This window comes from Calidris pugnax, unplaced genomic scaffold (assembly GCF_001431845.1).
Source record: "Calidris pugnax isolate Ruff unplaced genomic scaffold, ASM143184v1 scaffold42, whole genome shotgun sequence".
NCBI lineage: Eukaryota > Metazoa > Chordata > Aves > Charadriiformes > Scolopacidae > Calidris > Calidris pugnax.
Genome location: NW_015090920.1, coordinates 8,705,325 through 8,774,489, shown reverse-complemented (window position 1 = coordinate 8,774,489; position 69,165 = coordinate 8,705,325). Strand labels below are relative to the sequence as shown.

At 36.0% G+C, this 69,165-nt stretch overlaps 1 long non-coding RNA gene across 1 annotated transcript; it reads right to left on the bottom strand.

Annotated features, from left to right (window-relative positions):
- Positions 1-18,441: 18,441 nt before the first annotated feature.
- On the bottom strand, positions 18,442-41,522 carry LOC106892606. Its single transcript, XR_001412908.1, has 3 exons — positions 41,469-41,522; positions 30,465-30,499; positions 18,442-18,533 (listed from the first exon to the last, which is right to left on the bottom strand). It is a non-coding gene; the product is annotated as an uncharacterized LOC106892606 (long non-coding RNA).
- Between the last annotated feature and the right edge of the window lie 27,643 nt (positions 41,523-69,165).

The following is a 69,165-nucleotide window of genomic DNA, read 5'->3' as shown; positions in this document are numbered from 1 at the left end:
GGGTTTAATATTTTTCCTAGAACTTTTTTTTTTTTTTTTTTTTTTTTTTTTTTTTTTTTTTCCTAAAATTAAAAAAAAAAAAAAAAAAAAAAAAAAAACCAAAACAGGAGTGGGCTGACAAAAGGATATAGCCTCAAATCCAACGCTATGGACTTGGTGCTGCAAATACATCCATGCGAGGCAGTGGCTCCCAAGCAACTTGCCTTTAGTGGCACCACAGGAGAAGGAACTGCTGCATCCACAAGGCAACTCGCTGCTATTTCCCCCTGGTTTCTGCTGAGTTTCTGCTGGTATTTAAAGTCCAGGCATATGTTTAAAAGGGGTTTTTAAAATTTTCACAACATAGTACTTTGAGCACAATGAGTGTAAGCACAGCCATAAGCCAGCCAACTTGACCTATTCAAGTTGTGTACCGCTCAAGAGCCAACCCCGATGTGGAACACGAAACCTGGAGCGTACTGGCTATAGACAACGAGCCAGGGAGCTAAAAGTGACTCTACAAAAGGGGAAACAAGCAATATATATTCATTCTGGTACCTTTAACAAGATTTGCATATCATTTAAATTACAATTAAACACCGCATATCCCAGGTGCTTTTGATGAGAAATCAAAAGGATTTCCTTGTGCAGTATTTAAAGGTAATTGATTTTCAAGCTTCCTGCCATTATCCATGCTAGAGTCAAAGACTTGAGCTGTATAGTATGCAAAGAGGGTGCCTAAACTGTTCTGAAGTTCAGAACTCTGCTCCAGCTCTGCTTTTCTGAAAGTTCAAAGGAAATCTTGTGACTGGCATTAATTTTCAACACTGCTGAACTGCATCAGAATGATAATTGGCGATACTAGTGCTTGAAATAAATACTTTGTACCAATGAAGCTCTCATAAAAGACTTGAATTCATGACTTTCCTAATGAGGATGTGGCTATAAGAGGCTGTATAATGATAAGGAGCCTTATTGATCAAAGAATGTGCCTATATTACTGTGCATTTCTGTAATTACATGTCAGCAATATGACCTATTCTCTCTATCTTCCCTATCAAATATAAAGAGCATAATCTTATACAAAAAAAAAGAAAATCTTTGTTTAGCAAAGCTCATAAATATGTGCTTTAAGGAAAAAAAAATTCTGAAGTGTCATGGAAACCTGTTGAATTTAGTTAATTATGCTCACATGCTTAAGTTTCATAAAACGGGCAGAATGCATCTTTATGCTTCTTGACTGAGAATAGGAACGAAGGTCTAAGGAGAAACTAGCAGAATAAAGACATATAAGAAAGATCTTCCCAACTCGATATAACCTCTCGGATTCAGGTTTTTTGAATTATTGTTTTGTATATTTCTTTTTCCAACATGTAATGTAACAAAACCTCATCATAGTTAATAGTACTATTCTAAACTTTTATGAATGATCAGGATACGTGATTGTTACATTTCGTTGAGAAATAGAAATTAGAAATGTCCTCTCTTTCTTTCTGTAAAATTTTAAAATACTCTAAACTAAGATGCCTTTATAATCCTCTTAGATTCAAATGCAAGAGTAGCAATGTCTAAGGAATGGCAAAAACAGTGAGAGAAACAGGAGATCAGAAAAACCACACCAGAAAATGGCAAGACTATAGAATTACCTTTTGAGATTTACATAGAGGATTTCACCATGTATTATATCCATATGTCTTGTTTTAAAACTGATTTAAAAGTATGTGTGAAGGAAATCCGCCTGCATAAATTTGTATGTCTATGTAGTATTTCATAACCTTTGTGCTCATTTGCTAAAAAAACCCAAATTGATGTTATTTTGCAGCTTATTCAAATAACAAGCATAGCAATCAGTTGGAAAAATTAAATTAACTACTTATCTCTGTTGTACCCTTTGAAATTCAAGCAGCCAAAGACACAAGACTTAGGAGTATGAAAGACAATTATTCTATGTCATGTTTTAATTAGCAATCTAGATTTCAGTAAAAACAGCAAGTAAGCATCATAATCCTTTCATTTCTAATGCATACCTAAAGGATGCAAAGATTTCTCTAGAGAGTAAAAGATATTTCATTCAAGGAAAACTTTATTTACAAGCATTGGATATATGTTGTACTTCTACATGTGCTTCTCAGGCAAGTACCTAAAGATACTTGGTTCATCAAGAAAATCTCAGCTAAGTAACCATAATGATAGAAACCTGCTTCACTTTAAGCTTATCCATTCTGAGATATTCACAAGAATGCACTTAAAATGCATTTCCTTTTGAGTTTTGAATGTACGGCTCTAGAAGACATGAAGACATCACAAAATGGAATAAGGGTAAATTTTTTTTAAATTATTTGTCTCCACCTTTTTTTTTATTCCTCGCACTATACAGCTCCCTAGACTAGGGAACAAGTTGAATACACCTTCTTGAGACATTTTTTTAATGGCCTGCAATGCCCTCTATGCAAAGAAATTCTACCTTCTAACTAACAACTCATGTAGACATTTCAGCTGCTCCTTATTATCAAACTAATCAGGTTATTCTACTACTAAGTCATCCTTCTGTTGAACAGATTACCAACTCTCCTAAGCAGTTTTTTCCTTAGTATTCGTCATCTTAAATGACAAATACTATGACTGAATGTCCATGCTGATATCTTGGAGGTCATAATGAACACTGACAAGTATTAGCAAATAGGAAAAAAAAAAAAGACAACTTTGTCACACAAGGAAAAACTTTTTACCTTGCTTGACGAGGTAGAATAGAATTTAGGAATGGATAGCAATGTAATTTCATTTTACATGCTTTTATCTCTGTATTGTACTTGAGGGGAAAAGTGGCATATATGTTTTAAAAAAAAAGTAATTTATTTTTAATTTTCCTCTATATTATTTCAGCATTTCCTCCTACATGACCAAAAATAGGAAAGGATCAAATCCACGAGGATGGATATAGATTAGCACAACTGTGGAGATAGCACAGTTTGTGCATATGATACCAAGTACAAAAATCCTCAGAACAACTGCAAAGTGTAGTACTTTACAGTATAGACTACTGGAAACCAGCCTTGCACTTATCAACAGCTCTCTTTCTACCTAGTTTGTTAGCTCTTGAATTCATTATGAAAGCCGGGGGATACTCGCCCAAATTATTCAATGAGCCAGGTAACTGAAAACATAAGGTGATTAGCTTAAACTGGACGATTAAGCTTTTCAATGGCTGTATTTGGGGAGCTGAATCACTCCCTGCTGACAGAGTTCTTTGAAACTGTTTCCAGTAGCATAACTCCAAGCCCACATTAATCCTTGCTTAATACTAAGCTCCATGATTTTAATATTTATTTCTCACCTTCATTCCCCCCACCTCCCTGTCCAATGTTCTGGGACACAGTCAATACGGGCAAAACTAAGAAAGTAAGTTTCCTGCAAGCAGGCAGGGATAAGTCAGAAGCGAGAGGTAACCCCCAAAGCACCATAACACCATCAGCACAGACCAAAAGCATATTTTTGAGAGGTTGAAGAGAGTTGAAAATGCGCAGCCAAACTTTTTCCTCTTCATAATCCAAAAATTATTCATATGAATAAAGATAAAAAAAGATTAAGAGAATAGATCATAAAGCACTTAATACATTTTCTGCCATTAAGCTTCTCAGTAAAATCTCTTAACATATTTAAATTCACAGTTAGATGGATGGTCTGAAGTTTATTTTCCTTGTGGATTCTTTGTTGTTAAGAATAACAGTATAAATGTATCCACAATCCTCTTAAATCCTACTTTGCTCTTGTGCAAACTTTCTATATTGATGTCAGTTCCCAAGCAACCAGCAAACGGAAGATCTTTTACTACAGACTATTAAACTTCAAAAAAGACTATGCAGCCTTTCAACTCTTTTATATGCAGTCAATGTTTTTAAATATTTTATAACAGCTACCAAGAAGTTACAAGACATTAATCATCCAGAACATTAAGTTTGTGGTCATGATTTGAGTATCTTTTTCCTGTGATTTTCTTGTCTTTTCTTTGTTTTTCCTTTTTATTCCAGTTTATTAAATATATTAAATATTATAAAAGAAGAAGTACAGGTTTGCTTTCAAGAATCTTTTCTGACTCTACTTGTTAGTTTGTTTGGGTTTGTGTTGTTTTTTAACCTTTTTGAATGATCATTGATGTTTTCCACATAGAAATCGCCAGCCTCAACTGCTCATAACAGAAACATGGCAGACTGAAAAGACTTTTCAGGCAATAGAAGCACACAACAGAAAAACGATAAAACTGTTTCTTCATGTACAAAATAATTATATGTTTTTTTAGGTGCTCCACTAAAAAAAAAAAAGAACAGGTTGAAATCCATCATTTCATAAAGACTACACTTCAGACGTTCATGGATGTAAACATGTAAAGGTATTATGTCACATGCATCACGTCCCTTGTCTTGACATTGCCTCTAAGTATTTACACTTGCCTGAAAGCTCATCATTTTGTAGATGAAGTTACCATTATTTTTCCCATGTACGGTATTTAGTACTTACAGAGATATTCATTTTATCTGCCATTTTTTCCAGATCAGATTCCCCTGGAAAGTCCTACAACTCTTTATAGCTGGTACCTGCATTTACTGCCTTAAAGGATGCTGTATCATCAACAGCATTGTCATGATCAATTACTCCGTTGTTTGTGAATATCCTTAACAGCACACTTCCCAGTATGGATTCCTGATGGGAATTCCGCTTGGATAGAAGTTGTGGCTGCCCCATCCCTGGAGGGGTTCAAGGCCAGGCTGGATGGGGCTTTGAACAACCTGATCTGGTGGGAGGTGTCCCTGCCCAGGGCAGAGGGACTGGAACTCAATGATCTTTAAGGTCCCTTCCAACCTAAAACATTCTATGATTCTATGACACATATACTATACATGGAAGGAGTCGACGTGTTTTTTTGTAAAAGGATGCCCTGCTTCAAAAACCTCTTGAAGTCACATGGAGTCACCTCATTGATATGCCATTCCACAAGACTTCGCAGAATCCCCCACCATAGACTTTTAAGGAAAATAAACAGCCTTGGTGTCACAGACAAGGTCCTTGCATGAATAAATACTGCTTAAAAGATAGAAAAATAAGTAGACATAAATTGCAGTGGAGGCAGGATTTCCTTTTTCTTCCTTTCTACAAAGAGTTAAAAGCAGGACGGAGCCCTGAACAATTGCTCTAGATGCTGGTTCTATAGTTGAAGTGCAAAGAAAGAAAACAAGCAAACTTCATTATGTCTGTATGTTGCTGTTTATATAATATCTTTTCACTTTTCATTTGCTTTTTCATACAAGCTGTTCAGTATGTAAGGTGTTGATTGCCATGACAGAGAGTAACAGACACTAGTAACACAGGAGCACAGGACAGACTGTTTCCGTTGAAATTCACTATACTAAAAGTCCTTTCTAACTAATACACTTAGAAAAGTGCAAATTAACAGAATGGTTTAGGAAGTCAGGAATAATTCTAGAAAGAATTGCATTTTAAAGTTTTGTTACTAATTTGATTATTTCTCAGCTAAATTACTACACAGTTCTGAGTGGGGTTGCTGTTTGAGAAAATAATGACAAGTTTTTGAAAGTTCCAAGCAACTATAATTATTGCAGTGTTAAGATCTGTATCCTATATAAATTAATTTTTCAAGATCATTTAGTAAAATACCATAAATTTGCTATAAAAATCACAGGTCTCCTGAGGTATATATTTTTTTTATGCTGACATCACATATTTAAAAAACTTTAAATAGTTTATGGTAACAGATTTTAACCCTGCTATACTGGCCACAGTGGTGAGCAAACATATAAAATAAATTTTATATCAAAATAGATCTCTGTAGCCATTTTAAATTCATATATAGATAAATTGATTTCAGTGGGAGTTATGTACTTAATCACCTTTGAGAAACTGGGCCTCAGTCCCTAAGCAAGTCTGCTTAAATATGCTAACCAAATTGTTTTGAAAGTGCTGACATTCTGGAGCTTTGCAGTATCACTGGGTGTTTCTGGGTATTATATGTAGTAACACATAAATAAACTTGTTTAAATAAAACAGTTTCGAAATTGGTAAAGCATTTTCTGTGATTACTACTGACTTCCATAAGTATTATGTAGCAGTTAATGTTTATCTAGCGTGCAAACAACAAATAGTACCGCATAATTTTTTAAGATCCTTCTCGACAAACCTATATATAGACATTCATATTATTTCTCTCAGACTGGCCTAATACTTCCTTCCTGCCATGACAAGATGAGTTAAGCTAGTTATTTCATTGATTTTTTGCATTGCTGTTTATGCTTTTCCAACATCGGAATCGCATATCATAAAACTTCATTCTCAAAGGCCCACTGGACTCTCTCAACCACGGGCTTGTCATGTTCAAGAAGCCACAACTCTCCAGGGTGATTACACTTGGTGTTAAACCAAGATTTTTAAAAAAAAATATTAATTTTAAATAACTACATATTGTCTTCTGAATGTTTCTTCAGAGTTTACATTCCATTTACATGAAAGATCTTAAACTATTGGAGACTCTTTCAGAGCAGAATCATGATTCATATTAAGTTCTGTGCAATGCTTGCAGGAACACAACTAGGGAATTAAATATTAGATTATGTATATTCTGATAAAAATCACCATTTTAGCATTTAAACTTCTACATTAGGGATTAACATCTCAGAGGAAATTGGATTTTTAAACAAAGTGTTATAGCATACATTGGAGTAACGGAAAATGGGGCAAACATGTTCAAAAGGAGGAGGAATTAGTGGGGTGGAATTTAGAAGAGACAAAACTAATATTTTGATGTGAAAGAATTAAAAACGTTGAGCTTTTTGCAAGCATAGGATTTTTTTTTTTTTCAAGATGATTGAAGTAAAAATTGAGATAAATGTGGAAAAGCAAGGGAAACAAAAGTACACACTTAGGAGAAAATTAATATGACTTAGGAGAAGATGATAGGGATCTAGAGTGCAGATGCATAGAAAACAGGTGGGACATGGCATATGAGATGGAAAGGTAAGGGAGAGCTGGTCATGCTGGGTTAGACAGGCATGAGAGAAGTTGGTAGAAACTGGCTTTTAGAAGATAAAAAAAAGAGTTTGATAGTAAAAAGAAGAAACAGTCATTTAAGAGAAGAGGGGCGGGGGGGCAGTGTGGATTAGGAAGGATGCTAAAACGAGCAACAACAACAAAAACCCAACAGTATTATACACTAGAGAAGAAAGAAAATCCCTAGAAAAAAAAGTGAAAAACAGCCATAGACCACAGATGAGGGTGAGGGGAACAGAAGATAAAAATAAACAACAAGCCAGTTACCAGGGTGTTTTTCAGTTTAAATTATGCATAAACTTTAAGCTAAAATGAATTTTACATGCTGCATGGAATGTGTTGATGCACACAGAGTCTTATCTGAAGACCACCAAAATCAATGGTAAAAACCTCCTGTGGTTATTTATAGGCTTAAATCACACTTAGAACTTTGCAGATCCAAAACAAGAGCTAAAATTTGATCTATGAAAAACACACATATTTTGGGAGGACTTTGATTATGCCTCTGCTTAAGCAAACTCTTTACAAAACCTTTGAGTATTATTGAATTGAGGTGCCGAGGGTTGGTCTGCGGGCACGCAACAATTGCCAAACTTAGAGCCCCTCACTCACAAAGGTCAACAGATATAACCATAACACTGTTCTAGGCTTTCGTGGCTGACACATTTGTGGGTATCACAAAACCCCTTGCAGATTTCAGGCAAACATTATTCTGTTGAATGAAAGCTTGAGTGTATTCTCTATCACAATTGTAGCAATTCAATATCAATCTGGCAGTACCATTATGCTTAAAATTCCATGCCCGTCCCCATCATCAGTCTGGTTTTTTGAGTGGTTTCTAATTCAGCTATTTTAAAACGCACTAGGATGAAACTCGACTTACAATTTCTTATTCGGGCTCTATTTCGTTCTCACAAAATTGCATTTAAATTGTTTCATTCTCTTGTTAGGTTAGCAACTGAAAGAAATCAACGTTTTAGGAAATACTGTTGCTGGCTTCTCACTAAACAGCGCTTACTTAAAAAAGGAAACTTAGGCCATATTACATCGCCAACACAGACAATCAAGAGATACCAATTCAATATTGCTTGTGAAATTTGTCAATGTATTCTTTACAATGTATGTATGCTATCATTGCAACAATAGCATCACTGCATGGCAGGTCTCCTGCTCTGCTCAAGCTGAAGAAAAACCTTCACTTAAATACAGCTCTTCACTTATATACCTGTGTACATTTCAGAAACTGGAAATTCAAGGATGGCATCTAAAATACCACACCCAAAGCAGACAAAGGTATTTAAGCTTCTTAATTCTCTAAATGTGCCCTTCCCCACCGCCAGCTTCCATTCACTGTTACACAAGCAGCCACATACATTTACCATACTGAACGGGCAGATACTCCTATTTGTCTTCCTAGTAAACATCAGCTTAACACAAAAATGTAAACAATCAAAGAAGTTGCATTTTAGCATCAAGATGACCATCGTTGCAATGATCGTCACTCTCAGGTGAAAGTGATAGTTAAGTAACACTGAAAGATACTTAATGCCAAGTCATGCACTTCATAACCAGAGTGTTACCATTTCCTTAGGAACCAGTTTTTATCCTAACTCCAATCCTTTCCTATTGTTGTATTGTGTTCCATTTGATAAATATTACCCACTATCAGTGATTTTCTACTATTGTCTACTGTTGTCTTTCCATAGTAGCTAGTCTGAACATTCTTAGAAATGCATACTTGTTCTCTGATTTTTCTATGTTAGGTCATATTGTCTCATCTCTGGGATGGGTGGAGATTTCACCTTGAAATTAGCAAGAGCTTCATTCAGAAATTCAGTGAGATTCTATGTACCTGGCTTCCAAACTTTTATCAGTTTTCCATAAAGCCAGCAGGGCAACTTAAGTGGATAAGTAAGAGAATATATTTAATATAATTCTTATTTCTAAACTTGGAATATTAACTGACAGAACAAACCACATGCCATCATAGAAAAAGATTTAATTGTTTAGACATCTATAGTGACCCAGGAACATACAATCAGATGACTATATATGTATGTAGTGACATAATACTTCTCCAGATAATCCAAAATACACAAGAAGTCCTATCCAATGTAATACTGAACAGAGGGCAAAGCAGGTTAGTTTATTCCCTGTGCAGTCAAACTCTGCTCTTGTAGGCTGAAGTAGACCCCTTCCGCTAACTTACAAACTGTCTTCAATTTTCATAGCACTAAACCATAGTTTCAACCATGTAAACCATTACTTTTTAAGCCTCCACAAAAGAAACCAGTAGATTCATCACCATTTTACAAGTGGGTAGGCAGACAGGTTCAGCCAGCTGCCCCAGGATAAATGCATCCTTTTTGAAAGAAGATTTAGAAGATGGCACCTGGTTAACTAGTCCAAGGAAATGCAGCGATTAGAGCTCCGTTTTATCAAGAACCAGCTTAGAAAATATTATAGGACAGCAGGTTGGATCTGCCCTAACTTAAACTCATTCAACTATAATGAGATTGTACAAATTTAAGTCGAGGTTAAACTCGAGGTAAAACTAGATCAGAGAGTTGCATCATAAAAGCAAAGAATTACAAGTGACAAAAAGGAGGCAGACTTCTGGACTTCTAACGTGTAAGAGACATATATAATCTATACTGGAGAACGTTAAGGTTTGAAGCACTTGAAATACAGAAAATGCTAATTTAAGGTAGATTTTAGTGCCTCAGTGTATGCTTTTTTTGTTTTACAAATCAGGTTTGCATCAACCACCTAAGTGTAGTTTCAAATTTGATAGGAATCCTGTTTCAATCAGTGCAGAGGATGGACATCATCACAGAAGTAGGAATATTTTTTACTAAAAGATACTCAACATTTTGGCTTTTTCTCCTTATTGTTAAATTTGCATTTCTGCTGCACTTCTTTTGTTGTAGCATATTTGGATTATCTCCAACATAAAATATTTCAGGCCAGAAAACAAATCTAAAACTGGAAAAATATAAGACAAACATGCCCAAAATTTTTTAATAGGTGGTGCTATGATTTCCCATTCGTGATGCATGGTGAACACTAGTAAGCATGCCAAAAAAGCTGTCAACTGAGAAATCTGGGTTACAGATGATAAAATGAGTGGTTTGTATTTCAGAGGCAAAGACCTTTTCCCTGCCTTTCCTCACAGACAAAAATTACTTTGAGAAAATTAGGTAAGTCTCATAAGAAAATTAGCAATAAAACTGGTGGGTACCAAATAGTTTCACAGTGTGACAAGAACTCTGAAAAGGTCAATTTCCTACTATTTGCCTTTATATATCTATGTGATTTAAAAAAAAAAAAAAAAAAAAAAAAAAAGGCATTTCAGAAAAAAACTCTCAGATATTTTTCTAAAGCTGATTTTTTTCCTAAAGACTAATTTTTCCTATGACTGATCAATAGGACCCAGACAATAAGAGATTCATCCACTGATGCTGATTTTTTTCCTATCTAATACAAATGTGACCCTTAGCTTGTCAAGGGTTTAGTTACTTTTGTCTTCTCCTACCTTCCTGGTGATATAAAGTTGTAGATTTATCAAATATAGACTTCCAGAAAACTGATTTTCTTGGAGCTGACTCAGGATTAACAAAAATCATTGCAGCGGTTACAAAGGAACAAGAAAAAAATATTAGTAATTAGAAAATGTTTCTGGGTAAATGCATTTCATTAGAGGATAAGATCTTAAAGAAATTAAGAGCATTACTTAAGCTTTCCTGTTTCATAGACAATGAAACTGCATTGATAAAAGGGACAGACTGCAATTATGAATAGCATCTGCCATATTCTCAGCCAGAATCAACCCCTGCTTCTGTACATTCCACTAATAGAGGTTTCAGGTGTAGGGACTCATCTGTTTTCAGAGTCCTAGAAAATCACAGTGGGATCCTACTTATCTGCAAATTCTTTGCACTACACCAAAAGGAGACTGGATAGATTAGGTCTCAGTAGGGCTTCATTCCGACATAACTTCACATACTTGGTCAATAGAAAGGATTTGTTTTTCTTCTTGGGAGTTTTCAGAACACAACAAGTTATGCATGCTTGGGGGCACAATTACAAACGTGTTTCATGAAAGTAAACCATATTTTCAAAGGAAAATGGTTTATAAGCTCGCAAATGCAATTTTGGGACGCAAATTTACTTGTGGGTATAAATTACTCATGCTACGGTACTCCATTTTATATGCCTACCTACCTGCCTGACAGTACTGAAAATACCAGGTATTATGTGCCTAAATGTGTTCAGAGTGGGTGTAGAGAAAGGACCCTATAAACTGGCAGTCCAAAAAAAAAAAAAAAAAAAAGAGAAATCTGTATCAACTACTTTACAGAATGAGTACTAAGTAATTCTTAACCTCCAGAGCATATAATACACCTACTGAAGATTTTCATTTCATTATTGTCACCAACAATAGGTCACGCTAAGTACAGCTTTAGACTTTTCTCCTTTAATGCACTGCATGTTGAAAATTGAATGTGAACACAATACTATATTAAACTTCAAAATTAGTATGTATATTTATTGATCATTTTATTTCAGCTGGGATCATTGACAATCAGTCATACAAAGAGTAGTTTTAAGCCTTTCTTCTTCCCTAGCACTGCATTACACATCGAAACTTGGAATAAACCTTCTGCTACGTTTAAAGCTCTCTGATCCAAAAGTTTATTTTGGAACTGAGATATCCATCTTTGAAGACTTGAAACCTGCTCTGATGCAGTTAACATAAACAGGTAAGATTTTCTGCGGGTACCAGTTTTGATACAATAAATCGAGAAGTTGTAAACTACAACTAGCAAGCTGGGGGTGAATACAAGTTGTAGAAAGATTTCTCAGAAGACACAACCAAGATAATGATTAGGACCAAAAAAATGGGCTAAAACATCCTTTCATATTCTCCTACAGGACTCAAAGTGCCTTTCCCCCTTGCCTCCTAATCCTCCTTTTCCCCCCAGTCAGCCTCATCAGTAACTCCATTCTGGGGGCCTGGGAAGAGATACTCATCTTTTGTGAAATGCCATTGCCCATTACCTGCCCACATCTGCAGCTCATACCAAAGAACAGTAAGGGAGGCATAAACAGACTACTCGTATTCCAGAGCAAAAATGGGAAAAATTGGGACTCAGATAGATGCTACCAACCTCTAACTTCTTCCACTGCTTGTGTTGCTGAGCAGTTTCTTCTCCCTCCTCCCTCCCCTACTATTCAGCACTGCCCATCCTTCCTTCTTTCTAGCAATCCAAACTACTTCTCTCTTAATCCTCCTTCAATCCTTCCAGATGTCTTCAAAGGTAAACATACCACTTGTTTTTCTTGTTAAAACACAGTGCCTTCTGAGTTTTACCATGTGCTTAGATTACCTTTTCCCATACCATATTGAAACCTGAGCCTCAGGCAGATGCTTGTTATCCCTTTTCCCTTTCAAGACTCCTGTCAGTATTTGGATGCAGTTTGAGGCTGGCTGGACGGGAGATACAGAAGGATGAGGCTCAACAGCTGTTGCACATCCCTTCGAGTCACCCACACCATGTGAAAACCAGCAGGCCACAAAGCTCCTTGGCTACCCTGACTGTCCATCTGTTTTTAGGTTAGGCTCACACCTACTGAGACTACTTATCCTTTTTCAGAAAGCTGTTTTCAATGTTGATTCCCCCTGAAGGTAGTAGGTATCAGGTGGGAATTGGGTATGCCTCCGTACATGAGACCATCTGGGGCAGGCTCCGATTTTTGGCCATGCTACACCAGCTACTGCTTCTAGTCTCCTGCTGGTTCCAAGCTGCCCAGGTCTCAGTGCAAGTGCTGCCCTGCTCTCCAGGTGTGGCTACACGGGGATACTTTCTGTCATCCACAGGAAAATAACTAAATAAATCTGGGGGAGGGGATTTTGTTATTTTGCTTATCAGGAACTTCTCGCTCATTTAATCAGAACACTGGAACACAAATCCACCCAGCTCTCCCGTGGGAGCTCCAAATTTCACCGCAAATGGAGGAGATGATGACTTTTTTAAAATACTGAAATAAAACCATCTGAACTTTTTCATTTCCGTTATAATGCAAGTTATAACAGGTATGCCTAGACTAGAGTTTTACCCTGGTTTCACGTGAAGAAGGAAAACTACAGTACATGGGCTGAAAGGCAGCCATAGCAGCATGCTACAGTATCTTCCAACTTTTTCCCTTTGGGGGCCTGGGAGTGCAAACTCACTTTTCTAACTAGTGTGGAGAAACAGAAAAAAACAAAAACAATAAAAACAGACTGACTTAAAACCAGACGAGATAAAATGTTCATCTTCCCATCAGAAAATATGAGTGTTGTTAAGTGCTGCTGTAGTGCTACACTCATGATAATGAGATTCATGCAATTTCCTTTCACTGTTACAGCTTTTCATTTTCATGTGATACTACACCCCACTCAGCCCTATCAATGGCAGAGGCTGTATCAGTTTATGTACAAGTAGCAGCCTCATTTAGATGAATAAAAGTTGTTTACGTTGTTTTCCTTTTCCAGTGGGATGCAGAATAAATAATTAACCCAGTGACCCCGACCCTGCTTGTTTAACATTTATGCAATTACGCAAAGCTTGTATCTGATGGCTCCATAGCCATGAAAGCTATGGCCAAGGAGAAGAATTATACTGAACACACACAGTAAAAGCTATATGGCATGGGGTTTAATGCAGTGAGGCAACACAAGCAGCACTCTGCACTTGTTTCCCTCTCATCTGCACTTCTTTCATTCTTTCAAGTTTGTAAGACTAATTCTTTTTATGAGCTATAGGTGGAACTTTAAGACATGAACGTGGTATCTGTAAAATGGATACAAAAAGACACAAATATGCAAAAGAAACCAGCCACTGAAACCCCTGAGTCTCAGCTGTTTGTGTAGCATTTTTAACTCTTATCTGTATTTTGAAGAAAGCCTTTGAATTTCTTTTATATTCTTAGAACCATTTTTTTTTTTCTTCAGGTTGCAAAAACCTCCAAATACGGGTTTTTAAGCTTATAGTGCTTAATGAAAACAGATTTATTTATCTATTTATTTATTTCCCATGGAGGAGGCGATACAAATACGTGCATATGCACAGTTTCATGGAAGTGAGCTGGCACCTCTTGTCCTCGCAGCACCACCTGGCTGCCTAACCCAGAAGCAGTACAGCCTACACAGCAGCACAGACCTAGACAGACCAATTAAAGGTTGCAGCTATCCTTATCAGATCAATCTTAGCACCGGGCTGACGCATTTATCCTGTTTGCAGGTTACTAGCACAATTCAGGCACACCCTGAGACTGTCAGATGACGGAGTTACACATTTCTAAAAGTATTACAGAAATTTTGAAACAGCCTGTTTCAGTGTTTCTGGATTGTTAGACAGAATCATTGAGGATTTATACTGAAGTTTAATTTCAGTGATTCAGATTACTGGTCAAAATATTTCTTGGAGTTGACGTAAACCGTATTACTGTGTTTCCAAGCAAAATGCTCTGACAAAACAATGTCTACAACTTACTGAAAAATTCAATATGCTCTGGTATTTCCAGATAAATTAGGTAGTAATTATTTTTCCTTGAGAACACATTAAAGTTCTGAAACCATCAGCTTACTATTGATTGTGATCATTAATGGCTCCAAGGATAGAAAAAAAATGTAGCCTAGATTGAGGAAGGAAAGGAATTGAGTGCCCTTCACAGTTATTTGATTTTGTTTAGCTCTCACTCCCTCTTGAACTAGAGAAATCTGGTTTTTACCATCATTTGTTCTACATATTCACAGCCAGCTTCCTAGTCTGTGTGTGCCAATGCCACTATCATGGATGTAATGCTACACTATGTGTTCTAGCATTAAAACTCAGTATAGCTGGACATCCCAATTGCTTAAACAACCTTGTTTATGTTCACTTCTTAGGAAGTGATCAGATTTTTCAAAATTATTCCAAGCCAAAGAAACCGCTGTGTTGGTTGGCATCACTGTCGGGTTGGATTGAATTATTTTTCATTTCCATAAATTAGAGCACTGAAGGTACTCAGTGTACTCATCTAATTTATCTTCTTGCATAACACAGGTCATATGACTTTTCTGATTTGGTTCCATTTGAATCAGGCTACCTCAATTAGAAATCGCATCTGAACCTGATTTTAAAATTACCAGTGATGGCCAATCAACCAAAACACTTAGTTAGCTTTCCAGTTAAATGACCTCATTTTAATTTTATTTTGCTTTTAGGAACATCTAATATCTGATTTCAATATACCTATGATCTGCTTCCAGCCTCCAATCTTATATTTCTGTCTGCTGGACCAAAGAACACATTATCAAAATCTCCCCCCCATGTAGTAAGTACAGACATACTCTGATCAAGCTACCATTTAAATTACCCATTTACAAATAAAACACACAAAATTATAGAAAGAAAAGAAAAAGAAAAAGAAAAAGAAAAAGAAAAAGAAAAAGAAAAAGAAAAAGAAAAAGAAAAAGAAAAAGAAAAAGAAAAAGAAAAAGAAAAAGAAAAAGAAAAAGAAAAAGAGTTCCAATCTAGTTAGATTTTGTAATTTTTTATCTCTTCATATTTTATTAAGAAACCCCAAAACCTGTTCATGACAGAGCTGAACAGACTTCCAACCCAAACCATTCTATGATTCTATTGTTAAAAAGTTATTCCTTATATGTAGTCTAAATCTTCTCTCTTTTACAGAATCACAGAATCCTCATGGTTGGAAGGGACCGTTGAGATCATCGAGTCCAACCTCAAAAAAACAAACAAACTACCAAACCCAAACAAACTACCAAACCCAAACAAACTACCAAACCCAAACAAACTACCAAACCCAAACAAACTACCAAACCCAAACAAACTACCAAACCCAAACAAACTACCAAACCCAAACAAACTACCAAACCCAAACAAACTACCAAACCCAAACAAACTACCAAACCCAAACAAACTACCAAACCCAAACAAACTACCAAACCCAAACAAACTACCAAACCCAAACAAACTACCAAACCCAAACAAACTACCAAACCCAAACAAACTACCAAACCCAAACAAACACAAACCAACAATCTCAAGCACTAGAGCATGCCCTGAAGAGCCACATCTACATGTTTCTTAAATACCTCCAGGGATGGTGACTCCACCACCTCCCTGGGCAGGCTGTTCCAGTGCCTGACCACTCTCTCAGTAAACTATTTCTTCCTAATATCTAATCTAAAACTCCCCTGCCGCAACTTCAGACCATTTCCTCTGGTCCTGTCATTATTCCATCGGGAGAAGAGTCCAACCCCCACCTCTCTACACCCTCCTTTCAGGTAGTTGTAGAGGGCAATGAGGTCTCCCCTCAGCCTCCTCTTCTCCGAACTAAACATGCCCAGTTCCCTCAGCCTCTCCTCATAGGACTTGTTCTCTAGACCTGTTTAAAGCCATCACCCCTTGCCCTGTTGCAACAGACCCTGCTCAACAGGTTGTCCCCATATCTCCTATATGCCCCTTTAAGGACTGGAAGGGGCTCTGAGGTCTCCCTGGAGCCTTCTCATCTCCAGGCTGAACTCTCTCAGCCTTTTTTTTAAGGCTCCAACACACCCACGTCCTCCCCCCCAATATGTTGCAGAGGAGCCATGGTGGTTACCTGCTGGGTGGCTACCACAGCCAAACTCCTTCTGGGAAGGCGATGGCCGGACTGGAAGGACGCTCGGAGCCGGTAAGAGGGGCGGACATGCCCTGGCCTGTCCTGGCCCCTCCCGCTCCCTCAGGCTCCTCCCCACAGCCGCGTGCGGTTGCCTCGGCAACGCGCAGGCCTCGTGAGCGACTCTCGCGACAGCGGCGCGCGGGATCTCGCACCTGAGGAAGCCCGCCCCGCGCCGCCCGGCCCTCACGCGAGGTTCAGTCAGCGGCCGCGGTGCACCTGTGCGGCGCGCGGGGGGTCGAGTTCGTTAAGGCGTAATGAGGTGATTATCTCAGAGAGCTGGTGATCGGTCACAGAATCACAGAATCTTCTAGGTTGGAAGGGACCTTAAAGATCATCTTGTCCAACCGTCAACCTAACTGACAAAAATAGACACCCGCACAACAAACAAGGAGCAACACCATCACTAAACCATACCTCCCAGCACTACATCAACCCGTCTTTTGAACACCTCCAGGGATGGTGCCTCAACCACCTCCCTGGGCAGCCCATTCCAATGCCTGATAACCCTTTCAGTGAAAAATTTTTCCTAATATCCAGCCTGAACCTCCCCTGGCATAACTTGAGGCCATTTCCTCTTGTTCTGTCGCCCGTGACTTGAGAAAAGAGACCGATCCCCATCTCTCTACACCCTCCTTTCAGGGAGCTGTAGAGAGCAATAAGGTCTCCCCTCAGCCTCCTCTTCTCCAGGCTGAATAACCCCAGTTCCCTCAGCCTCTCCTCATAACGGTACCGAAATGCCGGGTAACTTCACAGTATTATCGGGATATAGCGACTTTCTTTGTTGTTGTGAATAAGCTTATTTTTTGGTATATTAATAAAGTATGGAATCTGCCCGTGCCCACCGTGTACCAACGGCACATCTTGGCATTCTCAAACCTGGCGAGGGTACTGCTTTATTTCCCTCCAGTGGAAGGACAAGACCTTTAAAACAATAAGGCAAAATAAAGCAGAAAAAAGCCCACCATCCCCACAGCACTCCGCTGGGTCTGTTACCGTTTCCCAGCCATCCTCTGCTTGTCACTACACTTGGATACCAAAAACGCTTTCTGACGGAATCCATCGTGTTTTGCTAGGGTTGGGTGATGAGTTGATTCTATAACGAAATCCCATGCACTAATAAGTACAATTTCTACCCTCGGCTACGTTCTGAATCTTCACAGCCCCCACCTACCCTGTGCCTTTCTGGCTTCCTTTACAGGTGCTGTTTTCACAGGGAAAAACAGACTAGAATATGCACCACGTAATGACACAGTATAAGTAGAGCATCACGACTTTTCCAGTGAAACCTTATAGTGGCCTTCCAGTACCTAAAGGGGGCCTACAGGAGGGATGGGGAAGGACTCTCTATCAGGGAATAGAGCGATAGGACAAGGGGTAAGGGTTTTAAACTGAAGGAGGATAGATTTCTTCTTCTTCTTCACTGTGAGTGTGGTGGAGCACTGGAACAGGTTGCCCCAGTTGGGGCCCCTTCCCTGGAGATATTCAAGGAGAGGCTCGATGAGGCCCTGGGCAACCTGGTCTAGTTGGGGGTGTCCCTGCTGACTGCGGGGAGGTCGGACTAGATGACCTTTGGAGGTCCCTTCCGGCCTGGGCAATTCTATGATTCTATGATTTAGATAACATATTATGAAAAAAATCCTTACCCTGGGGGTGGTGAGACACTGGAAGAGGCTGCCCAGAGAAGTTGTGGATGCTCCATCCCTGGAGATGTTCAAGGCCAGGCTGGACTTCTGTAGGGAAGGTTGTTTCTGGAAGCATCTGTCTCCAGAGGACCAAAATATATCCTGCATGAGGATGCAAGGAAGAATATAAGATAGTGCTTTGAAACCTGAGACCCTTACAAACACAACTCTCTACATTGCAAGTATTTTGGGGCTGAGGAACCTCAGAAAACTGAGTGCAGATTGCTCATGGACATGCAAACATTTGAGCAGTAGCCCTGATAAGCAAGGCTCAAGTCCTTTCTGTGAGTGCTTGCTGAGATCATAATAGAAGTGGTAGTACCACAAGCAAGGTATGTATAGCCCTAGAGGAACACATATCTACATTATAGAAATACACTGTTCAGCTTCCTCCAACTCTTGCCTGACTACAGCTCAAAGAAGGTTATTTAGTCACCCCAAGATCACCTCAGTTTTTCCTTTCTCTTCTGGATCCAACCTATCCCACACCTATTATTTCTGAGATAAACATGCTCACCTGTGGCACTCAGCAGAGCCAGTTTGTGATGAGTTAAATTCAACACAAAAGGTCCCCTGAGCATAGAGTATTTCAAGATTAAATCCAGGTCTTGCTGTATTACAGTTAGCCTGACTGAGCTTTTACAGTGTTATTTGACTTAAAATCTTTCGTTAGGAGGTGGTGAGGACTTTGAATCTAATAGTGTGCTTTAATCTCTATTTAATATAAATCTTTTTTAATGTGTCAATCAAAAAAAAAAAGTATAAACTAAAAAAATTGGAAAGATTTTTCATTTTTTACCTCTGGAAATAAAGTTTAAGGACAAGATATGATAGTTCACACTGTACCAGTAATTAAAAAATAAAAAGAAATAAATTGCTGCAGGAAGTTAGGATTTTAAGCAGTGAAATCACTGCTTTTGCTCAAAGGTATTTAAAAGAAGTGAATGGAAATTAATCCATCATTTATAATAGAGCAGAAATGAAAGCATTCAAAGGAAAACTAATTCTAAAAATTTTAATGCTGATTTATATTTCAATTATATAATGCTTATTTACAATTATAATTATCCATGTGCTTCTAAGAAGAGTGACAGTGTAAAGGAAATGGGTTATATATATTCTTACATGAAAGCTAGAAACTAGGCATTTAAACAGAAATTCCTCTGTGATTGTGATGTGACTTTTTAAAAATGCAGCATTAGTTTATCAACATACATATATCTCCATACTCAATAAGCTAGAATCACTGTAAAACTGTATTTTTAGAGAAGCAGTAGCTTTTTGCTTACATTGTTTTTAGTTTTGAAAAATTGCGTGAATTGCCAGATGCTTTTTATCTCATCCAGTAATTCCACTCAGTGAAGTTGTTGCTCTTACATAAGCACCGGATTTAACAAATTTGCTTCCCACTTTATTTCCTACTTCTCTTCTTCCCACAGAGTTTGGCAGTGTCTTTTTCAGTCTACTTTTTTTTCTTTTTTTTTTTTTTTTATTTCTTTCTTTAACTCCCCTTTTTGGGGAGGGGAGGTGGGGTGAAGATGTCTTTTTATTTTCAAGAAAAGATTCTTTATAAATACCGCTGTGACAAATCCATTACACAGCACAGAAGCGATCAGCGTGGTGCCAAACTCTGGCTGAGAACTGAAGGTCCAAACTAGCGCTGTTCCAAAAGATCAATGGGACACACTTCTAAACGGCAAGAGTTTTAACTGGCTCTATACACCACTAAAAGAAAATAAAAGATCAAATGGTAGGTTCTAAGACAGAAATAAATGTGTGTTTGTTTCTGCCCTTCTGGCCCACTCTTTAAATACAGCTTAGGAAAAAAAATACATTAAGGGACAACAAAGAAAATACAAGCAGCTGAGATCTGCGTTCTTCTGATAAGCTGTACTGTGATTCACAGCAAACTTTAAACAGCATAGGTAATTAACCTTATGGAAAAAAAATACCAGGGGACAGGGTAGATACTCTCCCACTTGAATTGTGTGAAACAAGACTGCATCTCTTTAGTGAATTTATTTATTTATTTTTAAATTGTCAGTCCAGGCATAAATTATGAGATGGACTGGGTAATCCGAGGCTAATATTGTCTTAGGGAGAAAGGAAATCTGCTCATGATGTTATAATCTAAATGCTCTGGTCAGGATATGTATATGTATTTTTCATAACTAATACAGCTTATTTAAAGAAATGATACTTATTCTGAAGAAACAAATAAAACTGTTTGGATTTAGGTATTGACCAGATATGCTGCTGAAACGCTTTCAGATATCAATCTTACTCTTCCCAGATCGTTGGCATACAATAATATATCGACTGGACTGTACTAGGCAAACTTCTTTTTTTCTTTCTTGGCAATATGTTTCTCAGATATCTCCTGCTGATTTTAAAATGAGATATCTATTTAAATCTCCCATATATGTACTGGAGGAAAACTTTGATGTCTTAAATATCTGAAAATTTTAACATCTGCTGTTTACTTGCGTGCATCTTGCATTAAGGAAGAAAAAAAGTTTCACTTCAGAAGCATGGTTCTTGTGGTTTCACAGTCTTTTTAGTATAAAGTCGTGAATTTTAAAGTACAGCCACAACTCTACTACTGAATAGGTTTTGGGGGTTTGTTGGTTTCTGGCTTTTTTTTTTTTTTTGCCAGCCAAGGTTACTCAGGTTTCTTTTTTTCCCACTTCGAAGTACTGAAGAAAAGTTGTTGTTTTTTCAACAACAGTACTGTTGTTTCATTATCAGTTTCAGGGAAATAATATGTTCTGTGATTAAAAAGCATTCGCAAAGAAATTCAGAAAGATATTTCAGTGGCACAGCAAGGAGAGAATCTAGAACATCAGAAAACTGCTGATGAAACAGATTCATAATCTAAAATAGTGAGTGTATATGCTAATTCATAGTTTAAAAATCCTCAAGATTCTACATAAATAATTTTCCCTTTATCTTCTTTTATTATTCCTCTTTGTCCTTCTCATCAGCCCTGGAAATGTCACAAAATACATTACAACAGCTACCTTAAATAAAAGGTTTGTTTCTCTCCGCCCCCTTCCTCAAAGTAGGAACTTTTCTGGGAAGAATTTAGATCCCAGAACCACTCACTACTTATCAGTCTTTTCAACACAAGCATGTACATGTTCAAAGAAGCTAAGACTAACCTCTAAGTACAGCTGGAAAATTTCTCTTAAATAGGGTGAGTCATATTTGGATGGTTCTGAAAAAGAGCTTTCTTCCTATGCGGTCTTAAAATGTCTCTCATATTGCCCAACAGAAAGCCTAATTTTGTGAGAAGCAACAAAGAGTACTTTTCCTTCTTAGGCTCTCACAGTGAAAATGCCTTTCTCCTCTGTGGTGTCGCATATCATCACCAGCTTCAGCTAGAATCTTAAAGACACATAAATCAAAAAGCTGTCACTTCTTCTAAAAACATTTGTACGTAGCGGCAATACAATTTTCATGCCTGACAACATAATGAAACACTTCTGTGTGGAAGCTGCTAGAAATGTTATTTGTTTGACTCAAGTGACCAGCTGCAGAAGTTCAAGCTTTAAGGAGCTCGTCGGGATCTCCACAATCTTCTGCAGCTGCCTCTGGTCTAGAAGAGGATGAGGTACACAGTATTTCTTCTGTTAACAAGGACTATGCAGGCATGGTTCACTAGAGGATCAATTTCACTAGATAAACAGATGTACTGAAATAGGGCCCATCAAAAATAAATCAGGTTAAAGCGTGGCCACTGCTGTAGAAGTGTTTGGAAAGAGTTCCTGCTTCAGAGGTCATCGTGTGCATAAAGTGAAAAGAGAGACCTTGATGCAACAAAGTGAAAAGAGAGACCTTGACGCAACTGGGCTGTTCCTTCCTATGGCCAGTTATACCAGACCAGCCTATAGACCCTTCCGAAAGCCTCTCTGACAGAAAAGCTGCGGTGCTGCATGATGGGCATCACTTGGAGCTGGGGGGCATCAATCAGCCAGCACAGCCATTTGCAAAATGCTTTCCCAGTTGCAGCATCTGACGTGTATGGGACCTCACCGTCATCATCAATGCAGCATTGGGCTGAGATTTCCTAACAGCTTCAGGGAAGGGTTCATTCTTGACAGAAGATAAACACTTCCCACCTTCAATGGCCGTGGGAGAGGGAAAGGGGGAAACTGAAACATGGCTTCCTCATCCTTTTTCAGTGGGGTGAATGAACAAAATAGTTCCCAGGCGGACATAGCATGTCCCTCAGGAGCTGGCAGGTCTGTTCTCAAGGGAATGTTTCCAAACGAAAAGTGTTAGAGCATGCACAGAGGCAAATCCATCCGGTTTGAAGATGTAAGAAATGCAACCAGAAAAATCTTAGGAGGGACCTTCTATATATCAATGACAATAATAATAAAGACCTGTCTCAGATCAAGTATTTTGATCAGCAGAAAAGAGGTTATTAATATGAAAACAAATGTAAAGAGGTTTGCTAAAGCTGCATCAGGCAGGAGTGGTAACAGGAAATAAAATGTAAGTCTGCTGTATAGCAAATGCAATAGAGATCTAAAAGATAAAAGGGAGGAAAAAGCAAAAGAGTGATTTATTACCTAGTCAACTAAATTTAAATTTGCATTACTGTTAAATGCTTTTATGGCTGTTCACGGGCACTGAAAACTGTAATGAATGTCCCTAGATACAAAGAGCTAGAGTTAATTCATATATAAACTATTCAGATATTCTTACTGGAACTGACAAAAATTGGTGAGCTAAAGAAAAAGCACTTTGTGAGGTCAGTCAGAAATAACACAGATGAATCAGCAGCATGAGAGCTGTCTCAAGTTAGAAAGAACCAAAAGAACAGAAAGAATCTAACGAACAAGAAGGAAATAAGTGACCTGATAAGAAGTACTGTATTTAGAGAGAAACTCAGGAGCTGTTGTACCTCAAAACCTTTTTTCATTATTTTTAAAGACAACTATGCAAAATGAATTTCCTAAATAGCAGAATACAATACTATGATTGGTACTATTATTTATTTAGATTACAGTTAGTTCATATCCAGCTATCTCAGACTGATACCCTTCAGACCCACTGCAAAGAAAATTGCAAATTTTCTTGCCAATTCAAGCTGAGAAAACTGCAAGAGCAACCCTAGCTGCTGTAATAGCTGGCTACCCTCTGCAGGTGAACAACTACTTTGTGTCTCAACATTTTATCCCCAACATCCTTATCCAGGCAAGTTTCATGGAATTAGGTTCCCTGCCTTTCTCAGCACGCTGCTGTGACAGAAGCTTCTGCTGCCTGTCACATTTGGAAGCTTGATGGTTACACTAGAATTACAGAATAACACAGCAGTAATAAAAAGCAGAGAGAGCTGGTAATCCTCAGACATCAGAACTTGTCTTCAACAAGTTGTTTGTTTTTATTTTAAAACAAACAAACCATCCCCAATGAACACACAGCTTACCCCCTAACAAACACAACATATCCAAACAAAAACCTACCTACCTTTAAATTCATTTAGAAAAAATTCTTATGTGCCCATATATACGTCCACAAGTCTAGATTGTCTAAAACTATATCCTTATTAAACATGCCAACATTATTAATAATAATTGCTTCATTAAAAGACTTCAGTCTTTAACATATAAGCTCTGCTTATATGTAATAAAAGTGTCCTCATTGAGATTTGCATATAGAACTCTGCTATTTCACAGCTTTAATGGAGTTAAGGAGGGGAACTTATTACTTATATGTACATAGTAGTAACAACATACACAATTAAAGTCCAAATAAACAACTGGAAAACATGACGTTCTCCTGGGCATTATGGGCTACCAAAGAAATGTCTTTCAAGTCACTGTTAAAAATTTCACCTAGTATAAATAAGCCACTTACACAGACAGCAGGAACACATGATCACAAAAAGCCCCAGCTGATATTTGTGACACTCGGACTTCAGGCTGGGCAGAAAAGCTGAAACCAGCTCGGATGTAATTGTTCATGGACCACGTCGGCGCACCCAGTGCTCATCATTCTGAGGCTGCCTGACACCTGATAATTGCTAATCGCCAAATACACTTATTCCCATCTCGGGGAACTTCTGACTTTTGTGAAGGTTGCTCCTTTCTGGCCCTTTTGCAGATGGCTGAGGAGAACAGCTGATGGTTTATGCAGCGTGGCTGGGAGAAAGCCAGGCAGTGGTCAGACCCGCAGCTCTGCAGAGCCTGGGCTTTTGCATCCCACTTTGTTAGTCACAGCCCTCATTTTGATGAAAAGCAGCTTGTTAAAGCTGCTATCAGCTGAGAAAGTGATGTGAATAGGAATAATGAAACTCCTTAGATAATTTGTCTCTTTTGTGAGCTCCCTTGCTCTTCAAAAGGCCCCCAACCAGACACTTTCTGTGTCTGAAGCTAACCAATCCTCATAAATAAAGAGACAGACAGAAAAATCCCAAATCTTGACAGAAAACAATCTATGAGAATGTCAGCATTAGGCTACTGTTAACATAACTGTCTCCTCTTTGTGGGTACTAATTCAAGTCCCTGTTCAATCTGGAAAAAGCCCAAAACCAACTGTCTCTCACATCATGCACATACTTGACAATTAATCTACTTTTCATGCAAAAAGATAAGCTCTACTAACCAAGGAACAAGAGAGGAACATATTGGTGTACCTTTTTAAGCACTGACGGAGAATTCATACATTAAAGGGATTACTAATATTTCAAATCAAGACAGTCACGTTCAGCTAATTTTTTTTTTTTTTGGTTCAAAACATTATTTAATCTCAAGAGCTTGTTTTGCTAGCAACCAAGCAGAAATGATTCTGATAAAATACTTATTCAGAAACAGTGTTATGTTCAAAGAGTGGAAGCATTCATTGAACAACATGAATTCCCACCTATTTACAGTGATTATCTGACAAGGAGTCAGAGTGATATGTTTTGGCTTTTGTTTGTTTTGTGCTGGTTTTTTTTTTTAACCAAATAAAGCTTTATCTTAATTCTAAATCCACATTCTCTTCTCAATGAAAATGTATAATGTATGCAACCTTGCAAATAAATGAAGAACTGTGTTCAGGAAGAATACCGAGAGCCCCATCAGGCTCTCAGAAGTTTGTAAAGATTTAGCTATTGCGGAGCTGAGCACGGGAATAGCCATGTAGTGTGTGGAGCCTCAGCCATCCTACAGAAACCACCTACTGAAAAGTCAAGGGTTTAGGCAAAGTGGACTAGCAACACTTAGTATTTTGAGAACAGCAGCCATTTAGGAAATGAAGGGTTGTGGCCAAGACAATGCAATTAGCCTAAATTAAACTGTGCTGCTCATACCCTTTTCATATGGTTTTTGATGATTTGACTCCATGTATGTATGGTCGCTCTAAAGCTGTGGAAAGAAGTTCATTGCACAGTCTTTTATTCCATACCACACTGCATCCTCTCTGCTTAATGTTTTACATGGTTTTCCAAAAGAAATGGACAGTAACATACCGATGACTTATAGGTTACATGTTCTGCTGTATTAAACATAATGAGAACTAAATAGAATATATTTCTATCTATTTTTTGTTAGCTCTGGTATCTACTGGCACTGAATTAAGTCACTGAAGCACAAGCAGCCCAGAAAGACCGATACACGCGAGTGATTTCCACTTGTATGATGTACTGGTTTTGGCCCTAGTAGACTTTGCACTGGAGCATAACATATTGAAGTCACTAAAGAGTGCAGCTGCAGTCAGAGGTAAACCTAGCTGTGCTTTCACGGTCATGTTGTTGCCATGCACTCATGTTAGCAGTGACTTTTAGTGAACTGATGGATTACATTGTTTAAAACAAATCAAAAGAAAAATCCCAAACCAAGACCAAACACTTTCTGTTAACTATTTCATTTGTATCAATATCAGCAGTAAATATTTTGTGTGCGTAAAAAAGTTAACATCACTTTCTGATGCTCAAAACTTTGAGGGTTAACTGCTATACCTCTAAAAGATGTTAAAAACATTTTAATCCTTTCTCTAGACAGCACTTCATGTGTGAAAAATTTTGGAAATGTGCAACTATGTCAATACCTCCCCCGGTCTTTCTGTTGCCTAAATTAATTGTTAATAGTAAACAATCAGAGGCTTTGGTTTGTGGTTTTTTAAAAATCATATTTGCTTTTAAGATGATTTTTTAATTTTTTTTTTTTTAAAAGTACTCTTTTTTCCTTTTTTCCTCAGTTTTTGAGTTAAAACTGATTATTGATAGTTTACAGCAGAGCTATGTAAACTCCTCTGGAAACAAGTGTAAGGGTAAAGACCCCATAATGCAGGGGAACAGGAATAACCTATGGGGAAGCAAAAAGACACCATCAACCACTACTGGTGAACGTTGACCTTGTAAGACAAGACCATGGGCCTGGTGGGGAATCTGTGAGCAGCAGTATCTAAAGCAGCTGATGCGGTAAACACAAAATAGACCAGTGTGAGCATTCACTGGTGGTGAATTCACCTGAGTTTTGTGAACATACACCACAGGTTTGCTGCGTTTTTTCCAAACCTACCAACCTGACCTTGTAATGCCATGTCAGACATTCATGCCCAAGGCCAGCAGGCTTCACTCGGGCTCTGACCCAGCCACTTTTGCCATACAAGCATGCTCACACACATTCAAATAGTGACCAGAGGGCAAAGAAGCTGTGGAGAGACTTGGGGAGCTGTTTAAGTTTCCTGCTTATGTAAGGATCGCCTGAGACCTCAGAAAGTTGACATTCTTAAATCTTCCCTTGTTCAAGGAACATTGTGTTCCTCCACTCAGTCAAAGTTGTGCACAGCTTTGTGGTTGTATTGTGTAGCTGTTGAGTGCCACTCAGTTTTGGGTCTCCAATTTATACTACTGCCTCATCAAGACAGAACAAAAAAAGCTTGTGTATACACAGCTGCTCACGGACAAATAGAAGACAACTAGGAAATTTTTGCATTGTTGAAAATTAAGAAGATAACAGCATTAATAAAGCATATATTAAAAACCAAACAAACACTCACCCCTGTTTCTAATACAGGGGAATACAGAAAAGTTCTTTTGGTTTGTGGCTAAAGTTTTCCAGGTTAAAACCAACAGAAACAACTTTCAACTAAATTTTTGACTTCTATGTGTTCTTAATAAATGTATTTTATTAATGAAAGTTCTATTATTTCTGAGAAAATTGTCTTTAATGAATTATAAGGATTTTGTGAGCCAATTGGAAGCAGTCCCCCTCTCTCTGAATAGTCCTCTGTCTTTTGCATACATTAAGCTTGCCACTCACTGTAGGGGTATGCAAGTGTGATACTCTTTGTCTGATGAACGACTACTTTTACTTTTTTTTTTTTCATTTCTTCTTTCTAAATAATAAACAAGGTCTCTCTCTCTTCTGCATACACCTACATAATTTACTCATAAAAATTCCAGGCAGAAAACAGTAAATGTACAGCTCGCTCCAGCTTTCAAAATTGCATCTATATCCAGCCATATTATCTAGATGCATCTTCCATCTCTCCCTGATACACCAGACACATTTGGCTGCTTTATTAGCAGCCTCCAGAGACATAACAGAGACTATAAGAACAGTGTAGATCAAGTTGCCTAAAGGGCTTATCACAAAATTTTTACCAAACATTTATCAAAGAATAACAAAACCATGTTATTAGAGAAAATTCTTCCCTTCCTGTAGTCCCATCTTAAGGTTTTTAACCAGTAGCACTATGAGGCAATGACTAAACTACCAAAGCTTGTTTCTTGCTTTCCTTCCTTCTCTGAGAATAAAAAACAACCCCAAAAAACCTCTTCAAATTTCACTGCATTTTTTAAAACAGCAGTAATAACATTTTGTAAAGAAAAAAAAAAAATCTCTATATTGCTTTTTATTTCTCTGTTATAATTTGTTTTGTGAAATGTTGCATTTTCCAGCACTTCACTGACAAAATTAAGTTATCACTGTTGGAAAACAAGGACATAAGGAACTTACTGAACTGTGATAAACTAGTTTTTCAGTATTTGTGAAATTCTCAGACATACATACATACCAAAAAAACCCCAAAGCTTTCTGTCCACAAGATTTTCTGAATCTTCCCTGATAAAATGAAAACAGCTATTTATTAGGTTCTATATTGTTGTTTAGCACTAGATTATATAGCACTAGATTTATTCTATACTATACAAACATATTTGAATTTTGTTAACTACGCTTCTATTAACAGGAAAAACAGATCGAGTTGGAAAATTTATTTTCTAAAATTATTTCCAACTTTTTTGGTTCTTCTCATTACCTGTTTTTCATGCACACATCAAAGATGAGTATTCCCCAAGGAAAGTGGGGGTGCGAAGGAGAGATATACTATAAAATAAAGCGAGCTAAAATATAATTAAATGCAAAAGATTATTTAAGCCAAGCAGGTATCTTCCTGAAACAGAAATCCCAGTAAGGCCATTATGGAGCAAAACAATCAACAGGATGAAAAATCACACACTTTTTAAAGGCTACAAAAAAAAGAAGAAAAATCTAAAATAATTTGTAGACATCCTTGTCTATCAGTCCAGTGGGTGCAAAGGCACCACACAGAAATTGAGGCATTGTGGGAGAGTTCCTACTTTGGGGAATTCACTAACAAACCAAGCCTTCTTCCCAAATAAAACAGCTTTGAGAAAATTTGGATGAATAGCCATTTGACTCATTATTTACTAAACAGAATACTAGTGAGAAATAAACACCTATTCTTTTCCTTCTCGTGAGTGTTTCTAGAGATAAAGTGTCCAAAAAGAGGATGATGGAACAAACTAATAAAATAGAATAATATCTTTAGGACAAGATAAATTTTACATTGAAGTTCTAAAGCTACTGAAGTATTATCATAGTGCTAAATTTTCACAAAATACCCTTCTTCATAATTTTCTCTACTAATTACAGGAATTGTAGTTTATAGAGTAGGTTATTTTCAATATGAAGAGGGTGATTTGATTTCCTCCTTGCAGCCTGTGAGGCCAATTTGATCTGACATACAGGGAATCTGAATGTTTCAGTGCTTTAATAAGTAAATGTATATAAACTATTATTGCTATTGTTTATGTTGCCAGTTTTTAAAAGTACTTTTTTATTCCTCCTTTCTGTGAACTATTTCAGGAGAGGCTTGCAGGAAAAAAACCACATCAGACTTATTGATCAATGTAATTATACAGTATTGGATTCCACCATTCTATTTACATACTTGTCCGAAAAAATGAAAGACTCATTGTAATTCTCTTCATCTAGAAGTACAGCTATAAGAACATACAATCTCTTTCTAATGGAAATCAGAATTACAATTAGATCTAATTAAAAAAAAAAAAAGCACTAGTAGAACATTTTTTTGGCAAAAGATGCTGACACAGTAGAATAAAAAAAAAAAAGTTCAAAAGGACACATCAATTCTGGTGACATTTTTAACACAAAATTGAGGAGTCTAGCTGGCCTGCCTGCACAGGCTTTTGCTGCCAAAGTTTGTCCTGGACCACTGCCCCTAAAGGTTTCCCCACTTTTGCAAGAAGACAAACTTGCTGGAAATCAACTTCACCTCTGAAGGATGCCCCCTCATCTCAATCAGATACACAAAGCAATGCAGACATTTTATATGAATACACATATACACATGCACCTCTCTAGTCTCTCAAAATAAATTTTAATCTCAAGAGTTAGAAGAAATGCCACATTTAGGGATTACTGGTTCTTAAATACAAATTAGAGAAACAGTTTACTAAAATAGTCTGCTGATAGATTATGTTTTAAAATGCTAACAAGGAGAATGAGACCAAGGGGTCTCTTGATATTCCAGTTCAAAGTTGATTTTCCTAATCCAGAGTAATTCTCACACTTTCTGCCCCACAGGAGTACATTAACCTCTGAACTATTGCTTAAAAATGAAGTACAGGTGCCAAAGATCTTTCCCCTCTTAGTACCCTCAGTGTTAGATTTGGTGCAATCAAAAAACATCTACCAGACCAAGTAAAAAACATAACAGAGCCAAAGAAAGCCACATTTTAAATAAGTTAAAAGCCATTCAGATGCTTACCTGGTTAGTACTTCAGAAATTCAGCATCTACACACCTGTCCAAGAAAAGCAACATTAGACACACAGGTACTACAAATAACCTAGAGCCTAAGTACAGATCTACTGAGTGATAGCAAAGCCTAAATGTTAATTGTAGACACCAGTGGTGGCCCATGTGACTGCAACCCCCATACCTTGCAAGAAAAAAGTAATCTTATTAGGCAAATGCATTTATAGGTTCATCACCTACTATTCAAAGTTATTAATTATCATGATATGTAAGCTCAACCAGTAATTAATTATATATAAGCAGAAAAATGATTTTTTTAAATTGTAAAATGACTTTAAATATATAGTGCATGAATGGTACAAAGTGTAAATATGTCAAGCAGTCACTAAAAGATTAGATTTACCCCCTGCTGATGCAGAGTTGTTTACTTCTCAGGTAAGCAATACGATGCCTAATCTAACAAAGAAATATCTTCACAACACTACTTGTGATAGTGGCCAGACTGTCTAGTACAAGAGGAAAGGAGTCTGGGTGTAAAAGCCTGAACTTCTCTGGACCTAGGAGCCTTCAAAGGGAAGACTGACTATAAAAGCTAACACATCCTACCATAAAGGCAAGATGGAAAAAAGTGGGAAGCTCTAAAGCTCTAAATCTGTCTGAGGATTCACTCTTAGGGGTGCCTTTGAAAGCTGTCATTGACAGAAGCTTTTGAAAGAGACTTCTTTAATGAATATCTTAGAAGGAGCTGTTTTTAAAATAGGATTCATAACAGGCTACATTGCCTGTGATGGTAATATTATTGTATTATGTAAATAATACTTATACGTAAATAATACTATACTGTACATAATACTTATATGTAAATAGCCAAAACACTTCCAGAATCACTGTCTAACTCTGTTTTGTCATCTCTTGAGAAAAATTATAATAAAATTAAAATACACGCCCCAAAAAAACCCCCACCAACTCTGAAAACCAAGTGTTATGTTTTACTGTTTTGTATCTATCCTCTACTTTACCAAAAGCAAAAAATTCAAGACCAGAGGAAAAGACAATCAAGTACAACTCCTTTTCCCACCCCAAGAAGGTCTTACCAGCACAGAAGAAAATCTTTTGCTTTAGAACACCTGGTTTCCACTTTCTAGCTAAAGGTAATTAGCCTTTAATTATCACCAGTTACATTTTCACCTGCAAATCACTGGAAAGTCAGACTTGCCCAATTAGCATATTCATCTCCCACCTGCAGGCAGTGAGGAAACACCCTGCACTTCAACTGAAGGATTAACCTTTAATTTACCAATGTCTTAGCTGCATTCTCAGCCAAACCCACAAAATTAATGTTGTGCACATGTGTGCAGATTCTGAGGTCAAATAATCTATTTTGGGAGAGACTGTTGTGAAGGGTTTCTATACCCTTCTATAAGGTTAACCCTGGGAAAAACCTGAAAGCATTTTCATAGAAATACACATCAAAGTGAAAAAAATCAACGCACAAACTGTCCAGTCTTCTCAGTTTTCTCCCAATAGTTTAATATTGCTAAGTGCGCTGGAGGAGATTTCTAGACATTGTTGATACATCAATGAAAATACAAAGCTTGAAGCTCCTGTGAATCCTCCTAAAAGTTTCTGCAATACAGGTAATGATCTCAAAGGCAGGTGGTCCGATTCTCACTACAAATAAACATGCTTCAGCTGACCTTCCAGCACTCAATTTGCAGCTTTTGCTGGGCTTATTATAAAATTTATTCTCCAGCTTAATTTTTGCTTGCACTGGTATTTTTCATAAATGTAACAAAGTTATTTTTTGCATGAATACAGATTCAATGATGTGTTTGCAGGCTAGGGCTTTAATTGTGCAAACAAACACATCCTTATGCAGGTGGCATGTTTCAATATCTTCAAAAGGACAAACAGTGTGTGTAAACACATCCCTAAGGTGCATATTTAATGAAGGAAAATTCCTAGCTTAGGAATCATTTTTTATTTTACATTTTTTTAAAAAATAAATTGAATACTCTTCACGTAGTATGATGACTGTTTTAAAAAAATAATCTATTGTTTAAATTATCAAAAGAAATGGAGAAAATCCTCCATCCCTGAATCTATGAACCTTAGTCATTTTGCAGAGACAAAACCCAAAAAACCTCCTCACAAATGCAACAGGTAAACTAAATTGCTGTGGTCAGTCTCCTTAAACAATAACATTGTGCCAAAGTAATAATTCTACTTTTGGGGTACTTTTATTTCTTGGGCACTACAATGTATCTTTATGTCATAATTTTAATTCAGATAAGACTTTGTTGACAAATTATGCATAAAATATCTATAAAATTGTTTATAAAATATGTTTATTAGATTAGCTGAAATGGGTTTGGCACAACTAAGTCACTGTATCATTTTATTATCATATTAATTTTATTTATGAAAAACATAGCTATAAAATAATATGGAGACTAAATAATAGAAATTACAATTTGGAAATAATATAAAACACAAACTTAAAACCACAGAGATTCTGTGTTCTCTTTAATATGCAAATAAATTTTTCTTTCTACTACATGTAAATTACAATTTACCAGTCACAAGCAAAGCCTTTGGTGCTGCAGGTATTTATGATAAAAGCTAAAATTTATCATAGCTCAAATATTTCTAAACATTTTCTAAAAAGAGGTGATTTTTTTTCATATGCAAACAGTATTATATTCTGTGTTTTGCCTCTTCATAGATGCAAAACGTTGACTGCATTTTTCTTCTGTGCTAAAGCCTTGAGACACCAGGATAAACAATAGCTCAGATACTAATGCACCTTTTCAGCCTGTTAGATTTCTTTTTGCCAGTTTACTTCAGATACATGAAATTGGATTTCTGAAGGCTTAGACAGGTATTTAACCTACAAGGCTTTGATTTCTTCTGAATTAAATTTCTTATTTGGTTTCAACAAGCAATTCCATCCATAACTTGAAAAACCCTCTTCACAGAGTTTAATCAAAACTAATTAAAAAAAAAAAAGTTTTCCTGTGGGAACTTAACAAGACAGTATTTTCCACTGAAGATAATTTAATCAAATATTTCTGAGCTATATTCATCATTCCTTTCTGTCTTGCTGCATACTGATAGACAAGAGCATTCTGCCAAGATGCAGTAATTTTGCAAGTAGAATGGAAAATGTGTAAAATGAAAATGCTTTAGAAAGGCAAAATGGCTACTTACACTGGAATGGTGGAGCCATTTTTTTCCATGTCTAATAAGCTTAAATTGGCCTCATGAGAAGATCGTACTTCAAACCAGAAACATTTCTGTGTTAAAACACTTACTTGGACCAATGACCGTACTCTTCCCCAAATGGAGATGTAGAGATGATACAAGAACGATAGCAAAGCAGTGATGTTAATGCTAGGATGATACTTCATCCTGCTGCCAGATGAAGTGAGGACTGCCAAAAGTTTCCCATGTATTTGTAGATATCATAAATTGGAAACTACCATTTATAACAGGTAATTTCTCTGATAATGCCTGCAGAAAGCACGTCAGTTGTCATCCACACGACCTTGACCTACCATCACCAATGGTGCCATTAAATAATCTTACTTAATATGCAAGAAAAACACACTTGTAAGATATAAAATGCAAAAAAAACCCTCCAGTTTGTTTTGATCAGGGTCTCAATCATTCAAAGAAAAAGATAGTGCTAGGACCATACTGTTAATAGGAAAGGGACTGACAATCTGAAACACATTTTAAAGAGTTCTAGAAAGCAGATACTAATTAATCTAACATATAGAATAAAAATGAATTAAGATCTTAGGAAAGGACTTACTGAAAAATCGATGAGAAAACACTATGGTTTGTTGTTGCTTTGGGTTTTTTTGTGATTGAAATTTTTAGAGCAAAGAACTTTAAGTTCATAGGACTTTTAAAAAAAAATTAAGTGTGTATCAAGTCATATGAAAGTTATCAAGAGGTATATCTCAAGGCTGAATGTCGTTTTAAACGTAATATAGCTGTAATCCAACCCCTAATTATTAAATTTCTAGAGGAAAAAATTCTAAACATTTAGAAATCTCTCATAGTCTCTCATCACCAGAAAATAAATACTTAAATAATCCAGCCAATTTTCAGTTTCATATTATTCTGTCTCACCTATTCCTCCTCCTTTATCAGCTCAGAATTTTAACATTGCTCTTTTGGATTTACAGGCATATATGCACTAGATATTGCTGCCATCCAAAAACCAGCAACAATACCATATATTTTACGTCACATTGCCACAACACGGAAAAGAGGGTTATGTCTGAAAATATGAGTTTACAATATATATAATAATTCACTGTTGTATAGATTTGCCACACACACTTACAGCTAGCAGACTGTCTTTTTATTTTTAGGACAGCCATCGTATTTGCCATGAAGTTTCTTCAAAGAGAAACACGATGCAGTTCCTTTTCTTACATGGATGCCACACTAAACATATGATATTCCAAGCACGTTTTCTATACCAAGACAGTGTGTAATTATAATTCAATACATTTGGCTGGAAATCAAAATAGCTACCCCCTACCAAAAGCAAAGGCACCCAAAGCATTTGCTTTGACTTAAATGATTGCAAAATTTCAGCACATAAGACAATACATCAATTTCTTGACACTTCCTTCAAATTGGCTTTTAACGTGCAAACCCAAAGAAGGTAATTTATCTTTTCCCTTCTTTAACAATCTCTTTTTAGTTTACTATTACTAAGGTTTCACTAAAATATTCTGCATAAAATTCAATTCTTCCTCCCTAGTAAAGAATCCAGAACTTTTTAAATGCAACTGTACTTGTAGGTGTTTAGAGTAGAGCTAAGAAACATGAAATTCATGCTTTCAGAGTTATTTTAATTTGCCTGATTTTATTTAAAATATATAAACTTTAATTAAAGTAAGCTTTAATTTCATATATTTTAAGTATGCACTTACTACCTTATATTGACAATCCAATAGTAAGAACTTTTGCATGTGAGTATCATCAATAATCAACCTTAGTAATTCTTGGCTGTCCCACATCATCAGCAAATCTCCACATGTATAACCTACCAATATTATGATATCTTAATTAACTTTAAGGTTGCATTTTGAGACTTTATAATTCAATTAAGTAATCAATAATTCATGCCATAAATAGCTTTTTCTCCCTGAAAAAGAAGGCAAAAAGAAGTCCTCAAACAATAAGTAAAAAAGGCTTCATCGCTGTAGTGTCCAGTATTAATGGAATGATTCTGTATTACTTATTTGTGGCACAGAAACATGACTTCTCACTGCCCAGTCATGAGAAAACACAGCTCACGTGGCTGATGTATTTTCCTATTTGGAACATCCAAGATCAGCATCTGAGGTCTATCAGTGCTCAGTAAAACCCGTTACTGACATAACCAGATCATGCTTTGCTGGAAAATGAGTAACTACTTCAACCACTGAACACGTGCATCTTGGGTTCTGCTTACAGCTTCACCTGCTCAATGTCCAAAGCAACCAATCATTCTTTTTCATACATCTTAGGCACTTCTACAATTCAGTTGAAATACTATATAAAGAATGAATGATAAAATGCTCTATAGTGTGTAAAAGATGACAAATGTTAATAAATCTATCAAACAATTCAGACCATGTTCAGGAATCTTTGTGAAGGAAATATGCATCCGTGCCCTTGTGCTTCTTCCCCCAAACACAATGTTCACACGTAAATAAAGATTCTTTTCCAGGACAAGCCAACTACAACAGACAGTGGCCAAATATTGCATCATGGTTTCTCTTAAATGCTACAGAAAGGAAAAAAAAAAAAGGCCTTCTATTCTGAGCTACTAATGTTGCACCAAAGCACATAATTGCATTCTCAGCCCAGTGAACTCAACCCCACTGTAATTAAACAAAGCTGCTAGTTATTAAATCAAGGATTCTGATTTATTGAATTTTTGTTGTTATTGGTGGTGGTAGTGGTGGTGGCTTCCCTTCTGGATATTTTATACGTTATACATGCTACTATTTGAGGATTAACCAGTAATAAATATGGTGTAGATCATTAAGCATACTCTGCATTAAATTTTAAAGTACTATTTCCATTTACTTTGGCAAACTAATAATGAGGAATATATTGTGGATTTCATCTGAGAGTTAATAGGATCATTAAACTTGGAAAGCTCGGTATAACTGAATAAAAATTTGTTTTATTGTCATTCATTGGAAAAGAATGAAGAAAGAAAGAAACTTAATGAAAAAGATAACTAGGTGAATGTCTTTTCCCTTAAAACTATAGCTTTGCCTTTTACCTTCTCAGCTGTTTTCTGCTTGGAAAGTAAGAGGCTGTGACTAGAACCATCAGGAAACCCAAAGGATTTCCAGAAAAGGATTATTATTAAATGGTTACATTGGAATAATTTAGTATTTCTTTCCTCATAAACACACAACTCTTTTCTTCGTAAGTGTAAATAGCTAGTGCTTTTCCCCACATTTGTGGATTCAGAACTGCAAAGGACACCTTATATCTTCTGTCCAAAGGGAGAATTAATTACATCTGTGTCATCACAGTAATAACTGCTTAAAAGTGAAGGCTCCACAGTAATCCCAAAGTTTCACTGCCCTTGTCTTTGAAGAGTTTTTTGGGTTTGATTTGGTTTTTGGTGTTTCAGGGTTCTTTTAGTTTAGGGTTGTTTTTTTTTTTAATTTCTTTTTTTTTTTTTTTTTTTTCAAGTATGTAAGCTGTGTTTGACCTGAAAGTTCTTGCCTGATTCATGGTGGATACAGAGATGGTGCTATCTTGTATGTCTGCTCTGAACAGTTTTCAAAAACATAAGTGTTTTTACTATTTTGGAAACTGATACCATTTCCCTCTAAAAGTATTCCTTACTCCTCTCCTACCCCTCCAGTTTTCTTTATATTAAATAACTCAAGTAATTAATTTCTGTAGGTGTTACTGGAGCTCTGATATCTTTTGTTCTCCTTTGGACTTCCTCCAATTAGCCTCCATTGTACATCTATTTTAAGGTCTGAAAGAATAACAAATCTGACATCCTTTAAATTTCTGCCTGCGTACTGAGAGAAATATCTCATATTTTACTCAAACATTTCTTCCAGAATTACATACGCTCTTGAATTAAAAATGGGAAGAAGCAAGGTGATATTTTCCCTCAAAATTTTGGTGACTTAAACTTTCGAAAATATTCATGCGATTTTTTGTCTCAGTGCTTGTAGGAACCCTTTGGTCCTATAAAAGTCTATTTGTAGAGAGCCATTCCGTTTAATCCTCAAACTCCATCTCTGATCAGTATCCTGTAAATTCTATAGAATGGCATAGAAGATTCCTATAAGATGGCAGACTGCTCCTGCATTTCTGGCTTCCTTTGTTGTTTGTATCATCTTCCAGCCACAGCCTTTGTTGTGTTTGTCTCTGGCAGATTAAAGAGATTCATAGAACCTTTCGGAGTCTTTGACTTTTTAATGCAATATTTATACATTATAATAAAGTCACATCTCAGCTTCTTCAAAAGAGTGTCCCATTAGTCTGTTGAATACTGAGAGATTGGTCATTTCTTTTTTTTTCCCCCTTTTTCTTCTCCTACCTATAAAGTTTGCCACTTATGTTCCATCACAGAATAAAAGCAAATGCTGCAATACTCCAGCAAAAAGGAATTTCTTACTTTTCTTAATGTTGTTATGGAATGAGAGGAATTTAGGAAGGCAACAGAAAAGAGAGGAGCTAACAGTCCTGTATAATACTTCTGTTCCAGAATTTGTGACTGGCATTGCAGTTACCTATTTATCAACTAAACAGATGAAGTCTTAGCTTGAACTTTTACAGACTAAATGAAAGGGCAGAGATCTTTCTTTAACCTTTATATAAGTAACCACTGTGAGTAACGTAAACTGCAAAGGACTACAGAATGTCTTTTTCTGTAGAACTTGTAAGTGGTAAATCCCATAAACTCAATCCTTGGCTGTAACACAAGAGCTTTTTATTTTTTAGCAAATGGGACCTAAGCCTCCACTGTTGGTAGCATATATGAAATTTTCCTTTACAAATTACAATAATATGATCATTCAGGGTAGGATTGGAAACATTGTGCACTGCGTTTTATTAAAAGCAATGAGTGGATAATGATTGATGAAGTGAATAATCTTAAACTGATTTTTGTAATAAACCAGACATAGGTTATTACATAAAAATTAGTTCAATAACTACATAAATTTTCATATTTCTGTTTTTCTAGCTTATATGAAAATAGTATCTTTGCCTATGAATTCAGTTTATATGTATATATGTGTTTTCTAACAAGGTGGAATTAAAAATAAATCTATAGGGCATCGGTACATTTTTAAAAATGACTGAAGATTGTGTGCTATGTTTACACAATTCTACTGATTTAACTATGTAGGATTGAATACTGAATAAAAATAGGTGGTATGGAAGTTAAGTACTTTTGCAGAGAACAAGAAGAAATAAAAAATGCATAAGAATAAAGCTTGTGAAGAGTAAAAGCATGCCAAACATAGAATTTTCTTTACAGTTTTGGACATATTCCCTAAAGTAAATCTTAAAAAAGCCATTCTAACTTTTGTTGCTGTGTTGAAAATGATAGAAAAGAAAGGACAAAACTAAACCAGTTCATGATTACTTGAAGTGTAGGCAATCTTTCACTGTCAATCCTTTGTCACTGGGGCATTATGTAAATATGCTCCTGACAAGAAGTTTCTCTTTGTTCTTGTATTAGATGGTAGCAATTGCAGAGGTCAATGGATCACTAAAACTTGATATAGTAGACTTTAATCCAAGTAGCACAAGCTGAAAAGATGCACACATATGCTACCATGTCCTGATCAGAACCACTGCTTTGAAATTGTGCCCCAGTGTTACACCTAAACTGGCTGAAATATAAAGTTCCAAAAGAATTCCTGAGTGCCAGCAGAACACCACCAATGTAAAATTAGGAACAAAATCATCACAGTATAGTCGTACAGTTATATATTAGAATCATCGAATGGTTAGAGTTAGCAGGAGCCTTAAAGATCATCGAGTTCCAACTCCCTGCCATTGGCCTCCCACCAGACCAGGTTGCTCAAAGCCCCGTCCAGCCTGGCCTTGAACACCTCCAGGGATGGGGCAGCCACAACTTCTCTGGCCAACCTGTTCCAGTGTCTCACCACCCTCACAGTAAGGAATTCCTTCCTAATGCCTAATCCAAATCTCCCCTCTATCAGCTTAAAACCATTACCCCTTGTCCTGTCACTACACTCCCTGGTAAAGAGTCCTTCCCCATCTCTCCTGTAGGCCCCTTGTAGGTACTGGAAGGCTGCTATAAGGTCTCCTTGGAGCCTTCTCTTCTCCCGGCTGAACAACCACAACTATCTCAACCTGTCTTCATAGGAGAGCTACTCCAGCCCTCTGATCATCTTTATGGTCCTAATATTAGATACATGCGAAACCGTATCAGTTTTATACATGAGAAAGAGTTACGTAGCTCAGTGTACGGTATGAGGACTATCGTAGAGAAAGTTGCTACAGAAGTTCTTCATAAAAAAATCTACACATGCTGCATGAGAAATTGTCAGTATGCAACTATCATCTTATAAAACATGAAAATTAAATTATTATAACTGTATTAACATTCAGCAACTTTAAATGGGCGATTTGTAGGAAAAAGTTATTTTTGAGGGGAAAACCTCCTCTGTGAAGGGATACAGCGGGAAATAAGAAAGGAGGGTGATGCTGGGGGCCTCTAGAGAAATGCTAGTGACCTCACTGTGAAAGCATCTCTATTTTTGCCCACAAGAATAGAGAAAAGTAGACTGAAGTCAGTAAGAGTTCACATCTAAACTGAGAATTTAAGAAGAAGTAGAAGCCAAGTATAGTCCGTGCTTGTCCTCAGGTGTAGTTGAGACTCAGAGTCCTTAGTGAGAACCGTGTTCCCTGCCTGAATTATCCTGTCCATACCAAACCTATTCAGACTATGTGAACATTCATTTCTGCCCACATTAAAGCCTTAGTATTGCCTCCTAATTCTGTTCTCAGGAACCTGAATTCAAGTTGCCTGAACTTTAGTTAACTGGGCATAAGGTTGCATGGGAAAGCATGCATGGACAGGTGAATCTGGACTTCATAAGCTGTTTTAGGATTCATCTTACATGTTTTTTCCACTTTCCTTTTGCTATTAGAAATAATATTTAGTCTCATAATAGAACCTGAGCCAAATAGTACCAAAGTCTTCAACAACAGCATGAAGGAAAAGGATTACTGTTCTTCTCTTTTCTCTGTGCTCATATACAAAGTTCCAGCATAAGATATCACAAAATTGCTATTCTGCATGAGACTCTTATCTTGATTATTTTTCTTATCTTTCGTGTGAATTATATTCTTTTTCTGCTAACTGTGAATCAAGAGTAACTTTCCCTTTTTGTGCTACCTTTGACTTCTGCTAATTAAGTCTATTTATGACATCAGCGTAACAGAGCTGACACAGCAACTGTGAGCAAATGTCAGATTTACAGCCTCTCTGCTTCTGCAAACCAGAAAAGGAGATGAATTACAAGGGATGCATTTACTTCTTAATAATAATAATATGTTGTAATTGGTCATTTGGGGAGAAAAATGGATCAGAAAGATGGAAAGTAATTTGAATAATTTTCAAATAATACACTTGTAAAATTTGACTGAGCATGAAGGTGCATCTTTATTAAATGTTGAGTCATCCACCTTTCCATGTCCCTGCAGTCAAAACAGTATCAGCACTTTGCACACCAAAAAGTCATAGGATGGAACAGCAGTTTTGATACTGACACCATGAGAAAAAAAAGAAATGCAAGTATTCAAAAGCCTTTTCTTGGAGGGGTTGGGATAAGCAAAGAGGTAATCAGATCTTACCACTTTCAATAGCATTTTTCTTTAGAGATGACATACAAGGTTTTAAAAAATAAGTCTATATAAGCAGCAGTTACCCAAGTTATAAAAAATGAAAATAATTTTAAAAATTGGAACTATTTTCCACTTACCTTTCTATATTGTATAATAAGTTCAAAGCTAAGTGTATGCTTGTCTTTCTCCAGAGAACATAATGTTTTTGGCACAAGATTTTACTCTGTAGAAATGGAAAAAAATTAGTTGTCAGAATCTTAGAAGATCAGTTTCTTGCAAGAATAAAAGGCTTTGGATTTTTTTATGGCATTGCATTCTACAGTACTAAAAGTTCACAGACAAATTGTATTTATTTTTTGACTCATTAATATAAAAATTAAAAAGCTATCATATTCTAAAAATCAATAACTGACTTGTTTTTATTTCTGAGAGACACAAATTTATTAAGCGTCCTGACAGAAATTACAATACTAGATGCATCTAATTTGTTGAATATAAAAGTGCAGGTTGGAATGAAAACTTGGGCTTTGATCAACAGCAGCCCAGGTCAGCCTTGGCTTTGTCCAGCCAAGTCATTAAAATCTTAAGGGAACGATTTACCACAACTGCTCTGGGAAATCCCCTCCTGTGTGCCACTATCCCCTGAGTGAATGGAACAGAATATTCTTGCTCCTCTTCCTTCATAGGAAATGCAGCTTTCTAATTGACCCTGCCCAAATTCTTGATGTGCTTCCTGAACTGTGCCCAAGTATTTCATGGCCAACCTAAGCAGCAGTACTGAGTAGGAAGATGAAATAATTGTTTATGATCTCCTGGTCATGAATCTCCTAATTGTAGGTAGCTCAGAATGCCTAATTGCAGTAAGAACTTACTATTAGCTCATCTCCAATGTAGTATCCATTCCCCACATCCTTTTCTGCAACCTGCTATTCAGGCAGTCTGGTCCCAACCTGTATGGAAACAGAGTTATTCCACTCTTAAGTAACTCAAGAAATGCTCAAGTGCAACAATTAACAAAACAACCAAACCAATAAATAGAATTCCATGATAAAACTACAACTGTACAGTGCTACATTGTAGTGTACACTGTAGGACTACAAAGACAATCCTTTTTCCTGTCCTGAAACCTCAATATGATAGTGGTATTGTCTTGAAAAAAACCACCAAACCATTCTCCTTGCAAAAAGAATTCACAGAGATCATAAAGCACATCCAAATTCAGTGTATCTAGAAATAAGGAAAAGATGCTCTCATGGCACAGGTTTTTAAACAAACAAACAAAAACACCTTCCACATTCCCTACTACTTTCTGTGTTAGTATTTGATGCTTCAACTTCACAGAAATATATATATATATAAAAAATGAACCTCTGAAGAGTACGGTTGTTTCCATTTACTGTGCTTTGGAGGGTATTTGTCTTTAATTCGCTACCACCCCAATGACAATATATCTATCCACACACTCAGGAAGAACCTCTCTTGCCTACATTAGCATCTCGCCCCTGTTTAATAGAAGTATGGCAATCTGTTGTGACTGTATATATTGAATATTTGAGGGTTTGGGGTTTGTTATGTTTGGGTTTTGGTTGTTGTTGTTTTTTTTTTTCTTCTTTATATTAAGAAACATTGTAGTGGCCAATATTTTTGATGGCATCTCAAAGTGCAAACATTTTAGAAAAGACCTGAATCTATTTATTTTTTATTGATTTGATAACCACCAACAAAACATCTTTAGACTTGAATCATGTGGGGCAAAGGAAGTCAGTACAATAATCTAGCAAGCAAACTACAAAGATTATTTCTCCTCCTCCTAAAAGCTGGAAGCACCTAAGAGTGTTTTCTGAGGTCCTTTTTGTTTTGTAATGTTGGTGGAGTTAATTGTAAATTTGTAATTCTAATTGTAAATTGACGTAAATTTATCATGGAATATGTTACTAATTAAAGCAGGATTAAATGCTCCTCAAAAGTATCTATTGTTTACCTTTAAGATCTTGTTCAGTACAGAAAGGAACATTAGATCCTTGGAGCTGATTGATTTGAAAACTGCAAATATTACTGCAGCGGTTGCTTTAATTGCAGATCCATGGAACAGGAATGGCCAGACCTCAGAATTTATGTTCGATGGCAGTTCAGAGAAGTCATTAAAAATTTACTATGGTTTTGTTCTGCATGCATAGTGTATGACCGAATGACAAAGCATTAGAACATGTCCTAAACTTGACATTTAGAGAGTCAGAAAAGGATATAGCCTAATGGGTCATGTTCAGCCTGACCTAAAGCTTTCCTAGCAAAAAGATACCACCAAGGAAAGTGACTGTTCACTGTTCAAAGAGCTGCATAAAATAGATAGCAGTTCCTCAGCAATTAGAAAAAGTACGTATGAATGGATGTTGCGAGAAAAGCATAGGTCGTTCAGAATTTTTTCAGAATACATGATGTAGAAAATATTAACAAGTCTTAAGCAATGGAAAATACACCTGCCTTAGCCTCCTAGCATTTCTAACATTCTACCAAAAGTTGTACAAAGCAATTACCTAAAAAAAAGATTTACTCTGTTTTTATTTTTTTAAAATATATTCACCTTTGAATCACACAAACTGCAACAGACCTCGCAGAAAGTCTGCTTTATTCTAAACAACAAAAAGATGAAAATTTAATGTAAATAAAAATGATTGACAGATAGATATCATTTGGAGGCCCAGATCTGACACAGTTCAGGACAACTTCAAATCTGCTTTAAAACTGCAGTCTTAGAGAGGCTTCAGAATTGATTCTACTATCTGGAATCATGAAAATTCAGCCATATTAATTCTTAGGCAGAAAGTAAGTGATGTAAATAAGAAACTATCCAATCCTAAACATACAGTCATACCCGAAGTATGAATTAATAGAAGCCAACACGTTAAGCTGTGTTAAGTGTCAGTCTATCAAAAATTCTCAATCATCAAGTATGTAAAAAAGTCATATGTGTTTGCTAACATGTACTGTTTATTGATTATGATACGGTTCAAAATACCTGTAGAAGTCCAAAGTATTGCTGGCAGTTTTGAGAAGAAACAATTTCCCAAAAAATGTGCAAGAAGTTTTGTTTTTAAGTATGAGCAATATTTGGAAGTACAGGTGGCAGTCTTTAATGTAGCTTCAAGATTGAATGAAAAAGGGCCAGTTAGCCTATTTCCTTTCAATTTACATTCAAAGCCTAGACAAATATTTCATCCATGTTCAGAGAAACAAATGCCATCATATAATCTCTCACAAGTGGTCAACACCCTTGCAGGACTGATTGGTGAAGTTGGAAGACATCTGCTTTTCCTCCAATGCTTCACCATCAGCAGCAGCTTCACAACATCTGTTTTGCTCTTCTCCCTTTCATTTCTTCTCATCTCTTTGCCTATTTTAACTACCCAGGGGAATGGTGCTTTAAGTCTAACCATCTGTTACTTAGCCATTAAAAACAAATACAAATAAATATTAAAGCCTTGCTAAAAAGCAAGCATGTGTCTCCACTGATTTTAAGAGTGTAATTTTTTAAAATACTACATAAGTTGAATGAGTAAAAAAATCACTAAGTCATACTTTGAAGGTATTAAACCCACTGTTAAACATTTTAAGCCTATATATTTAAAAACAATAGCCCTGGAAGTTAAAATTAAACACATAATTAAGGCCTGTATCCATAAAGAGCCACATAAATCTTCAAATCCTGTTGCCCATAAATAAGCGTCCAAATGTTTAATGCTTAATTAGCTCGACTTTTGTCACTTTATTTTTAGACTGACTCCAGATTTCATTCTGTCTTTTCTATTTGAATAATAAGAAAGCTACTGTCAGAAGTCTGAGAAAGGTAGTTATAGGCTGTCAAGTCACTTCATTTTCTCTCAGAAGAATGAAATAGATCGATCTTTCTAGTACATATTTCCCAGACCGAATCATTCATGTAGCTCTTTTCATCTGAAAATCTCTGTTTCTTCATGATGTATGGACACAAGTAGATACAATACTCTAATAATTATATCTCAAAGCTGTGTGCAGGTATGTTTTCATTTCCTGCCACTGTTTATACGTGATTTTTGCTGTTATATTCTCCCTCACAGATCATATACTGCATTGAAAATACAGGCATTATTGGATATCTTTTCTTAACTTTAAACTCTTTTAATCACAAGCAGTAATAAAAATTAAAATTTTCCCTCTTATTAGGTCTATGTTTCACAAGTATTCTTTTGCATTGTCTGACAGTGATTTGTACCATGATTTCCCTTCTTTTATTTTACTGCTTCTCTTGTTTTCTCTCTTAGTTAGTATGCGGTCATTTTTTAACCCACAACAATGGAACTGTGATGCTTGGGGACAGCAAATAAGGGCGTATTTAACAATTCATCATTATTGATCAATTATTGATTGTATTGATAAAAAGTGTCTATAATTTGTCACACAATTTTGTATACAAGTGTTCTCAGTATTTTAATTACACGCAACATAAGTCTTGACAGAGAATATTCCGTGCAAAATAATTTACAATAATATTTATGAATAAACAAAATGCCTATTTTGCCCTAATCTCAAATAAGTTATTTATTACATGTTGGTGAGCTCATAATGAAGAGCGCTAAATCTAGATTTGTACTTTCTCAGGAGTGGGATCTTTATTGCTTATAGATTATTCTGTGAATTTAACAATCACTGCGAATAACTCAGTTGATTAGTAAATCCTCTTTTCATGTGCAGAGATTATAGTATGTTTATAGTATATTTATTTGGTATATGCACAGGAAAAAGTTAGCTACTATGCACAATTCTATTTTAGCTTTCTATTCTTTTTGCATGATTAAAATACATTTGTAATTAAGGTCTTGCAGCTGTAATGCAACACTTGCTTATCTATTTCTCATTTTTGGAAACACAAGTAGGTCTTATAAAAAATGTTACAGCCAGTTCCAATAATTTTTCAACTTTCAATGAGAGATTTAAATAAAGTATTCACATAAAGTAATGCATATAACTTCAAAATACCTCATTCATTTTGCCAATATTACTTCAAAATATATTGGGGACAAATACATTAGAAAATCTTTTTATTGGCAACTTGCTGACATTAGATAATTTTTTCAGCTTGTTTCTGAGATAATGGTAATGGTCAGTTACTTGATGGTTCACCCATCATAACCCTGAGCTTTTCAGTGCCCTTTTATGAGTAACATTATTGCTCTTATATGTACCTCCTTACAATATTTATATTGTCAGTTTAAATTATGCTTGGCTTGCATTATATTTAGGTGATGCGTAGACCAACGAAGCTAAAAAATATACTTGAATATAATATTTAAAGCTATTTCAAGACAATTTAGATAAGATATTATCAGAGTGCAAATAAATATTCACTAAAGAAAAAGGAAGTGATTACTATTAGTCATAAATAGCGCAGTCTTTACTTGGAAATTACAGTTTGTCACTACATAACTAATCTTCTTCCTCTCCATCCATCCCTCCCATCTTCAGGCAATTTTATATTGCACTGAATTATCAGCCAGTAGATATTAAGACTATTTTGTTGTGCTTAGCTTTTATGTGCATTGGCAGTCGATTTTTTACAGCTTTTTTAACAGATGGTTTTATATCTGTAAAGCTTAACAAGACACACAGCAAATAGAAATAAAACCTTCACTAGCAATATTGCTTTTCATTGCCCAGTTGCTGCCAACTGAGATATATTGGACCTATCTCTATTTAAAAAGCCAACAAAAAAATGCAGTTTCACAATTCCTAAGTGTATACTTACCAATTTACAAGACTACAAATTCTGGGAGGCATTTTGTGAAGTGTGTAGTTACAGATTTCAGTCATGAACATTTACTGTAAGAATTAATATGAAAGTGACTATTGGCAAGTTGTGCTGCCAGATTTGACTTCCACTATTTTGTGAATACCAATGGGAATTTTAGCTCATGTCGTCTAACAGGCTGTGATTTTTGTTTTTAGGCTATTACAGCAGATTGCAGAGGATACATCATATGTGTATTGTGTGATATGATAGATACCGGTAATGACTGACAACTCTGTCTCTATTCATAAATCCAGAAGCTGTGATTTTAGATAGGTTCTCAGTACTAGAAACTAAACTTTGAAAATGACACCGTTGTTTTCATTTGGTATGCTGAGTTTCCTAAACAAATAGTTTTGGGTAATACTTAAAATGCAATCATACCTCCAAAAACATTTAACATATGCAATCAATATGTATTTATTTGCAGAGGTGAGGTAGCATGATGAGCTATACCTGTAGCAGATTTCAAACTTACAATTCATCTGAAGAAATCCTTTCACCTGATTAACTGATAAAGATTCTTCCTCTAAATTCAACCTTAAAACTTTCCAAATTATTCCTCATGTCTCCTAGAAGATCACCTTGAAATTCTTGGGGACTTCATGAAATATTTCCCAAGGTCTAAACATAGCTGCCAGTCAACATTCACATACTTGTATTTGACACAGATATAACTCAAAAAAATCCTCAGAAATCTCAGCGGAGTTACTCTAGATTTACACTAGCATTCCTGAGATACGTGGAAGTTTGCATCTTTTCCTAAGTCTTTTAAAAAAATAAAATAAAAAAAAATAGGGAAACGGAATTTCGAATATCAAAGACTTAATTTGCAGCCTCTAATTTCAGAATTGTTCAGGGAAATCAGACAATCTAGTCACAATATTGCAAAGAGGGAAAACACAGAAATTCAGGGCCCCGTTACCTGACATAGAGGAAAGCTATTCCTGTGCTCTTCGCATGCCGTGGCAATATTTGAGCAATGCAGGGGACCTTGAGAAGTAGGCCAGTTTCTAAGCACAGAGAGTTAGTGAAGCCTTAACTAGCACAGCATTTCATTCAAGAAGTCAGCTTCAAGACTTCATTTAAAATTATCAGGGGCACATTATCTGGGAACACAACAAGAAGCAATTATTGGTTTAATTAGCCTGCATTCACCACGTTGTGCTCCTTCTCTTTGTTGGATTGCCAGGCAATTTTGTAAAATCATTAAGCAAGGGAACTATAATTCCATAATGACCTAATCTGCAGCTCCATCCTATCACACTGGAATATTTTAAAGTTATTTATGACTGTCCTCAATAAAAGCTAAGTCCATTGGGCAAGAAACATGTTGGATCTCCAAAATTCCAAATGGCTTCCCTTACTGAAAGGTTTTTGTTGCATTCAGTCATCTATTCTCTTCTACACTTGAAAGAGAAGTTTTGCTGTCAAAATAAAAGCACTTTACTGTGGAAAGGCACAGGACACACTAAAGAATATCTTTCTCTTCCAGAAAAATAGATAAAAATTAACTTATTTAATTTTCAATATAACCTTTTATATAATTGACAGGAAGAGAGATTCAGAACAGTGTAAAACAAACAAACTCGAAACCTAATATATAGATCCTTTTGCTGAGAAGGAAATTGAGTTAACAAAGTTATTTTTCTAGTTAATTGCTCAGATTTTGACAATAGGAGAGATTTAAGAATGCAATTCACGGCATTTTACGATTTCTTATTTCTTGCTTTCATCATCATCGTATCAGGTTTATGTTCTTTCACTGTATCTTCAATGGATGAGACTAGAAGAATGGTTAGACTTATAAACTAAAAATGTATCTCCATAACTTTTAAGTAGTAATTTAATATAGTATCATTGCCTTCAAAAGTCCCATAGCTGCTTCATAATGCATCCGGGAAGATTGCATATGAAAACCTCAGAATAAATTAAAAAGTTGAAATTATCAGCTGATGATAACTATCTTTGAAGATACCATTTGCCTAACTAAATTGTTTCACTAGGCAAAAACAAATCTGTGTAGAAAGCTGTAATTTCTTCATATGTTTTGCTAAGTAGAAAGATAGAAAAACTAATTAGGACGAAGAAGAATAAAAAGCACCTTTCATATATTTTTCTATGGAGATAAAGTAGAAGCTCTTCACAGTATTAAGACCTGGGAGTAGTTAACGAACAGTGAAATTGCAATGGCATTTTTCATTTTAACGGAACTTTACTAAGAGTATGGTGTAATCTAGACGTTTTATGAGTGAGATATGTCAAAAAGTCCATACTAAGAAATAAAATATCAAAAAGCAACTGAATTTCAGATTAAGGAAAGCAAAGGTAAAACAGAAAATTTTTGCATTATGTAAATCAAGCAAATATGATATTTATATTATTAGTAAACAGAATAACTTGAGCAAAATGTTTTACTGATACATGGCAGGTACCAGAATGGCCGGTACGTGGCCATTAACTATATCACCTAATCCTGGTACACTAGGAGTGTTAGTATTTTAACATCCAAAGCACAAACTCCTACAAGGCAGAAAGGAAAAGGGTATTGGTATGTCTGAACCTCCATTATGGAATTATTTAAACCTAGGAGGTCTGATTTGAGCTCGTTAGGTAACACATTCAGTGCAGATAAAAGATAATGTCTTCATAAATGTGCTTAATGGATTAAGTAAAACCTACTCTCTCTGCTAGGTTTTACCTAGAGCACTTTAGCACATGAAAATGCATCAGGTTTTGTTTACACTATACACTGAAAAACTGAAAATATGTTCTTTAATACTTTGTTCTTAATATCCTAATACTGCTCCCTTTTTAGCCTGGGAAATTAAATGAGCATTTAGTTCACCCAAGTCCCTCAGCCTTTCCTCACAAGAGGGATGATTAGGGAACTAGAACATCTATTTCTCTTATGAAGAGAGGCTGAGAGACTTGGATCTTTTTAGCCTTGAGAAGAGAAGACTGAGGGGAGATCTGATCAATGGCTATAAATACTTTAAAGGTGGGTGTCAAGAGCATGAGGCCAGTATTTTCTCAGTGGTACCCAGTAACAGGACAAGAAGTAATGGGAACAAACTTGAACATAGGAAGTTCCACCTAAACATGAGGAGCAACTTCTTTACTTTGAAGGTGCCAGAGCTCTGGAACAGGCTTCCCAGGGAGGTGGTGGAGTCTCCTTCTCTGGAGACATTCAAAACCTGCCTGGGCATGTTCCTATGGGACCTGCTCTAGATGAACCTGCTCTGGCAGGGCGCATGAACTAGATGATCTCCAAGAGGTCCCTTCCAACCCCATATCATTCTGTGATTTAGACTATTGTAATGGTTTACATTTTAAAGTGATGTGTGCTACTATATAATGAAATCAAAGGACATTACAGTCTGTGAAATTCCCCCCCCAAAAAACACAGGAAAAAAAATGCCAAATCACAGACCTCACCATTGCAGCAACATAAGAGAAATGAGGCACTAAGGGCACTCAAATGTAAAATAAGAATCCTGGTCAGAACAAAAACTTTGAAATGCTTATCCGTGACACTTAGAGACAAAGAAAGGAAAAAAAAAACCCTAAAAAAGTAATTACATATGGTTGTACAGTTTTGCTATGCAGAATTGCAAGGCTGTTTAAATATGCTCAGAAGCTCATTCATGCTTTCAAAAACTATAGTGCAGTGGAGAAAGTGCGAGGGGGAATCAGAAGTTAGAGGAACTCCAGAGAGAAGCGGGGAAATAACAGAATTGTACAAGAACAACATACAAATGTCAAAAAGATTAACTGTGCTTTTCTTTCTCATGGTATAACACAAGTAAGTAAGTAGTCAGTTCTGCAGAGACAATACCACTGAAATTTAAACAACTTCCTAAACGGACCCTCTAATTAATAAAGTATCTGATGGCTTTTCCATAGGTACATATTTTACAGTTATAAGCTTTGACAGAATTATTATTATTATTTTTTAAGTCCTTTTGCAGCATGTGTTTGGCTCTTTCTAGGTTGAAGCCACTCCCTGAAGCTCTTACTGTATGGAACCTGTAGGACCTTTAATATCTTTGAAATTTCTACTTCCTGTCAAATATGAGAGGAATTAGTTTGTGGACTAAGATGGTATTGGGGATGTGGATGCAATGGTCATATAGCTCTTTTTGTCTTAAGAAGTGTATTAAGAAGAAAAACGTGGTTTATATGGTGTAGATATAGGAGTTAGGATAATTGTCATAAAGTCTAGAACAAGTGTACAATAAAAATAGATCATCTTTGCTATTTAAAGTCCTTATACTTAAAAAAAAATAAATCTAGAAAGTTATCTAGGATGTTTGACTGGTGTGAAGAACTTTAATAAAATTAAAAAAAAAAAAAAACCCACAAAAGAAAACATAAAATACTTCCACAAATTTTTCATTATAAGATTACAGATCGTTATATTGCATAAATTTTAACCAATGGAAAATGTTTTCTAATACTGGATAAGAATGAGCATGAAGCCTCACTTGTCTAAGATAAATACTGCAGGTGCAGAATACTACTTGGTATGGTCCCTTCACTTCTAGTGCAGTTATCCCTGCACTGCAACCAGTGTAACTGCTGAAACTCACAGCAAAACCTTGCTTCTCAACTTTGATTTCTACATCTACCTTTGAGACAGAGGGAACTGATCAAAGACTAACATTAAATACTATCCTTTTTTAATACAACAACCTCAAGGCAATGTTGGTTAGGAGACTTAGCCTGCTGTTCCAACTCGCACACCGTTGCGCTGATCCAGGTTACGCGCCGCCTCGGTGAAGTGCTTTCACTGTGCAGAACAGAAGCAAAAAGGCAGGTATATCTTACAGTCAGCAGGGCTTTTGCCCTGCAGGATCCCAAATTCCAGGATCCAATCTACGAGGGCGATTTCTGGGGGTAAGTCAGTATTGCATAAAACGCTGCAAAGGTTCTGGGAGGAGGACTGCGAACTGGGACTCTTCATTAATATTGCATCCTTCCTTTTAAGACCTTTCAGGCACCTGGCTCCCAAGTTGATTGTTCTAGCTCTTTCTTCTCAACAGACACAATAGCTGTGTCTATACTATTTTTGATAACCATGTTAATTTAAGTCTTAAGTTCACCAATGCAAGTAGCTTAAGACAGCTCTGTATGCCCTGTTGGCTTAGTTTTCTTTTTGATCACTTCAGCTGTCCCTGCGCTGCAATTTGGCAGACATGGACTCGATTCCTTAAACTCTATTTCACTCTTCTTTTACTTTGCCATCCCAAACCACAACATCTGTATCTCAGATGACCTTTTGCACTGTGCAGATAAACTAACATCTTTTTTTTATCTTGTCAAAGCAGCTGTGACAGAGCAGTAGCCTACATCACATGACCTGCACTTCCATATGGTGAGAGTTGGGTGATCCAGCTTTTATTCCTGTCATCATGTGATTGCATACTCTTCACAGCTGTGAGGATATTTGCATTTTTCCCAGACAGTAGAGAGCATTGCACATTATAATCTGATTTCTTTACCTTTATTGCCTACATTAATTCCAGAAGAAAGAGAATTACATTCCTCAGTAAGATCTTACTGCCTTGCACCATCAAATCAACGGGCATGACTTTTTTCCTCATTAACAACTTTCAGATATGCCCTAGACATATACCTCTTCAAGGGCTCATTTTGGTGCTAAGGAGTTAGCAATTACTTTTTGAAGCTCAGCCATTCTTGAAGCCTGCCCTTCAATGGAAACCAGATTGCTGTGAGCCAGTACACCAAAGAAACTGTGGTAGAGTTGCGAGTTCTCAATGTTGTGTTTAAAGTTGCATTTGCCTACAATCTTGAGAAATCAATGGAATCTGCGTGTCACAGTCAGGCATGCACTAGCCTTTAATTTTCAATAATTCAAATAGTATAAAGACAATTCTTAACATTAAAATAGGTAACCTGATTTTTAAAAAAGAAATATTTGCCATGATTTAAGAGGACTGAATTTATGATTTAGATTGACTGCTTGCACAGATGACTTTTAGATAAAGTGTGCTAAGAAGCATATTATTTCCATGCATGGCAATTTACATGTGAAATTTCCATTAGTGATAATGGCAGTGGCACGTATAAATCTCCAATTCCCTTTAACATTAATTGCAGTCATCTATGTAAGTACTTGGATTTTCAATGACATTATATCCATAGCTCTACAAAGTCAGAAGGGATCACAGCATGGAGAGGCTAAACATTAAGCACTGTCATTACTGACGGCAGGTAATAACTAAAATCTGTATCTACACCGTTGTTGAAATACAGCATCAAATAAATTTGAAAAAATACTAATGAAATATGCTTGCTTAATTTACCAGACTTAAAATAAAACTAGTTGACAGAATTCTGAATTAAGCTGATTACAATTTTAAGCACACTCTGCTAATACTTTGAAAGTTAGTAATTTACCATTTATTTCAATAGGTAGGTGGAATTTGAATAGGTATGTAGAATCCACTTTAGACATTTCTAAATCTTCAAAAGGTAGCGTTGGATTTCTTGTAATATGGGGTTTTGTGTGAACTTTCAGGGCAGCAGTTGAAAAATGTAAGTGAACCAACAGGCTAATGAGAGAGCAACTTCTGGGATTTTTGATAGAGTTCAAATAGGCTTCATAGTAGAAGCTTCATGGTTGGAAGGGACCTCTGAGATCATCGAGTCCAAGATGTTAAGATATTAAGCAGAAACAACTCAGAAACAGTTCAGCAAATGCAGTGTTTAAACTGAATTGAACTTCAGATATTTCTGTTAATGAAATTATCTGGAGTTCTCAAGTTATCTGTCATGAAAAGTCACTAAGATGTACTTAAAATAAATCCAAGTTGTACTTGATATCTTTACATAAATATTACAGGACATCTCATTTTTGCCTATTTATCTTCAACATGCATCTTTAAGTAAGATAACTGAATTGTGAATCAGATAAGGAAACAACCACTACCTGATCACGATATGAAAAGTAACAAACAGTTATTGGTTTTGCATTCAGTGTTCAACAGAATCTGCCCAATCACAAGACTGACTTAATCATCTTACTCAGATCTCTAGTAAAGAACCGTGGAGGCAGAACGCTTTTACAATGCAAATAAGGCAACGCAAATTAGTTTTATTTGCAAAAACACAGAAAAAAAAAATATCCCTTCCAGCATTCTGTGGAAATCTAGGCTACAATAAGCTGACTTGCTGATGAAGTGTTTGCAAAAATTCTTAGAACCTGAAGGAATTTAAAGCACTATACCCACGATGGAAGGTATTCAAATGGCTTGTTTCAATCTTCATAATAAAATCCTCAAAGTACAAAATGGATGACATTGTGATGATGTACAACAACAAAAATGTCAGTTGTGCTTTAGTCTCAAATTAGGCCTCGTCTACACATGTAACTAATTATCAATACTTCAATCCTAAAATCCACTATTAGCAAAGTGTTACCACGATTAATTTCTTCTCATGTAAGGCTAAAGTTTTAATAGTTAGTTAATCATCCCAAATATCCCTGAAACATATCTAGAGTTATTACCTGATGGTGCCTATTTCTTCCTGTCGACTCTAAGAGGATCTTGGGCAAGTGTCTTAGAATTTGACTGCAATTTTTACATGTCAACTGCTAGGTGGGAGAACTGCCACCCTTCTTATAGAGCTAACATCTATCAGCAGAATTATTATTTTATAAATAGTTATTCTAGTTCTCCTGGGGGATGTAAAGTCTTACCAGAGAAAGTCAGTCTGTGTTCTTTAGCTGTCGTCTTTAACTACATCTGAATTTAACTTTTGCCAGCAGCTCAGTGTTGGGTGGAGATAACTCATCAGATCTCTGACAGACAGAACCATGCTGGCAAATTTTTACAGTAGACCTATCTTTACATTAGTTTTAACATTAAGTTAAATTGCATCAGCAGTCATTGTTCCCTCGAGGCTGATTCACGAAATTTGGATTACCTGAAGTACTCATGCTGAAGGTACATTTTCTGCGTCTTTCACATTGTGTTCCACAGAAATACATGGAGAAGAGTGGGGACAATTTAAATATTTCATTATAAGTGAAAATCCTCAGCAGCCCTTTTTCAGTTATCTACAGGCAAGCGAGGGAAAAGCGCACTGTGAACTAGTATGGTGTTAAAATGTACGTAACGTGGGAGGCAGCATGGTAAAATTCAGACAGGCAATGAATCAATACCTATATCCAACTGTCCCACTGATGGTTGGTGAGTACATACACACGAACACAGGCCAAGCCAGAAGACTCTTTTAAATTATAGTTTTTAATAAAACTATAATTTATAGTTTAAAAAGTTTATAAAAAACTAAAACCGTTTCACTTTAATAAGTGAAATGTTGTTAATTTTGGATAAGAAAGATACAATGAAACATCCAGCTAATCTGAATGAAGCAAAGGGAGATTCTGGACTCTTTTTACCATTAATTTCCAGGAATTATATTTTGTTTTCTCTCCTGTTTCCCTCCACCTCCACACTGTTTTAAAGCAGTAGGTAGTATTAAATGTCTTCACTACCAGCTACCCAATATCTAAACTGCTCTCTACATGTTTTTCATTACAAACATTTAAGTATTTTATCACACTCTCTTGTAAAATTTCAAAATAAAAAGGAAAGTAGTGTTCATCTGTCACTGTTCAGTTTAGAATGCATCCATTATTTGTGGAGTAGAGTTAATTTTATGCTGTATTTGAAAACACTACCCACAGATAGCTATCTGTTTTTTCTATCCTGGCATGAAACATAGATGGAGATAAATTTATAAACTCGATACGCTAAATCTGCTTCAGGATCCTGTCAACTGAAATGAAGTGTAAGTAGGTATCTTTTACATTTTAAAAGGTAGAACGGCATTTCCTACTTTCATAAGTTACGTTAAGAAAGGCATATAGTGCAATGAACAGCAAGTTACAGAGGGGGACTGAATTTTTTCAAGGGAGAAAGCAAATCAAATCTTTACCAGATTAAATATTTCCTCCTGTTTGACAAACAACTGTAAGCCTGAAAGTGTTCTTTTTCTTCTACACAGTAAGAGACAGTAAACTACAAAATATTTTTTTACAAGTGTAAATAATTAAGTATTTGGGGAAATTAAAAGGAAATATGGAATTCTGGTTTTGAGTAACTACAATGATTTTTTCCACACTCTTTAAGATATTTTTAAATTTCATGGAACAAATAACAACCATCTATGTCATTTCCCACTTTCACAACTGATTGAATATTATTACGATAGTGGAAATATATGCATTTCTCATTCATGGAAAAATTCAGTTATGATTTGTCTCAATCTGTCTGGCTGTTTAAACACCAATTAATAAATAATCGTAAAGACTCATGTAAACAATCAATTGATTAAGAAAAGAATTACAGAAATTTCCCTGACAAATGTACTGGATGGAATCTATGAGGTAAAGCAAGTTCAGCACCAAATATTACATTTTTGTTTCACTCACTCAGCAAATGTCAGGACATATTTTTTCTTTCCTCATTCCATAACTTAAGGGTTGAATTCTTAATGAAATTATCTTAGCTTTTTCTGGTTGGCTCTTTGTTAAATATCTGATCCAGAATTTCCTATATAATTAACACATCAACTGCTCTGAGAGGCAAACACTCTTCTTGGAACCATAAATATTTCTTTACAAGTACAATGTTTTTAACAGGGCTTTTCGATTATTTGCTTTGATTTTTTTTTGGTTACCATCTGCAAGGTAGATGTCAATATTAGAGCTGTGAAATCTGAAATGTCTTTTGTTTGACTTGCTATAGACTATTAAGAGGTCCAATGCTAATTTAGGCCTTATCTTATAAATACATGAAGATACCAACTTGTGTCATGCAATTTCACAGTTCAGACAGCAGAAGTATGGATCCCCATCAAGCAGCATGGCTAGATCTTTACCTAGATCTTCTGAGTTTTATTTGGTTTATTGTCTCTAATAGATTATGTTATATAGACAATAACTTTGAAATATGCAGTGAAATATGAAGTGTAGTGCTGTGGCACTGTGAAGGCCATTTGGAATTGAAGATGCTTCAGAAACTGCAACATTTATAAACTGAGATCTGTGTCCAGTAATATTCACCACAAATAAGCTTGCTCAGTACTCTGAGTATCATGACTTTAAAGTCACCTTCTAGCCTCTGAGGATATATATGAGGTACAGCTTATTCAAATTTCAGAAATATTGCAGATGAATTACATACTCCCATAAACACATTAACTACAACTACATATATTGCCAATGTATCACATACTGAATTAAATAAATGGAGAATTTACTGCAGCTTACATAGAAATAAAAGCACAGTCTATTAAATCAGCCATATTCCAAATCAGATACATAACCTATCTGATCAGATACTTAATACATTGAATCAAAACTCACTGTTGCTGCTGTATCAAATACATCATGCATTGAATGAAACATACTATCTAAAGAGCATATCGATATTAAACTAAATCATGTTGAACGGCTACATAATTTACTAAATTAAATAAATTGGACCAATACAGTAATCACTGAACCTAGCATATCAGTCCATAAACAAACACAAAGCTTAGGTGTTTTGAAAGAACATTCCCAGTTACATCTCTGTAAAGTGTAATCTTTAAATGGACAGTTTTCCAGAGTCTTGGGAAATTAATTTTTAGTCATCGAATAAACACCTGACTAATTTAGGTTATCATACTTGAACAAGAACTGCTATCATTCCTAGATATCCAATGCCTTCAAAAATTATCAAACTAGTGGTAAATCAGAGATTCATGAAATTCATATCCCTGAGAATCTTTACAGAAGATATCACATTTTGGCTGTTTTTCCCCCACATCAGTTCTTATAACAAAATGATAACAAAAAGCAGCAAAGACCTACGTTCAAGATGAGAAAACAAAAATCTTATTTTAGAGACATTTTTAAGAAATAAATGACATGTTTAAGCCCGGATTGCAAGTTTAATGTGACACAGACCTGAAGCCTTTGCTAAAATAACATTGAAAAGGCCAGGCAATAGTTCCTCAAAAAAATATTTATCTAAGGCTAAGTAGCAAAGCATTAGACTTCCTGTATTAAATTTAATCAGAGTTCTTCCAATTAGACTGCTTTCTGCCCTGTAAGTTCATAATGTTTTATTGTAATTAATACTGTATATCATTTTATAATAAGCATTTTTGAAGAGAAATCTAAATCAGTATAGACATTTTATGATACATTCAATATTCTTCAATTATAAAAAAAGGAACAGATATTGATTTGCCTATTGCCTTTTTCTTTTTTTTTTTGAATGGCTTACTTCATGGGAAAGATACGTTTTGTTTCCAAATGTCATGTCAGTACTCTTGCTCTTGCAAAAACAAGAATGCACCATTGCCAAGGTCTAATACACATTTATAACCATTTCTGGAGACAAAATAAGGTTGTTCATAAACTAAATCTATAGTTTTTTAAATAATTAGCCCTTAAAAATACCTCTATAAAAGTACATAAAGCTAAATGAATAAACGAAGATTTACGATTAGGACAAAAATGCTTTAATAGGCAATTTTTTGTGTGTTTGCTTTGATCTAATTTTTAAGATTCTCTAAAGCCTGAAGTAAGCATCATGTTGACGCTCAAACTCATTCAGAAACTCCTGACTTTTATGAATATATGTGAAACTCTGAGCTCATGGGAGGCTCAACCATGTAGTACCAGCAATTCAGTAATTAACATGTTTAGCTGGGAGCTGTGGAGATCTGTTTCCTCTGCACTGCAAAGCTACAAAGTTATTCTTTTTATCACACAACAAACATTTAACCTCTGTTTTCTTTAAGTGAACGAGTTTCAGCCAAGAGACAGAGTAAAGATTAGAACTTTTATATTTTTTTCCCTCATGTTTCCTCACAGTGCCTCTAAGAGTAAGTATCTATGGAAAAACGTAAACTCCTCTCTAAGTTCTCTCAGCCCCTGAAGTGATACTGTTGCTCATTAAACACTTTCAACACTTACCTAAAAAAAGGTGGTGTTCTCTGAAAGCATTAACAAATCCTGGGGTGTCAATATATGGGCAGATAGCAACTTTGCAGAAACCTTTTATTCTTAATTCCCCTTGCCTGACAAACAAGAGATCAGCTGGAGTCTTTCACCCAGTAAAGCGTCATCTATAACGCAAACCTGCAATCAATACCAAAGGAAATGTTTTATGAAAACTTCTCTTGCTTTCTCAGCTTCAGTTCCCTTAACCCACACTGAGAAGTTAAAGTAAGAAAGAGGAACACCATTGATGTAAAGGGCAAAGCTAAGGATGAAAAAGCTGTATCAAAATTAGAAAAGGTAAACTACATTTTACAGAGAAACATATCGAGTTCTTCAATACAGCAGATTGAATTCCAAAATTCTGTAATTCTCTGAATTAGACTGCTTTCATGCAAGGTTCAGAGTTGCTGTATTTTGAAGAAAATACATTTGCATCCTTAAAGGCATTCAATACTACTTTAGGAAGTCACCTAGTAAAAGGTCAATAGTGAGATCACTGGCATGCCCATAACCTTTCATTTCTAATGAAATGCCCTGCAGATTCCCAGTGGAGAAACAGCTTGCATAGATCCTATAAGCTTTATTTCAAAAGCAGTTCCCACATAATACATTTAGAGAAACTTTTGAGTCTGCTCCCCCTGGCTCTGGAAAATCAGTAACCTTGGCTGCTATCATCTTGCCTGTGCCTTAATAGCCGAGGAAGGATATGTTTAACTTTTGAATACAAGTCCTGTTTTTCAAAATCGTATTTCTAAGCAATTAGTTTGCTGTAGGTTGATGCGTGGTTTGCAGTGTTTCGGGATATAAAGACTTTGTTGCATTCATATTTTTCCTAGAAACATACTGGGTATTTTTACATATAGCAGGAGAAAAAAATAGGGCTGACATCAAAACGCAATACACAAAGCAGAACTCTGTGTGTAACTGCTGATTTTATGGGTGTTTCTTGTAGCTCGGAGGCCCCATTCATGGGGATCTCACTGAAGGCATGGTGCCATCATTAATTGCAGCTGAAATTGAGTGAAACATTCAATTGCTTTGCCTTATTAGTAGTTTGAATTCAAAGGAGTTGTATCAGTTGCTTTTTCCATTCTCACTAGATGGATTCTAGTAACAATGAACAAGGCAAATATTCAAACACTGTAAAAGGGGCAGGACAAAGGAAGTAGTTTTGCAACAGGATCATACTTGGTAAGTGAAATATGACTTAGAAGGGAGAGGAGTCTGTCAAGAAGTCAAGTTATGTTAGATAACAAAGTGTTAAGTGTCTAAGAGCTTAATTTAGCAGAGCAACTGCTCTGATAAATCTGTTCCCTCTTCATGCAAGATTACCAAGAAAAGGATCAAAAAAATCCATTAAAAGAGAGGAATAATAGGAAATTCTTGATAAGGAGTCTCTAACTTTGGCATATGCTTATGCATCATGAAAAGGGCTATGTGACTCAACCGTAATGGAAACTTCATACCCAGGTTACAAGGAAACATGAAGACTAAAATGTGGATTTCTTTTACGCAAGTTGTAAACTGTAACCCAATATACTCCATCACAAATTGAATCCATGAAAATGCCCTGCTTACTGGTAAAGTGTGTCAACTATCCCAAAAGTCCTAAAAATATGTAGAAACTCTATAATATAGATCCATAAAACTATATGTCACTATATGAAAAAACCTTCAGGACCCAGTGAGGATTATAAAAGGAAGAATTCTCAATATTGTCTGTCTTTGCAATATTTTAAGACATATGGCATGCCTGATTGATTTTATTTTAAGCCGACCTGAAAAATGCTTATTTAAATTTAAGGGAAAAAAAAGAAAGATATTCCTTAGGGAGCCATTAAAACTGTAACTTAAATAATCCAATCATATCTTCATTTCATACATATAGCCATACATAATCTACATAGATATATATATATCTACTTAGCTATATATAGATGTGTACATATTATTTAAGGTAAGACTTGCAAAGGCCAAATTCTTTCCTTTGTTAAGCATAAAGCAAAAGCAGAATTTGTATCGGAATACCATAACTGGCCTCTAATTTTCACAGAAATGTCATTCAAATCAGATTCTTTCACTATGGTGAGTTTTCACACTAGCAGCATACCCCCTTGGAGGGCAGAGGACCAGTTTTTGAGCTGGGATGGGACCTAGAGGCCCAGGTAGTACCACAGAGTGCCTCACACAGTGACTTAGGGACTTAGAGGTATCCTCTGATATCAAACACTTTCAGACCAGAATAAAAGGTTATTTCCTCCTCTGCCTGTGCATCAGCCCTGGCTAGAGCTGTCTGCTTGTAGCCAGGAGCTGCTAACTACCCATTAAACACAGCATGGCAAGCTGCTCTCCAAATCACACATTTTAAAATACTTCATGTTCTGCTTTTTTTCATGTGTAGAGGCATTATTAGATAGACAAGTAGATAGAATCTATGTAACTTGTTAGGTTAACAGTTGGACCCTATGATCTTAAAGGTCCTTCCCGAACTAAATGATTCTGTGGTTCTACTTAGCTCACAAAAATAGGATTACAAAATGCAGTGAAGAAAAAATAACATTAAAAAAAATAACTTGACTTTTTGACTTTCCCTGTAGAAATAATTTGAGCCATTTTTAATTTCATCCAGGCTGAACAGATAGCATACTAAATAGTCAAGTGCTGTATTAGAACAGTCTAGAGAAAAATGCAGACCTACATTTTATATCTATTTCCCCCCTCGTTTTTGGACTATGCATTTGAGACACTTAAAATTGGACATTAGGGCATCAATACCTTTTGCTGGAGTAGTGTTCGACAGCAACATATTGTCCTTTAAGGTTGCCAAAATGGGTGTCAGAAAATAATCCTAAACCGTACATAAGTAAAAGAAAACATTATAAATATTATTCAAAAATAGACATACATTTTAATAAGCAGCTAATCAAAACTGGTTGTAAGGCATTTTGCAGACCCTTTGGGAAAGACAAGGCATGGTTCATTAAAACAGGATGAGAAAAAATTTTCTGTATTTAAATCTGTTTGATGCCAAGGGTTTAATCACAGAGGAGAGCCCCTTCTTACTGTATGAAAACGTTATAGAAAATAAAGGAATATAAAATAAATAATTTGGTCTCCAGATACACATTTATCTATTAAGACATGCATGAATATACCTTTCTATATTTAACCAACCCATGATCTGCTTTTACTGTTTGAAACAACTGCATCATCTCCTTTATTTAATTAATAAAAAAGGAAAAAGAAAAGAAAAAATAATTATAAGGTACATACTGAGTTTATGGAATAAAAGCTTCTCTGTACGCAAATAACATACAGGCTCATGGAAATACTTTTGTGCCATTAAAATGAAATTTTCACATTTTACTGCTGAACCCCTGGAAGGTCAGGAAAAGAGATGGTCAATATTTCAGCCCCAATTAGATATCTGTTGAAAAACCTGAGGCAAAATAGATTCTTATCACAAAATGGGGAGTAAGGCATGATTAAATGCATTTATATAGAATATTAGACATCTCTACATGGAGATGGTTTTAAGCAATTAGTCTCAAGCTCTGCAATCAACTACCATGAATTTTCTTTGTATCAGAGAGACATTACCTTGTCTATGTCTCGTTTCCCTTCTTCCTCTGCTATAAACTGTTGCTGAGTCTTACCAGCAGTCTTTTTAAAAGGAATGAATTTATGCCAAGTGGCTTGAATAAGTTCTTAGAAAAATGATACAGTTTGTGAGAAGAACCCTAACCTCAGGGCTGAGAAATGGTACTTGTAAGCAGGTGAGTCATTACCTGTGAGAAATGAAACGGCAGCAGCTGTTTGGGGAACTTTCACATGAAAAAAACCACCCCAAGATCTGGAGCTCTTCCAGGTCAGGATGCACAAGCTGGCTACTTTTCTGTTTGCTTCCCACAGAGTGCCAAGATTAAGGCTCATTCCTTGGAGATTTAGTGTAAATACTTATCAGCACTCTTTGCTGAAGTTCTCCAGGGGCTTTTGTGGGATTTGCTTGTATTTATTTATAACATGTAAATTCATTCTTGTTTCCTTGAACATCCTGTTTATACTGATAGGGCTAAACAAGGTTTTGTACATCTCTCTCAATTCCTGATAAATTACACTTGTGATAAGCTGGAGACTACTAAGCCTCCTTACTACAAATTTTTTTGTTGTTGATGTTGTTTTTTAAACTCATGCATTACATGTAAAAACAAGGTGAAGCACCTGGCTCATTGTTAACACCTGTAAAAAGCACAAGAAGTGCCATTTGAAAATTGAAGCTCCATTAAAGCTGACAAGCAACTAAACAAAGGAGCTTAGTAAAGGACACGACAAATCTGCTGTAGAAATTCTGGGGAACAAAAGGCTGAAAGCTGAAACTAGTGAAGGAGACAGTCAAATTCCTCTCTCATCATATAGGCTCATGTGCAAAGCACCAGACAAGTTCATGAGAGCCTGGATTGAAACTCTGTTTTGGTATTGACCTTCTGTGTGATGCTGGGTAACCTCTTCTTGCCTCAGCTACAAATAAGCCTCATATATCCTCCTCTTGTAAAACACTTTGAAATGTATTGTGAAAATTAAAGTACAATTATTTTTATTATTAAATTTATTTCCTTTACTAGGCACCTCTAAAAGACAAAGAAATGAGAGGAATATTCTCTTTCCTGATTTTCTGGTTTCCCTACTGAGAACTCAAACATGAGTTCAGCATGGGGCTGAAATACTGGCCTGTACATTACTGGCATGTAATAACCAGTATCCTCTGATCCTTCTTGGAGTAGGATCTGTACCAAAAAACCCTTGAATTTATAAAAACAAAATGTGAGGGGAATTTTTATCTTCTACTAAAAAAAAGCAAACAAAAAAAACCTCGGTATTTGTCTGATATTTTCTACTATTGAGGAAACTGCATGTAGAAGAAAATAAATTTCTTCTGAACATTGTTAACTGCTAGGTTTCTCCTATGTTGATGAAAAATGCACCATTATGCTGTTCGTATGTTATTTTTCCATCATCTCAGTTCTGAACTGCATCATTCTCGCATTTCACAGAAAGATGCTTATAGAGAGAAGTAACCTCTTCTACATGTTTACACAGAAAAAAATAATCTAAACAAAGGTTCTGACACATAGAAAACACATTGAATTTCTTGGCATTTGATTTTAATTCAGATGCATCTGCCAATGAAAAGAGTTGTCAACTGCTAGTTGTCAGTGGGGAATGATTTCAGAAATCTCTGATTAAATCTTCACTGGCATTCTCCACTAAACTTTTCAGTAAGAGTTTGAAATGCATCACCCTGTTATTTAATCCCGACTCCCTCAAAAATATCTCCAAAGAATTTACTTATTAGCATTTGAAAGGAACCGTTACCTTAAAAGAAACCTTTGCAGCCACATTTTTGAAAATGTGTAACACACCTTCCTTGGAAGATTTACTCCTATCACGAAGATGAGTAGATAGTGCGTATTTCACTGGGAATGTTGAAGTCCTTCCCTTGATATTTCCAGACATTGGAAGCAGTAAGGACAGATAATGACAGTTGCCTTTCTTGCAGTGCCTATAGTTTTTCTTCAGTTTGATACAGCAAATTCTTCTGGTCCCGTCTTCTTGTTTTTATGTACTGAAGAGGATGCAAAGGGATAGGAAGAACTGCTCTCTATACAATCCTGATCGTTATAAGGATGAATTAAGCTGAAATGGAAATCTGAGTTGCTCTAAATAAGCAAAACATAAAATAAGAATATTTTTAAATATCTGGAAATGACAAAAAAGCAGAAAAGCACATGGGTTGAAAATTAATTTTATGTTAAATAGAGGAATTAGATTGTCCTAATAAATCAGAATCAAATAAAGCAATGAATAGAACACAAGTGTATGTATTGTTAAAAACAAAATACCTGCTAAGCTGTTTGGAATTGTTAAGACCATCAAAGCTGTTTGGAATGACACAGTAAGGTGTCATGACAATTCCCATTACAGTTTCTTCGATGACATAAGCAATATAAAAGTAGACAGTATTTAAACATGAGGGTTTAACTTTCTAAAGCACTCATATCAGAAATCCCGTGATCATTAGAAATATATAATTTTTTATTTATGTTATATCTTCTATTTTGCCACAAAACCCAAAATAATGAAAGACAATTATTGTCTTTTCCATTGCAATGTAACCTCCTATACACAATGACACGTGCACATTTATTTACTCTGTTTACTACCAATAAAACGGAAAATAGCCAAAGCATATCAGATGTCCTTATTTTTATTCACAACTCAGAAAGATAGTTAGGCTTTTATGTATCAAGTCCATTCCAGAAGAATGGAGCCGAAACAAACAAACAAAAGGCTCACAAGTGAGCACAATATGCCAATACTTTTGCTTCTGGTAAAATAGCACTAGGGAAAAGAAGGACTTTTGCTAAATAATTCCCTTTCAGTATTAAAATTTATAAAACTATTTGCCCCCCAGACAATCTATTCCCTGCATACTGAGCCTTTGGGGGACATTCTGACAATACTGATGTCCAGAAAGTAGACACTATTACAGGCTCTCGCTCCCAGCGCAAACCCCAGAGCAGCATTTCAGCTTCTTACTATGGCAAGACCCAGATACACACCTCCTTTTTCTATGACCTTGCCTCCCAGATAAGAAAATCAGGCACAGAAGAAGAAATTATTTAAAAATAGTAACCAATTAGCCAAAAATATAGGTTCCTATTGGAACTGAGAAAAAGTGTTACAAAATCTTTTCTTTCTTTAAAAAGCACAGTTTTCTAAAGGTAAAAATTAAATGTTCAATTGAAATATGAGAATTTAAATGTTTTTTTTCTTCCACAATGTTATATAAAAATTAAATCTAATTTTATATAAAGGTTTTTCAAATAGTTCTTTATAATTATTGTATTTTTTTTATAGAAACACAAGCAAGATTATGTCCCTTTTTCCATTTTTCAGGATGTTTTTTTTTTGTTTGTTTTTATAAGCTGTACTTAAATGACTATCTAGAAAAGGAATGGTGAGCACTGAAAAACACGGTTATCAATGCACAAGCTGAACATCAGGTGGCAAGTTCAGGTAGTGCTTACAGACCAACAAAGAGGGAGAATTTCTTTCCCTTATGAGAAATGGAGCTGTTGCAAAAGCTTCATAAGCCCAACATTGGCAATGTTCTGGAGAAGGGTCTCTAACAAATAGTAAAGAAAAATAAGGAAGAGTAAAGACAAAATTCTACTAAACTCCAGCAGGGGTAAAATTTGAACTGGGACAGTAGTGTGAAACCTTTAAAAACTTCCAAGCTGATCTACATTTTATGTGTTATTGCATGCAAACAACACCAAATATTTTCTATTCCCGATGTCCTCTGTAAAGCTGCTGAACTGCAGACTTTTTTGATGTGTTCTAGCAAAATGTGATTAAAATTAACACTAGGTAAGGGACTTAAACCTGTCAAGAAATCAGGAGGGAGCAGAAGGAATTTCTGTGAGAAGAAAATGCTGAAGATTTTTATTTTACTGTGCTTCACCTTAACGGATTAGCTCGTTCTCTTGTTTGACTGTACCACTGTCAGAGATGCAGTGATCTGCTGCTACCATATACTTAATAAACTTTCAATGTGTTCCAAAGACCCCCTGAAAAAAAATGTACTTTTTCACTCAATCCAAAGAGTTTTTAAAGAACTGGATCAGTAGGGGAAGTCACAGTTTTTTGTGTATTGCTGGACATTTTAACTGGATGACAGCTGAACTCCCAAATATCTGTATAGAAACAGTTTATCCTGAAGTTTGTAATACCTTGCTGAGTACTCTTGTGTGTTTGTGTGTATATATATATACATACATATATGTATTTATATATTAAAATCCAGAACTTCTAAGGAGTAGTATTTGCCAAACTCTTTAAAAGAAACATCTATATGCTGTCTAAAAGAAGTGCTTTTATGCTTATGTGAACATCTCCCCATTACTACTGCTTCTCTTCCCTACGTAGTGTCCTCCAATTTTAAGTGATGAGCTTGTTTATACCTCAGATAAATGAATAGTATGCATATTGCATATATAGTAAGTTGAATTTACAATGTAAATTAAGAACACAGCTATCATGGAAATCAGTACTGCCTATTCAGGTGACAAAGAAAATGCACTTTTCAGCTGGTTCAGTTCCCATCGTGCCTTTTGTTAACGTGTCCATTCAAGACATCAGCAAATAGACACTTGCCTGTTCATTTGATTCACCCCTGGGCTCATCTGTGAGAAAATTAAGCAGGAACAGCCATATGGAAAAATGTTATAAGGTTACCTTACTCTTTGGCTTAACTGTTGGCAAGGGGAAAGCTTTGCCTCCTCAAGCCCTCCCGTTCCCAGGAGGACCATTAACACACAAGTCCATTCACACAGGAGGCTTCTGGGATGGTTTGTGTCCTTTGACTCCCTGCCAGCATCAACCCAGTCCCACTGAAAGGAGTTTCTTCTGGTACAGGCCCAACTAATTTCCATTTCCATTTCCATTCAGCTCATTCATTTCATGGCTCTTGAGGCCAAGCCTCACGCCTGTGCTTTATCTCTGCCCTGATTATGAGGACTCAGCAATTAGCAAGGATCTATCACAACCTTAAGAGTGGGAAGCAGAAGTCAGAGGGAGAATTGTGGAGAGCTCAGAGGGCTGCCATCACCCTTACAAACTATTAATTTTGTAAGTATGAAGAAAGGCCATAACCATGATGAAATTACTGGACTGCACTCATAAATACTATATATTTGCACATGCACACACTCAGGTTCTGTCACTTATCACTAGTTCCTTCAGTGGTAAATTATAAATTATTTCAGAGTATCATCTTATTCGTGTTCCAGAAGGTCTGTATGGAAATTAATTTGTTTCCACAGGGAAGCAGGAAATTTAACACTTCTTTTATGGAATGAGCTCATTAAAAGTTGGCTCTTTTATTGCTTACTTTCTCTGTAGCCCAGAACAGTATGTGGTATTTATTGATAAACTTGGTAGAAAAGTGAAGTATTGCCACTAAGAATAGTCACAAAAAGGTTTGTATTTCTTTCGTTAAACAATAATTGTTGTTCAAACTCTCCAAAAAACAAATTTTCACAAAGCTAGTGAAAGTAAGGTCGCACATTTACTTTTGTTCCACTAATGTGTAGAAGTTTAAACAGGGTCATTACCTCAGTGTACGAAAACAAACTTCACTTGCAGAGGCTGGTCCTGAATGGAAACAACTTAATTTGAGGGATGTAGCACAGTATTCGGTATTATTAGAACTGATCTTCTCTGTATATATCAATAACCTTGATTTGAGAAATGTGTTGAACTATGATGAAACCTAAAACAGAAGAAGACAATCAATACAAAAGGAACAAAACAAAACATAAAATAAATATAATACATTAAAGAAAGCAGAAGCATGGGCAGCTGTATGCTTTATATGAGTTTTATACAATACAAATATTTTAGATTCACTTCGCTGTAAACAATGTTAGAAATTTGGTGTTTCTTGTGGCAGAGACGTCTTTTTATTTGTACTGGCAAATGGAAGTCAAAAGCAAAATAAAAGACAGTTTCTGGACTGGCTTGTTGGATTCCAAAAATATTCCTTTATTTCCCTGTAATTTTATATAAATGCCAGGAAAGGCAATTACAGTGTTATTGCAGGCCCCATTTAATTTTTCCAGTAAAACCTGTATTTATTTACAACCTTGTCATTTTGTTGCTTTCTGTCCCCATCCCAAATTAAATATAACCTGTTCTACTTTTGACAAATGTTAGGATTTTTGATAGTTATCAGTGAGGCATCTCTGCTTCCTTCAGAGTTAAAAATAAACACACTGATTGTCTTCTCCATTTCTAACAACAGAAGAAAACAATAACATACATATTTAAAGTACTAACCTTTTCTGCCATATAGCACAAATATACTTCAAAATACCATGTAAAGCTTGCTGGAAAATGTTAAAGAGCATTTTGTCTATCG